We start from the raw sequence: 72,089 nt of genomic DNA on the forward strand, positions 1-72,089 counted from the left end.
TGTACAAAGCCTCTGGACCTCTTTGCATGTAAGTTGACTATATGCTTGTCCTACTGCAGTGCTTCTGGTGAACATAGTTTCTGGTTGATATTCTTGCTAAAATCTCTGTGACGCTTTAGATTACGGCCCGCAACATAATAAATGTAGCCATTAATTTATTACATACAGAATACAGAAATAAATAATTTTGGGGAAATAATTAAGGAGTGAAAAACAAAGGGAAAAATCATACAGAAACGAATTAATACATAAATACATAAATATATAAATAAAAACAAACATTTAGAAATAAATAAATAAAAACATGTATGCAAAAATAAATAAATACATTTAAAAATTAATACATGAATAAATAAATAAAAGGGACAACTAAACAGAAGAGTAAATAAATAAGGGAATTAATTCAAAGATAAAAATAAAATAAATATAAAATAAATAAAAAACTAATACGAAAATAAATATTTTTTTTTAATAAATTTAAAAAATACAAATAAATACATGCATAAATAAAAGGGAGAATTAAACAGAACAGTAAATAAATAAATAAGGTAATTAATACAAAGATAAATAAATAAAAAAACAAATTAAAACAGAAATATCAATTTATGTCGCATTTTATCAATAATTAATGGCTACATTTGTTTTTTAATATTATTTTTACTACATTTAATAACATATTTATTTATTTAGAGAGTCATTTATTTATTTATTCATTTATTTTGGCTGGTTCCGTCCTCCATAACAGCATAATTCTTCCTAATTTAAAGTGCAAACAAAAGCACACGAGAGCAAAAGACAAACATCAGAGTTGCTGTAACATTATACACTTGAAGTTTAAATTAGCCTCACAACTGACATATTAAATACTAGAAGAGTTAGGGCTTCAAATCATCAAAAATGACTGAAAAGTTCGCAAAATTTTGCCTTTTTTTGCCTATTTAGCCTGTTCTACATCATTAATTCCTGATTTATTTGTCATAAGATCCAGCTTAATTTCAGTGCCCTGTTCTATGGATCCATGAGAGGTTTAAGTGTAATGATAATTATTTAAAGAACTGCTGCTTCTTCTTGCCAACTCATAGTTTAACTGTAGTTTAACTTTGTTCTTCCTCCTGTTGCAGGTGTCACAACGATGATACGACGTGGTACTTGAACGATGACTGTAGCTTCCCTATACACAGGATAGCTTTCTATGCAGGGTTGAGTGGGACGCTGGCTTGTCTGTTAGTGACAGTGGGAGTCTTGACTGCATTCATACTGAGGAACAAACAAAGGAAAAAGAGGTAAGCTGTATGCTGATATTGCTGGCTGTTAGTTAAACTGAACTTTAGTTAAAGGTCCCATATCGTGCTCATTTTCAGGTTCATACTTGTATTTTGTGTTTCTACTAGAACATGTTTACATGCTGTAATGTTAAAAAAAAACTGTATTTTCCTCATACTGTCTGCTTGAATATACCTGTATTCATGCTCTGTCTGAAACGCTCCGTTTTAGTGCATTTCAACGGAATTGCAACGGAATTGCAACAGAATTGCGTTGCTAGGCAACAGCTGGGGTCCATGTTTACTTAATGTCAGCTGATGTTATTCACATACACTGCAACAGGAAATAAACTGGGACACATTTAGAATGTTTATGTTTAAAACCGTGTAATGGTCTAAATATTGTATATTTGTGACATCACAAATGGACAGAAATCCTAACGGCTTGTTTCAAACGCACAATTTCTGAATACGGGCTGTGTGTATTTCTCCGTATATTGAGCGTTTTGATAGTTTAACAGTATTTATAAAGCACTTAAACCTACTTTATAATATAAAAGACATGAAAAAATCTCACTTTTTACAATATGGGACCTTTAAAGATAAAGTCAATTTTTAAAAAGCATTTTAAATACACAATTGTTTATGTTTATTGATCATCACTAGACAAGAATGTGATAATGGACAATTTTGCTAAATCAATGCCAAGTTTAGGGAAAGATTATGGTTGTGGCAAAATATTTAATATTTTTTAATACTGACTGTCATAAGATAACTTGAGACTTTTGTTCATTTAGAATTTCATCAAGCTTACTAATAAAACACTTTTTGAAGGTATATCTACTTAGGTTTTCTATTCTATCTTCATACTCTATATCATGAATTTATTTTGATCATTATTTCATCATGATATATATCATATACTGTATATATATAATATCATGAGCCGAGCAAGGTTTATCATGTTTGGAATAAATTAAACTTTGCCTTCTGACGCCACAAGATAAATGTTATTAAAGCTGATATGATAAGCCTGCTCTGCTGTGTCTGCAGGAGTTGGGACATTAAAGACCAGCAGTGGACCCAGTGGCTGGATGAGGACTTTGAGTGGCCCAGATCCGACACTGACGTTGACAACGATGGTAAAATATTTATTACACACACACACACACACGCACACACACACCAGTTTCTTCTTGTGTTCTGGGTGCAGCAGTGTCACAATTGTGTATTTCTTTCCTGATGTGAAGCCTACAGTCTTTGTGATTTAGTAATAGCATATACTGTCCAAGTAAAGCAATGTTTCATAGTTAGCAAACTCAAAAATACGACCCATTCAAGCCCCCTAAGACCCTGCTCAAGATTTGAATATTGAGCAGGGTGACTTGACTTTATTCTCATAATTTAGCAACTTTTTTTTCTCGTTAACTTATGACTTTGTTCTCTTAATATTACAACTTTTTTTCCTCGTAAAGTTATGAAATTATTCACGTAATGTTACGACTTTTCTCTCGTTAAGTTATGACTTTATTCTCGTTAAGTTATAACTTTATTCTCGTAATATTACGACTTTTTTTCTCGTTAAGTTATGAAATAATTCACGTAATGTTACGACTTTTTTTCTCATGAAGTTGTGACTTTATTCTCGTAATATTACTTTTTTTTCACGTAAAATTATGAAATTATTCACGTAATATTACGACTTTTTTTCTCGTTAAGTTGTAACTTTATTCTCGTAATATTACGACTTTTTTTCTCGTTGTGACTTTATTCTCGTAATATTACGACTTTTTTTTCTTGTAAAGTTATGATTTTATTCTCATAATATTATGACTTTATTCTGGTAATCTCAGATGGTTGTTTTGCGGCTCCACACAGATTTTTTTATTTTTTTTATTTGCCTAAAATGTCTCTTTTGATAGTAAAGTTTGCTGACCCCTGGGCTAGGGCATAGGAGGTTAATCTGCTTTATACATCTGTGTGATGGCCAATCATATAGGCGTAAAATGACATTTAGTTTTTTATGTGATTGTCCAATAACGTCTTACTGTTGTGCTTCCTTTAGGAGATATCAACAACCCGGTTTTCACATACGAAGAATCAGCCACCTACGGTGTAAGCGAATACAGACGACCTGTATCTGGAACGTCTTCGGATACTGACGACGGACGGTCAAGCTCATCAGACACACCGTACAGGCACACCACTCTGACTACTAATACTCTCTCGTTTTCTAATGTCGGACAGCCACAATCTGCCAGCCCGTCTCAACCTCAGAGAGACCTCTCATCATCCACCCAACCGGTCAGTGCACATCTACAGAAAATCACAAGATAGTCTTATTCCTTTATGGATGTAACTTTACTCTCATTTATTGACTTAGTAGTATCTGTAGTAGTATCTGTAGTAGTATCTGTAGTAGTAGTATCTGTAGTAGTATATTTCTCTCTGTCTGTCCACAGATGACGACCAGCAGGCCTGAGATCAAGATGACCTGGCACTCATCATGTTAACCTCATTAAGGACTAAGAAGTCTCAACTCTCCTGCTGACGTTGCCTCTCGCTCTGGCATCTTTTTGCTGCTGTCTGTAATATAATATAAAAGTATTTACTGTATACCTGCTTTATATATTTATATGTTTTGTAAAATGGCAACAGGGTAAGTGTTAGCAATCAAAATGCAATACATATATTTATTACTCCGTGATTATAGTTGTTGTTTTAATGTCAGGCTAATGCTCAGACTGGCAGTAGTAACAGGAAGAATAGTACTGTCGAATATCATATGAAACTAGAAAACCTAACGAATTCATCGGTACCCACCATGTCATACTAACTTGTCGAGAAGAGGGTTAAATAACGCTCCAAACCTACGCTAAATTTTGTTGAGGAAAAACTTGACCTCTGACCTCCAGATATGTTTGAATCGATTGACAGCCCTAATAAAAACACTGAGACGCTGCACTACTATCTACTGAACGAGGGCTTAGTTTTATTTAGGATATGATTTTTTGCACTATCAATATTGTTTTGTCCTTTCATGCATTATGTTAATAAAAAGTTCCTGGACTGAAAAGGTCATTTGTTCTTGCCTGGTTAAAGGAACCGTGTGTTACATTTTTGGGGATCTATTAGCAGAAATGGAATATAATAATAAGGTCAAGAGGTCTTAAACATTAAAGACTATCTCAGGGGTCAGCGACATGCGTCTCTTTAGCTCCTCTCCAGTGGCTCCTTGTAGAACTGTTTTTCGTTTACATTTTCATTTTCATTTATCATTGTTGTAGGTCTATGGAACGACGGTACGACGGAGTATTAGGGCCACATTGAGGAAAAAAAAAAATCTGAGATTTCGAGAATAAAGTCTGACTTTATTCTCGAAACATTACAACTTTTTTTCTCATAAAGTTATGACTTTATTCCCGTAATATTACGACTTTTTTTCTCATAAAGTTATGACTTTATTCTCGTAATATTACGACTTTTTTCTCCTCAAGTTATAACTTTATTCTCATAATGTTAAGACTTTTTTTCTCATAATATTCTGACTTTATTCTGTAAATCTCAGATGTTTTTTCCCTCAATGTGGCCCTAATACTCCGTCGTAGATTTGCTCTTTATCCCTCACTGCATTAGACTTATATACTATAAACTTAGACTATAAACTGTGTTACCTTCATCACAATTATCAAATGTTTTGTGGCTCCAGACAGATTTTTTTATTTAGGTTGCTGACCCCCAGACTATCTGAACAGTGAGAGATGAGAACATATATAGTGTGTACTGTCGGTGTGACGCCACTGAGGGTCACTGTAGTCTTGTTTCAATACACAGACTCAATAAATAAATAAATAAATAGATAAATAAATAATACACATAAATAAATGTGGAAAAGTACCGACAGTAAATGTTGTGTTACCTCCAGCCTCACACAGTGCCTCAGTATAAAGGTATTGAGGATGCTTCCATTGTGAATTGTTGTAAAGATGCACTCAGTGAGCCTTGCAGCCACAGATGCTGTTCGTCCACATGGCTGAAGAACGATAATAAAGAGACTCTGAAACACTTTGAATGAAAAGGGGAGAAAAAAAGCAGCACATTTTCTCTATGGTGGTTTCAATGGGTGCTAAAAAATGCATTTATTTTAATACCACCGTATATACTCAAGATATACAAATGAAAATGGGTTCTATGGATACCGACAAGTCTCCCCTTTACAGACATGCAGTATAAATGTGTTGTTTTCTCCTATTCTAAAATGGTGTATCTGAATATTTCTGCATACTGGGGTCCCTAAACAGTATTTGAATTATATAAATTGGGTATCACTGTAAAGATGAGACTCTTGTGGATCCATTGAGCCCAACTGTATTCATGTGTGATGATGTTAATCCCCATAGTAACCATTTCATTATAGTGAGACCATTTCTTTTTTTAAACTTGACCTCCCTGTATAAAATGACCTGTGGTGACCTCTAGGATAATCACAGCCTCATGAAACTTTACAGCCACAAACTAGAGACCTAGAGCATTCAGAGGATGGATGGCTTTCCTAGCTATAGATTGACAATAAGGGGGTATCTGAGCAGTTTACACAACAGAAGTGCTCGCCATCCAATCGCCGAAAAATGCAATTCTTGCAGAAATCTTAAAAAATGTCAAAAGTTGTTGATCCCAAATCACAGCATGGCTTTTTCTATGGTGTTCCTCAAGGTCTCGGTGTCTTCATGTGGTATTTCGGAAGGATTATTGATCATTTTTATCAATTCTCAAATGGTAAATTTTTTTTTTTAATTTAGCACCAAATCTGTGTAACACATGATATCAACCCAAAAACTGCTGCAACAACTTATGAGACATAATAGAGCATGAGGATGACCATCACATACTTCTATAATAATGTTCTAAACCCTTATACAATTTCACAATTATAACTAGAACAACTTGACAAACAGTGTTGATCTCAAATTAATCTTCAGGTTCTCAGCTTTCAGATGATGTACACCACTTCTTTGTGACATCTACTGTTGACCTGCTATCTCTCCCTAAACAAAAACTGGTATATTATATAATAAATGTAAATTACAGTGTTATTAAAGTGCCAGACCAGTCTCCTTTTGTGTGCGTCAAGCAGGAGAGCAAATATGAAAATGTTGTTTTTGAAAGGCTAAACGGCAACAAATACGGATTGTAGCAGAAAATGTTGTTATTCTGAAAATATTGACACGTAAAATATAAAATAAATAAGAAAACAGTGACAAATGATGATGAGCACAAAGCCCATATTGTGTGTACAGAGAGTCTTAGTAAGCAGTGAGTGATGGACAGAGAAAAAAACGAATTACACAGCAGATATGGGAGGGAGGGAGGGAAGGAGGGGGGGAGGGAGGGAGGAGGGAGAGATTGATGTGTTATGCCCAGTCAGTGTTGCTGCAGTAGCAATTAGATAATAGGTTTGGATCAGCAGCACACAGTCTGCTTAACGCCATTAGAGATTAGCCTGAGAAAGCTGTTTCACTGCCTGCTGGATGTGGACCTGTTCTGTCTTTATGGATCTCATCGGTGCTCCTGTCTAAACCTGTAGACCTTAAATAAATAACACATTTCACTGTTTAGACCACTGGATAAAAACCTCTCTGTTTATTTCTTTACATTCTTATACGCACTGATCCATCTATTCTATTGACCTGTTTATCTACTCTGGGTTATTTACTCTACTCTTGATATATTTATTCGTGTACACAGAAACTAAGTAGTTTGTTGCCTAAATAACCAAGTTGATCTTTTCTTAAACTTAACTACGTAGTTTTGTTGCCTAAATAACCAAGTCGATCTTTTCCTAAACCTAACTAAGTAGTTTTGTTGCCTAAATAACCAAGTCGATCTTTTCCTAAACCTAACTAAGTAGTTTTGTTGCCTAAATAACCAAGTCGATCTTTTCCTAAACCTAACTAAGTAGTTTTGTTGCCTAAATAACCAAGTTGATCTTTTCCTAAACCTAACTAAGTAGTTTTGTTGCATAAATAATCAAGTCGATCTTTTCCTAAACCTAACTAAGTAGTTTTGTTGCCTAAATAACCAAGTTGATCTTTTCCTAAACCTAACTAAGTAGTTTTGTTGCATAAATAACCAAGTCGATCTTTTCCTAAACCTAACTAAGTAGTTTTGTTGCCTAATCCTAACCAGGTCGATCTTTTCCTAAACCTAACTAAGTAGTTTTGTTGCATAAATAATCAAGTCGATCTTTTCCTAAACCTAACTAAGTAGTTTTGTTGCCTAAATAACCAAGTTGATCTTTTCCTAAACCTAACTAAGTAGTTTTGTTGCATAAATAACCAAGTCGATCTTTTCCTAAACCTAACTAAGTAGTTTTGTTGCCTAATCCTAACCAGGTCGATCTTTTCCTAAACCTAACTAAGTAGTTTTATTATGAAAAGACTGGAGTAGAAACTGACACATGCGTCGCGTGTTGTTGGACATTCGTAGGAAAATGCACAAAACATACGCTGTTGAAAGTCGTGCTGAGCGTCACAAAAAAAAATCAAATAGATTAAATTTCGTGAGACTGTTTTGGAGTTACGTACGAATTGATTACGCAGATTATATATACGAATCACAGTGCATTACTTTTCATAGGTATAGCTACGAACAGTGTATGAGAACAGCCTGAATAAATTAAACTAATAAATATGATGATATCTCATGAAAGTCTGAGCATTAGAGCATTAGATACTTTGCCAACAACGACCCTGCATTAGTGAAGCAAACCTGCTTTAATGTCACGGTAATGTTGCCAAAGGGACATAAAGTTATGGGACACTAAGGCGCACACTGTCCTTGGTATTTTTGTGGCCAAAGATACATAACACAGCTGGTAATAGGGTGGTATTAGGGGGATATATTAATAGTGGGGGCTGATATAAATCATGGGCAATAAAATTAAATGTTCTCGTTGCCTTTAAAAGCAGTGCACTCTGGACCGTGATGCGCTATCAAGACATAACTAATGCTCTTGTGTAGGAAGGTCCACGTACACAGCATGTTTCTAGAGAGCCCGGTCACTAAGGTTGCTATGATTTTGATGATGCTGAGAATAATTAAGTGTATTTACTCATGAGAATCGGCACATGAATCATGAGATTCATTCAGTCTCTAATCAATCCTGTTTCCAGCAGCAGCTAAACTGTTTTCAGCAGAAAAGCTCCACTACATGTGTAACTAAAGAGACTTTCTGAGTTGGTGGAGACAAAAAATGGCGTGAGGTGCTACTCAGGTGTAGGCCGCAACAGGATCATAAAGACGTGTCAAGGACCGCGTGTCAGTTTCCGCTCGTTATATGCATACGGTGTCTTTTCAAAAAAAGATTAAAACGTAGATTTACTTCGTTTTAAGACTTACTTCCGCAACAAAAGTGCTTGGTTAGGCTCAGGAAAAGATCGTGGTTTGTAAATAAGTATACGTATAAGTACGCTTCTTACATAACAAGTTAAGTAGTTAAGTATGTAAGTTCCATACGCTTGTAACGTAACTTAAGTACGTGGCGTTTGTTAAGTACGTAAGTTACATACCCTTGTTACGTAACTCACGTACGTGGCGTTAGTTTTGTATGGAAGTTATGTACGCTTGTTACGTAACTTATGTATGTGGCGTTAGTTAAGTATATAAGTTACGTACCCTTGTTACATAAGTTACGTAAGTTACGTACGTGGCGTTAGTTAAGTGTGTAAGTTATGTACGCTTGTTATGTAACTTATGTACGTAGTGTTAGTTACATAAGTTACGTTAGTTGAGTACATAAGTAAGTATGTAAGTTACGTACCCTTGTTACGTAAGTTACGTAAGTTACGTATGTGGCGTTAGTTAAGTACGTAAGTTATGGACGCTTGTTACATAACTTATGTAGATGGCGTTAGTTACGTTTGTAAGTTACGTACGCTTGTTACGTAACTTACGTACATTGATTTATTTTTCCATAGTTTCCTTTTCATAACTTACGTAGCTAACTAACGGCACGTATAGAAGTTACGTAACCAGTGTCGGCGTTGGGGGCAGGCCCGTCCAAAAAGGTCACCGTGCCCCCTCAGCTGAATTCTCTCCTGACAAACAAACTAAACTGAAATACTTTTACAGCTGTAAGTAAAATTAAGTCATAAATGGTTCAGTAATGGAAGGACTTAAAACTGCAATTTTGCATTAAGGAGACAATTACGACATGTACTTGATTACATTGTTTTCTATCGGAGTGTCCTAACTGGCTGTGAGCGACACGGCGCCACGTTTTGAGCTGAGCTTTTAGTCTGGTGTTGAGCTGGTTTTGTTTCATATTTGATATTCCAGCGTGACACTGCCAGTGTCTTTTAACAATAATCAAAAGCAAAGGAATAAAATAGATAGATCTGGTTTCTACTCTCACAATAAACAGCTAGATAAATGTTTGGTTAAGGCCATTTAGCAGACGGATGGATCGTTGTGTTGCAGCGGTGTGGATGAACAGTGTCTGCAGTTTTAGGGCAGACCATATTGATTATGTAATATACAACCAGTGGCGCTGCAATGACTCCTTTCTTAATTCTCTGAGAGCTGTTTTGCCATTATGCTGAGACAGACACTGTAACGGAGAGAGAGAGAGAGAGAGAGAGAGAGGGATGGGGATGAAGAGGGAGAAGAAGAGAAATGAGATTAATTCGACAGGGGAGGAGGAACCGGCGGCAAATTCATGTGTGTGTGTATCAAACCTTCCTACTGTTGGTTGTTAATCAGACGGGAGCAGCTCGGTGAAATCTCTGGATGCATGTGTGCAGTCGGTTTTTGATGCATTTCGATGCATACTGATGCACACTTAACGTTGGTAACTTCCCAGATTTGACTGTATGTGGCAGCAATGCATTGAGTCAAAAGTATTAAAGCTTCAGTAGGCAACAATTTTTTGGCATCATTTGGTAAAAACTCCATAATAACCTTTCAGCATATTGTAATTCAAGTGTTCTGAGAGACTTCTGCTCCTCCTCATGGCTCTGTTTTCAGGCTTTAAAAAATCTAGCCCGTGACGGGAGACTTTGACCAATCACAGGTCATTTCAGAGAGAGAAAGCGTTCCTATTGGCTGTGCTCCGGCTGGTGGGCGGTGCTTGGTATTTCCTCAACTTGATCTCAAACATGGTTGCCAGGTCACAAACTTTCTCATTTTACAGCTAAAAAGTACACTACGAGATGTTTCTGAAAACATCTGAGAGAAATAGGCATTACAGTAACAGAATATTGATTAATATTTGATCAGAGCTGCCTAGAGTTTGACCGTTTGATCGGAGTTCACAAGTGATTGACAGCTGCTCATATAGGGCGCTTCGCGTCGGGGTGCGGCATCGTCCCTGTCGGGGTTTTCTCTCACAACACTGACCGGCTCGCTGTACATTATCCTTTACTTGCTCCATTTCTACCCACTGCAGTTTTAACTCCGGCATTAGCAGATGTCATGTCCGAATCACTGGACTGCAGGTAGTCACACTGCAATTTTAAATATTTTAACACTTAAACGCAACTTGCGACTTTTAGGTTGTAGCGGGCTCAGTTTTAAAGCTAGAGAGAAGATACTGGTATCATATGAAACTAGAAAACCTAATGAACCATCGGTACCAACTATGTCATACTAGCTTGTCGTAAAGGAGGCTTAATGTGCGACTCTTCTACAACTGCATGACAGCACAAGGTGTGTGTGTGTGTGTGTGTGTGTGTGTGTGTGTGTGTGTGTGTGTGTGTGTGTGTGTGTGTGTGTGTGTGTTTTAATGGACCCTGAGGAGAGGAGTGAGGTGGGACGGGTCAGATTCAAGGCACTTAAACTGATTAAAATCTCTGCTCTCTGCTGCAGTACCTCCTCCTCTCCTCCGTGTATTATCTCCCTTCTTCTTCTCCTCATCTACCCTTTCCTCTCCTCTTCTCCTTCCCTCTGCTTTTCATAGAATGCTGCAATACACCAATCCTGTTAACCGAAAGGCAAGAGGAGAATAACCAGACTCCTTCAAGCTCTATATTTTATTTTTATGTTGGAGACAGTAACCGCTCGAGTTTCCTCTTTATGATAATCACATGCTGTTTTTTGTAATTGTCACCTACACTAAAATGGTGTGTTTGAATATTTCTGCATACTGGGGTCCCTAAACAGTCTTTGAATCACATAAATTGGGTTTCACTGTGAAGCTGAGACTCTTGTGGATCCAATGAGCCCAACTGTATTCATGTGTGATGATGTTAATCCCCATAGGAGCCATTTCATTGTAGTGAGACCATTTTTTTAAAGTTGACGTCACTGTATAAAATGACCTGTGGTGACCTCTAGGATAATCACAGCCTCATGAAACTTTACAGCCACAAACTACAGACCTAGAGCATTCAGAGGATGGATGGCTTTCCTAGCTAGATTGACAATAAGGGGTTTTCTGAGCAGTTTACACAACAGAAGTGCTCGCCATCCAATCGCTGAAAAAATGCGCACACAAAACATTCCCCAGTTCTGAGTGTGACCTCCATCGTATAAAGCCTGCAGGACGGTTTTGCAGAACAGTTGTCGTCTACAGTGCCAATAAAAGCCCAACAGTTGTCCCTTTACAAGCCTGGAGCGGGCAGGGACCATGTGTGTTTGAGTGTGTGTTACTTATCTGAAACACTTTTTCCACAAATTACAAAACAGCCTCACCTCAAGAAGCTTTCAATCATATAAGCAGCTGCTAAACCCCCGGGGTTCATATGTTTTGTCAACTGTTGTTTCCAAGGTCAACAGTTAACTGTGAACCTTAACCTTTAACATGGACAAGAGAGGTCTTTGAAAATGGCCATGCCAGTTTTTCCTCGCCAAAATTTAGCGTAAGTTTGGAGCATTATTTAACCTCCTTCGATGTGACATGGTTGGTGGGTTCTTTAGGTTTTTCTATTTTCATAACTGAGCCCGCTACAACCAAAAAATCAGAAGTTGCGTTAATGCATTTAAGAAATTAGTGTTGTTAAAACAAATTTGTGTTAATGTGTTATCGCGTTAACTTTGACAGCACTATTTATAATGTTATTTATTAATTTTTACCTTATTTATTTATTAAAAATTATTTTTTTTCAAAACAATAAGCTCAAATCTCTAAACAATTAGTTTGTTGTTCACAACAGATTTGAATTTCTCATTCATTTAAGCAAATTGCACGTGTTTTGGCAGAAGAGTCAGTACAATAACCACCTGCTGATGTCTTGTTGATCCAAACTGATGAGTTGATTCTCAGTGAAATTGTCAAATTCTTCACAACTTTTAAACTTTCTTTCATCGTTTGAGCCGTCACCTGCAAAATGATCCATTCAATTATCAAAATCTGTCACAAATACATGTATATTCCATTTACTGTTATTTTTTAACTGAACTACGGCAGGTTTTTTCATTGTTGCATATCCTTTTTCTGTGTAACTATTAAAGTATTGTTGAGTATTTGACCTACTGTTGAAATGGGAATCTAAACAGCTCTGTGCACATAAACAACAGCATTCAGCTTTAGGTAAAACTGACATTCTTGTATAGTACAGTAAGAAGTTTTGCAGACATGCTATAGAGTTGTGATGTCCCATCAAACAGTTGTGATAATTGCACTTACAATTTTAAAGTTTAAAAGATTGAGCCAAAGCGAATGAGAAGAACTCTAACGGGAAAAGTCAGTACTGTAGGCTACAACACCGTGTACACAGAAACAGGATATGCACATTTGTGTTTACACTAGTAATACCACTAAGTGTCCACGAGTCTCCCCTTTACAGACATGCCCACTTTATGATAATCACATGCAGTTTTTTTAATGCAGTATAAATGTGTTATTGTCTCATATTCTAAAATGGTGTATTTGAATATTTCTGCATACTGGGGTCCCTAAACAGTCTTGAATTACATATATTGGGTATCACTGCTGAGACTCTTGTGGATCCAATGAGCCCAACTGTATTCATGTGTGATGATGATTTTAATTTGACCTCCTTGTATAAAATGAACTGTGGTGACCTCTAGGATAATCACAGCCTCACGAAACGTTACAGCCACAAACAAGAGACCTAGAGCATTTAGAGGATGGATGGCTTTCCTAGCTACATTGATCAATAAGGGGGTTTCTGAGCAGTTTACACAACGGAAGTGTTCGCCATCCAATCGCAGAAAAATGCAATTCTTGCAGAAATCTTAAAAAATGTCAAAAGTTTTTGATCCCAAATCACAGCATGGCTTTTTATATGGTGTTCCTCAAGGTCTTGGTGTCTTAATGTGGTATTTTGGAGGGATTATTGATCATTTTTATCAATTAAATGGTTCAACAAAATGGTTACGTTTAGCACCAAATCTGAGTAACAACCCTAAAAATTGCTGCAACAACTTATGAGACATAATACAGCACGAGAATAAACATCATATACTTCTATCATAATATTCTAAACCCTTATACACCTTATTTTAACTAATTAATTCATGTTTATGTCTGATTTATGCCTAGAACAAATTGACACACAGTGCTGAAAATGATCTCAAATTAATCTCCAGGTTCCCAGCTTTCAGATGATGTACACTACTTCTATGTGACATCTAGTGTTGACCTGCTATCTCCCCCTAAAGACCCCCTGCTGTACCTCCATCTCTCTCTCTTGTATTAGCCAATCTGACACGAGAGTTGAGCAGTTCTCGCGAGAGTTCGCAGCGCGCTCTGTGTTTACTAGCAGTATTTAGTAGCAGTAGTCTCGCTCTAGCCGTCACACTGCTTTACGGTCCACCGGCCAGAGCCAGAGCTCACTGAGCGCTCTGCTGCTGCTGCTGGGAGGAGGCTTTTTACCCAGATTTTGGTGTTTGACAGCCGGCTGTCATTCAGGGAACATTTACACGGTTACTAACTACAATTCGGCTTCGTTGTTTCCTGTCCAAACGGACCGGGAGATAGCAAGTTCGGCTCGGTTCGCTCAGGTAAGACCGGTCCATTTGAATCAGTGTGTGTGCGTGCGGTCATCCAGGAGCCGCGCGCCACGCCAGACTCCATTCAAAAAACAGCCAATTTAAGGTTAACTCGCTTATTAGCAAATATACGTTGCACATATGATATTATTAAATATCAAATCAGAATTGTAATGAGTAGTGTGTCTATTCGGCATATAGATGGACTCTGAAAATTAATTAGTTCGGGTGAAATCTGGTTGCTACTGCCTGCAATCTTGCAGGAATAGCTTGCAAAAAAATGCATATGTTTTTCCACATTAAATTAGGATAATTTATTGTATTGTGCGACATGCATAAATCTGTGATTTGCTGGAGGAGGCTGGTCGATGTGTGGACGCGCCTCAATGGCGAGACGCATGTGTCTGCTGCTGCTGCTCTGTTTTTGGTGTCTTCTTTCCCTTCACTTTGTCTCTCTCACACACAGACACAGTATCAGATGTGTTTGGGTTTGCAGAGGAATCAGATTGAACCTTTACTGTAAAATATGCATGCTTTAACCTGCAGCTGTTTGCATGCACTGAGGCCTTTCTGAAGCATTTTCTAACAATATTTTGCATTTAAATGATTCATATTGTCTAACTCAACATGCAAATAAATCATATAATCATATATATTAAATACTGGTGCATTCAGATATATGTTTTACACATATATTGAAAGTTATATGTGTAAACATGCAGCAAACATATCATATAAGGTGACATTTGTGTGCATATACTATTTATTTTTCCACATATATGGAGAACTTTAAGTGTGAATATGAAGCAAACATATTTGTTTTGCACATATATAATGTAATGCATGTAAACATACATGCATTTTAGATAATAAGATGTGTAATATATAGTCAATTATTTTATATATTAAAAAAAAGTTTCCAGAGGTTGTGTGTATATATATATAAAAAAATATATAGATTTCTTTATTTCTTTATTGTATATATCAATAATGGTAAGACACTTTTTTATTTTTTATTTTATCCAAGTAATATATTTGCATCCCTAATATGAGTGTATATCATATATAACTGAATCATATATAAACATTTATGCAATACACATATATTTATTTTATGTGTATATCTTGAAAAATATATGACACATATACGAAAGTGGCAATTTTTGCTGTATTTTAAAATAAATCTGACATATGGTGACTTATATGTACATCACATCTATATGCATATATAGACATATATATGTAGTTTACATAGTTTGTCATATATCAGATTTATGTCTGGATTTAGTGTTTTGATTTGCTCAGATTGAACCTTTCCTGTAAAGTCTGCCTGCTTTAGGCCTTTCTCATACATATCTAACAATATTTTATATTTTTGAATTATTCATGTTGCCTTAACTCAACATCGTCACCCAGTATTTGGCATTATTAAATGTCTATAGTTAAATCATATTTGACCCAATTGCAATATTATTGTATGATAACGTTATTGGGTGTTTCTGCAACTCTCCCAAATACATTTTTTTTTTTAAAAAAAATCAACCTCCTATGAATTATTTTTTTATGGTTTTCATCATCTTACGAAATGTCCAACATTACATAACATTAATTTTATACATTTTGCTTTTTTAATTTCTATAATATTTTTATTTTATTTAATTCATTTTCAACAAGCCCTGTGCATCATTGTAAATATTGATATAAAAACATTATTTTATTTTTTTTATAAATAGGGGATTCATGATTTTATCTACACCCTGAAACATGTAGACTGTAACCGATGTCTGTCTTCATATACAAAAAAATATAAAATGTTTTTTATGACAGATATTGCAATTCTAATGTCGTTACCAGGACGTGTTGCGGAAATTAAATTTTTGCTAATATTGCAGATAAATGGCAGCTGTAGCGAGGTCTGATACGTTAGCTTTGACTCTGAGCATCTAATATACATGATTTCAACAGTAATATTAAGTTATTTGTTAAATATAGTTCGTCACTACCACATTGCATTGTGGGATATTTATGACGGCGTAGTGTCCAGCGTTGCTATACTGTAATAACTAAATTATCTCACATAGATTGCGTCCGAAATTCACACACTAACATGCTATTTAGTACGTTAAAACAGTATGTGAGAAACCTTAGTATGAAACTAATAGTATGCAAATTGCATACTCTGCGGTGAAATATTACAGTATGCAGTATACGGCGGCATAAATATCCCACAATGCAACGCAGTGGTGACGACAACATTCATAACGTTGACGGACAGCTCTGTAACGTCAATAACGCTTCAATTTAACTGTATAAGATTTCACTTTACTATATAGGCGGAATACATATTTTGTTTAATTAATTCAGACTTTGATTCTCACAAAACCGTTGTTTTGGTCACATGAGGTTGTCACGGGTTACCATGGTTACACGTCTCCAACCGGCAAGGAGGCTGTCAGGAAGTGACGACGTAAATTACCGCTCAGTGCGTCCGAAAAGATCTATATCATACTATACTACTGTTTATTCACACAAAAGTATGTTGAACAATAGTAAACTGATTGAGTATGTGATTTCAGTGTTTTAGCGTACTACTACGTTAGTAATGAATTTTCGGACGCAACCCTGGTGTTTCGATCCAAAAAAGATGCTTCACACATTTTGTGAAATCACATAATTCAGTAATATTTTTTTATGACAGGATGGGTTATAACACTGTGTATATATTCATCAAGGATTGCACTGCAAATTTTAACCTTAACACCCTTATTATTTATTGCCAGAGGCGTTTGTGTGTACGGTCAGCCTGTAGTAGGATACTGTACATCGTGACAACAGTTATCTCATTACAGAAGCTGTTGTTCTCTGTCTGCGGTGGTATATCACATCTCCACCTGTGTTGCATATTGCATAACATAGTCGGGGCTTTCAGGGATGCTGCATGTTGGCTGAAGTCGGTGGATAGATAAGCTGAAGAGAAGCTAAGTTGGTGATGTGTCAGTGTGGTTAAAACAAAGTGGTCCTCTCCTCCTCCCTCTCTGCTGCTGCTGCTGCTGCAGTAGTTCACTGTAGCCTGGATTTATTGCTCCTGTAAGTCATAACAGTTAATGCAGTCTTGGCAGCTGGCAGTGCACATTCCCTATCTGCATTCTCCGTGCCAAAGTGTAATCAATGCTGCAGGTTTTTACTCATTTATTAAAAGTTGTATCTGCGTGCAATTTTCTGTACGAGGGGGATAATATCAGTGAGTGAATTCTGACTTTGCATTTTTGCTCTCTGGGGAGTAGTTCCACTCTGGTTGTGTGTGTCGTGCTGCTTTTGCTGGCTTGACAAGCAGATGATTAAAGGATAAGACTGGTGGGATTGTATATATTTCTTACTGTCAACAAATCCCATAAAAAGACCAAAATAAACAGTGTGTTAGTCGGTCTGTGACACTCAGACCCAAGTCCTTTGGTTCCCTACTGAAGATGTAAATCTGTGTAGGATTTAGTAACATCTAGTGGTAGTAGGGGTGGGAGGTATACCGGTTTCATCATCCGGTGTCATGTTCGGCCACGACATGGATTTTGCAATACCGTCATCACCGTGATAAACACACACACACAAGACGGAGATGCAACACCTGATAAACTACGTCACACCCACACAGGATGTCTACGGTTACCTACAGGCTACCGTTGTTCCGTTTCGTCACGGAGCGTTTCACTTTTCATTTCGGCAACAGGTTGGAGCAGCCACTTGACAGCATTGCTGCTGCGGAGCTGCCAGCCCTCAACGGGTCATTTTCACGGTCTATTTTGGCCGAGAACTGCGGGCATCACTCGGGGAAAAAATAGGCGACGCACGGCCGCCAGCTGCAGTCGGGCCTCGCTGCTCACGGTCCATGTGTCTTCTGTACAGTACCGGTCCAACAGCGTGACTCTACGCTGGAACTCTCTCTTCATGTGGGTTAAGATGTAAAAGGTTATGTCAGCTTTCGGTTTCTTCAAAGATGTAAATTCAGTTAAATGTAATGTAATTCAGTTTGTGAAAAAAAAAAAAAAAATTTCAAATATTCTTTATTGCTGAGATCCAGGTTGCTGGACAGTCAGCTACAGTTCACTCACAACTGAAAACAACAGCGTGGCTATTTTTATTTACTCTGAATGAATCACAATACATTTACATTATGGGGCAGGCTACTCCTCCTAAAACACGCTGGGGAAAGACGAGGCTTTCTGCTGCAGGCTGTGAAAGAATATGGTCTCATGGAAAGAGTGGCGACCCGAGGAGAAGCAGCGAGAGACAGAAAGTCATTTTGACGTAAGCGATGTTGCAATGTTTGGCGGTACGTACGTCAGAGTTTAGTGTTGCCAGGCAGCCTACTTTACTTTACGGTCCCACTCGTTGAGTTCTTGTTTATCCACAGAATATATTGTTTCCATCTATCTATCATCTAGGCCCGTGCCACGGTGTCTCGCGCGAGCATAAACAAAGCTTAACTCATTTTCAATTTGGAGCCAATAAACACATCTGTTATAAAAAGAATATGTTTTTCTTTATTAAGATATGTCCCCATACAGTGCCCAAAGAAAAAAAAGAGGTATATCGTGTTTTGAGTGGAGTATTCCTTTAAATTATATAATACCGTCACTGCAAAAAACAAAAGAAATACCGTGATTGGTCGTATCGCCCGCTCCTACTACCTATTTTACACAGTGGGAGAGTGACCTACATGAACAAGATGTCAGATTTAAATAGCTATTTAATCAATATTTAGCTCATTGTTCAGTATATGCATGATGCATTTTAAATAATAAGATGTGCAATATATTGTAAATTATTTTATAAAAAAAATAAAAAAGTTTCCAGAGGTTGTTTATATATTAAAAAAAAATACAGATTTAATTAGGTCTTTATTGTATATATCAATAATGGTAAGACACTTTTTTATTTTGTACAAATCATATTTTTTTATGACTTTATATCATATAAAACTGAATCATATATTAACATTTATGCAATACACATATTTATTATATATGTGTATATCTGGTAGCTCACTATTCAGTATATGCATGATTTTTTATATAATTGCGTTATTGAGCATAGAGACTGGGCTCATCATTATAACAATAGTCTTGCAGACCGAAGCTGATACCATGTAAAATAACTTGGCATTAGCGTTTAGTTTCCACACTACACTGTTCTCTGCTGCAGAGGCTGTGTGTTTGATGAGCAGCTTGACTTGTAACCTGCACAGCCTGTGGGTGGGTTAAGTGTCAGGACAGAAAGCAGCCAACAGTTTCATGTTGGAGTGGGCAGAAAAACACAAGACTCTTGTTTATACTGTATAGCTGCTGTACGGGGCTGATTCTCCACGGTAACATTCTGCCATCATCTGGAGCCAGATGGCCTGTAAGACACTATAGGATGGTAGATTTGACGTGTCTGTGATGATGTTAGATAGGGAGTTTTAGTTTTATATTTTAGTTTGTCTTCTCATTCACCATCTAGTAAATATCTGTAAATAATAAATAATGTCTAGTGTTCAAAAGACATCATATTCTGGGTTATTAAATAATGAATTCACAATCAGAATATCAATATCTACAGACGTTAATAATGAATAAATAATATAAAGGCATCATGCCAGTGGAAATGGTTCCTGAGCCTCTAAGCAGGACTCAGTGTAAATACAGACTACCAGGATGTTATTCATGTGAAGGTGTTTGTTAAAGGCAAGGCAGCTTTATTTGTAGAGCACATTTCAGCATCAGTGCTTTACTCAAACATTCAAGAACATTGCGACAAAGTGCAAAAGAACATTAAAGGTCCCATATCGTGCTCATTTTCAGGTTCATACTTGTATTTTGTGTTTCTACTAGAACATGTTTACATGCTGTAATGTTAAAAAAAAACTTTATTTTCCTCATACTGTCTGCCTGAATATACCTGTATTCACCCTCTATCTGAAACGCTCCGTTTTAGCGCATTTCAACAGAATTGCAAAGGAATTGCGTTGCTAGGCAACAGTTTGGGTTCATGTTTACTTCCTGTCAGCTGATGTTATTTACATACACTGCAACAGGAAATAAACTGGGACACATTTAGAATGCTTATGCTTAAAACTGTGTAATGGTTTATATATTGTATATTTGTGACATCACAAATGGACAGAAATCCAAACGGCTTGTTTCAAACGCGCAATTTCTGAATTCGGGCTGTGTGTGTTTCTCCGTATATTGAGCGTTTTGATAGTTTAACAGTATTTATATAGTACTTAGACTGGCTTTATAATATAAAAGACATACAAATCTCACTTTTTACAAAATGGGACCTTTAAGACATAATTAGTGATAAAAACATAAAAAAACGTTAAAGGTTAGAAAATAAAAACAAGCTAAAATAGAGTATAACACACAAGAGTAAAAGTTATAGAGCAGTATAAGATAAACGGGTAACAGACTGCAGAGAGGAAACACTGCTGCTCTGCCAGTGATAATAACTGTGTGTCTTTATTAGTACAGTTCAGACACAAACTACAGCTACAGCCGTTAAGGCCGACATCAGAAACGGACGTCGCTTCACGTGAAGCTTCTCGATTAAAAACACCTTTCCTCGTTTCCTCTCCACTCGCATGGTTTCCTTGCGTCTCTCCATGCACAAAAAGACGCAATTAAGAAATCTGGGATGCATCCACAGTCGGGCTGAGAATGACCTAGACTAGAATAGACCATGTGGGGAACATTGTCAGAGACCGAAACCTTCAATCCTGAACTGAACCGAAACTTTATGCCCATAAATGGTCCTTTAGAGGATTAATCCTTCTCTTCTGAACGTCAAGTGACAGTACCCTTAATGTTTCCACATCATCTGTTAAATTACAATTTACAGACATCTTGAATTTTGTCTTGAGATCCCCTAAATGTCTAGTAGGTTCAGATAATATATGAATCTAGAAAACCTAATGAATCTATCGGTACCAGTCATGTCATGCTAGATTGCTGGGAAGGAGGTTAAATAACGCTCCAAAGTCGGGCTACATTTTAGCGAGAAAAAACTGTCATGGTCATCTTCAGAGGGGCCCCTTGACCTCTGATCTCAAGATATGTGAATGAAAATGGGTTCTATGGGTACCCACGAGTCTCCCCTTTACAGACATGCCCACTTTATGATAATCACATGCAGTATAAATGTGTTATTTTCACCTATTCTAAAATGTTGTATCTGCATATTGATAAGCACAACTGTATTCATGTGTGATGATGTTTTTAAAAACTTGACCTCACTGTATAAAATGACCTGTGGTGACCTCTAGGATAATCACAGCGTCATGAAACTTTACAGCCACAAACTAGAGACCTAGAACATTCAGAGGATGGATGGCTTTCCTAGCTAGATTGACAATAAGGGGATTTCTGAGCAGTTTATACAACAGAAGTGCTCGCCATCCAATTGTAGAAAAATGCAGAATTCTTGCAGAAATCTAAAAAAATGTCAAAAGTTTTTGATACCAAATCACAGCCTGGCTTTTTCTATGGTGTTCCTCAAGGTCTTGGTGTCTTAATGTGGTATTTTGGAGGGATTATTGATCATTTTTTATCAATCATTGAGTGGTAAAAAATGGTTAAATTTAGCACCAAAATCTGTAACAAATGGTATCAACCCAAAAATTGCTGCAACAACTTATGAGACATAGAACAACTTGACACACAGTGCTGAGCAGCATCTCAAATTAATCTCCAGGTTCCAGCTTTCAGATGATGTACATCACTTCTATGTGACATCTACTGCTGACCTGCTATCTCCCCCTAAAGACCCCCTGTACGCCCCTAAAAAAGACAACTATTGTGGGTTTCAGAGGGTTAAAGAGTTTACAGAACGGTTCTCCTTCATCATCCAGTCTGTCTTCTATCTCTCTATCTCTGTACTGAACAGCCTTTTAACTCTCCCATCGTGTCGTTGGAGCTTCTTTTATCATTTTCCATGTGATTTAAAATGTTGTTTCTATATATAGATATTATTTGACCACATGCACTTTCTTCAGTGGATCTCTAGAATGACGCTACGCCTGGCTGATCAAAGATGTGTGCTGCGTGTCTTTACATAAAACTAAACAACACCTGATTCATTGATAAGCTGTCTCCATACGCTGATATTGACTTCTCTGTCCGGTGTGTTTTATCCTGAGAGACACACGTGACTCGAACCCGCCCCCCCCAGTGAAACCAATCCTCCTGTGAACTTCATACACAAATTCCTCGGTCTAATTTGAGAAGTGACACAGTTTCTCCCACCCAGTCCCAGACCCCTCCTCTCTTATTTCCTCACCCCTCTTCCCACCTCCGCTCGCTGTCTGTTTTCTATGAATTTATTCCCTCCTCTTTTCCTCAGGGATCACCTTCAGGAGTTACCACAAGTTAAAGTAGGGCTGGTGCATTTATAGGGATAGTTTTTTGGGGAAATACCCTTATTCGCCTTCTTCAGCTAGGTCCGATAACACTTTTTTTACGATTTTGAAATAGATTTTTTTAACAGCAGAATCAATATATTTGCTTAATTTTAGTCAATATGGAGGTAGAAGGAAGTTACCGCTTTTATTGTTGTAGTCTGAGTAACGTGACGTCATATTTGTCCGTATCCGTCAACCAAAACAAACCGCAACGAGCCGAAACGAGAAAGTAGAAAACGGTGGAGGGTCCACGTGGATCTGACCCTCCCATGTTAAATACAACGTGGTAAACACTACACATCCAGTAAAGTATGGAAACACTTTGGTTTCCTGTCACGGACAGGAAACGTATTGCGGTAGAGTTGCGGTCAAGCCGGCCGTCACTCTCATCTCCGTGGTCAAATGGGCCGACGCTACAACTGTAGAGCACCCATATACTGACATTTCTGTTAAATGCATTCAAACGGCTCTGATGGAGCTGACCATGGATGTATAAAGAGAACGGAGCTGACGGGAGAGCTAGAGACGGACTTGGAGAAGTTAGAGGAAGTAGACACGTGGGACTACGTCCGGTTTTCAAAATAAGGTGTTAACAAAGGAAACTGTATATACAACTATATACTATACAACACAGTTTAACAGACGGGCTTCACTAGATAGAAATTTGCAATTTTGGTGCTTCCGTGTAGTTTGTGATGGATTCTGAGTCTGAACAGCGTAGCCACACGCGAGCGCGCATAGGACACCGACCCGGATTGATTTATACGTGTAAGAAGTTACAAACAGTCCCTTTTAACGATTTACTCAAGCAGGGGCAAAAAATGTAATAAAAACTGATGAATATTAGTTTATACCAGAGATTCACACAACTTCACGCCAGGAGGGAAGAATTATTCAGTTTTTATTTCCTGAGAATTAAAAGTATAACATGTACTTATTATTTATACAAGTCACCAGAATGCAGGAAACAAAGTCTCTGAAACTCTTAACTCTTTTTTTAAGGTCTGAAGGCTTGCAAGTATGACTCAAGCTTGTTATCGTAGGTATTCCAGGAACTGCTCACTGTTAGATGTCAAACATCTGTATCTTACCACCTTTAAACTTCTCACTATTTGGCATAAATTACCTTCTCACTTCAAACAAACCACCCTGAACATCTGTCAAACTGAGGTGTAGCATGAAGGTGCTCTAAACACCAGTTCCATCCTCTCCTCTCCTCTCCTCTCCTTTTCCAGCATCCTTACTCTCTACTTCCCAGCAGCCTCCCTCCTCTCATTTACCTCCTCCCCGTTGTTCCCGCCACGCAGCTGTCACTGCTATAAATAATTGCGATGCGTACGTCCCCCCCCTTCCCATAAAAACATCTTTCCTTCTTCCATTCCCTCCTTCCTTCCCCTTCTCTTACAGGAGGGCCTCCCTTGATTTTCAGTAACGTGAACCCAGTATCTGTGATGTCACCCATTGGCTTTAACAGATCATATTTAGGGCCCGAGCACCGACAACGTCAGTCATTTTTGAAGGCTTAAAGGTGCTTGAAAAGTTGTTAAACTTTGCACAATTATCAGACGCGGTGAAAAATGTTATATTTTAAGGGTCTCGGGCTTGGATGTTGCAGAATTACTCGCTAGCGCCACCTAGAAAGTTGGAAAAATTGAGCCCCTCGCTCCTGTTTCACCTACTTGTATGAAATTTGGCAGACAGATATAACATATGGAGACGCACAAAAAAGCCTCTTGGAGGTATGCCCAAAACTCAACAGGAAGTCAGCCATTTTGAATTGAATGTGCGATTTTCGCCCATTTTTAGCGTTTTATAGGCCGTGTTCTTCAACAAACTTCTCCTACAGATTTAATCAGATCGACATGACATTTGGTCAGGACCATCTAAAGACCTTAAGAATGAAAAGTTATTCAAATGGTGAGTTTTAACTGAACGACCCGACCGTGGTGTGGCGGCCATTTTGAGCCATTCGCCATGAAACGGGAAGTTGTAACTTCAGCGTAAAAAATTACATTTTTCAGGATCTGAATCATCTGAATCATCTGTTAAGACATTTTTATCACACATGAGAAATTTGGTGCAGATTGGAAAATGTACATCGAAGTTACAACTTTTTTTTTTTTGGCGAATGGTGCTTTTTCGCCGCCACGCCACGGCAACATAGTTCGATTAAAAAAAAACTGAAGCTTTGAACAACTTTTCATCACAAAGATCTTAAGATAGTACTTACCAAATTTGAGGTTGATCAGGTTAAAGTCTTTAGTCCTTTTGCTACGTTTCATTTGTGCTTTCGCTCCTCCTGTTTTCCAGCAGTGTGGTGGTGGTGGCTGATTCCAGACCAGCTTGTTTCTGACAGGAAATTATACTGTTTTCAATGTGGGACATGCAGAGGTGTTGGATGGAAATACACAGCAAGCGGGATTATAAATACAGCGCCAGAAATATGCCACCAAGGGTGATGCCAACTGGAAGTCAGGACTTCAGCGTAAAAGCCCTCCTGGTGATTTTAATGTGAAACAGCAGCAGTTATAGTTCATAAAGAGAAAGGACAACACATGAGACAACATTAGGACAGGAACATGGGATTGAAACAAAACCCCGAACCACAAATTGTGACCACAGTTGTGCTACGGGCAGGCCCGTAACACTGCTGTAGTGAAATACATACGATGACAGTCCTCCATGTTGCTGGACTGAGCCAGTAGAAAAGTTCATCTGAGTCCACATTCCCAGACCTCAAAGTTCGTCCACTACTACAGCAGACGTGTCTCCTCTACCAGTGTTTACAGTACAGGGTGGATCTGCAGCTGTCTGGGTACATAGTGTAGTACAGTATAGTATCTTATGGTACAGTATGGTATAGTACAGTAAAGTACAACATAGTATAGTATAGTATAGTACAGTACAGTACAGCATGGTATGGTATAGCATAGTATAGTACAGCATAGTATAATATAGTATAGTATAGTACCATATGGTATAGTACAGCATATTATAGTACAGCATAGTATAGTATAGTACCGTGTAGTATAGTACAGCATAGTATGGTATAGTATAGTATAGTACCATGCAGTATAGTACCATATGGTATAGTATAGTATAGTACAGCATATTATAGTACAGCATAGTATAGTACAGTATAGTATAATATAGTATAGTATAGTACCATATGGTATAGTACAGTATAGTATAGTATAGTACAGCATAGTATAATATAGTATAGTATAGTACCGTGTAGTATAGTACAGTATGGTATAGTATAGTATAGTATAGTACCATGCAGTATAGTACCATATGGTATAGTACAGCATATTATAGTACAGCATAGCATAGTATAGTACAGTATAGTTTAGCACAGTATACCTAGCTATAGAGTTTCTGGACAATATTTGTCATTGTTTTGTGTTAATTGATTTACAATAATAAATATATACATACATTTACATAAAGCAGCATATTTTTCCACTCCCATGTTGATAAGAGTATTAAATACTTGAATTTAAATTTAAATCTTCCTTTAAGGTACAATTTGAACAGATAGAAAATGTGTGATTAATCGCGATTAACTAAATAAATCGATTGACAGCCCAAGTTAGTACAGAGGTAAAAAAAATTATTTTTTACATGTGTGTAGTTACTCAGAGTTGTAGAGTGTAAGAATTGTGATTCTTATGTGAATCATTTTTTTCCTCCACCCATACAGATGTGATGTTTTCATCTGCTGCAATGTTTAGCCTCGCCACTCAGTTGCGTTTTGTTTTTATTGACACAGCAATATTTTATTTGTCCGTAGGGACCTTTCCATAACGTTATCAGACACTTATAATAACAATCTGAGCCTGTCAGCAGCAAAAACAAGCACTTTGTACATTGATTGTGAAGAATTGCCCGATTACATTACAGCCCGTTTAGCAGCTGCTGTCTGCAGCGCTCTCGCTCAGTACTGGAACAATTTCAAAAATTGTCCCCATTAGTCACTTAGACACAAAATATGGCAGAATAGATTAAAAAATGCTGAAGTTGCCCTTTAAGATAATTTAATGTGTGTGTGAGGTCATGTCTCAGGGTTAGCTGTACATTTGATGGTCTACATTAGCTCTCATGGGTTTGAATCTGTCCACCACCTTCCTGCTATGAACTCCCTCATTTTGTGTTATAAATGCACAACAATGCCCGGAGCCAGTTGTCTCCCACCTGTCAGGTTGGAGGCTCCTGTTTATGTTTTGCGATGTATGGTTGTCATAGTGACGGGATTAGCTTGGAGGTGCTGTAAGGGATAGGGGGCAGCTGTGTGTGTGTTTTTGTATCAATACTATTTCTGAACGCACTCCCTCTCAGTTGTATAGAGAATCTATTTTGGTGATGTCACCTTTCTCTGTCCCTCACACACACACACACACACACACACACACACACACACACACATTCAAACAAACAGGGAGGTAATATTGTCAATGGACTCGCAACATGTTTTCCATCAGTGCGAGTAAAGCGAAAGAGGAGATTCATTCTCTTTCTCCTCGTCTTTGCTGAGTTACACATGTAAAAAAAATCAGGCCCGGACACTTCATCATCTTACTTAAACAAACGTCTGACAATATTAACATTACATCACAGTACGCCCACAGCAAACATTACCCAGCTGATATATTCACTCCAGCATCAAACTATGTGTCTGTGTGGTCAGCTTACATAGAGTTTACTAAAGATCAGTACTGATATTTGTTTGCATGGCTTATGTTGATATTTAGGGATGCATCGATCCAACTTTTTCACTCCTGATTAGGGATGTTAATAATTAACCGTTTAACTGTTAACCGACATTAAGCATTTTAACCGATTAACGCTATCAGTTAACACGGTTAAAAGAAATATTAATAATTAATTAAAAAGCGGAGCGGCTCAAAGGAGCGGCTCGTCACTTTAAGGAGAAAAGCTGGTCCACCTTAACAGACCACCTTAAGAGGCAGAGTTGCAGGATACAGGAAGTCGGCTCCGGTCTCTCCAGCTCACTTGAGCAGAGCGGAGGAGTTGTAGTTTCGTAGCATTTATTCACCGACAAATAAACTGTACATACACTGCTACACCTACGTTCACAGTTATAACGCCACCAACAACCTCACACACACACACACACACACACACACACACACACACACACACACACACACACACAAGGTCTGTTAAACACTCACTAAAGTTACGCAGACTACGCGTGTGGCGGCGGCGAGCACAAAGCTTCCGGCAATGCTAGAGCTGCTAGTGTAGCACAAATACACACACTGTTTGTCGGACACTCGCTAAAGTTATGCCGGACAGAAAAAGGATCGTTACGCCACCAGGGGGCGATCAGGATGTTTTGGCTTCACTTTTGGGGAGCTGTCATTTCTGCAGCGCCTGTAAAAAAAAAAAACATTGCTCGAATGTTGTGGCTGCAGTCCCGAGTAGAAGACTATTATACTGTATATTTTACGGGCAAAATGAAAATGCAATGAACTCGGGCGACAAAGAACCTTATTTTAAGTCTTATTTTGATGGAAATATTTGGTGATTAGCAGGGATGTAGCACAACGTGAAAGTGAAAGCAATGCTCTATTGATTTTAATTTTTTAGGTAAAAAAAAGTTTTTGGTGTCATTTTGGTTTTAGGAGATGAACTGTGAAGAAGGACAAGTCTTATTTTGATGCAGATATTTTTATTAGAAGGGATGTAACAGTGAAAGCTGTTTGTGCTGTGTTTATTTAAATGTGAAAAATATATGTATAATGCTATTTAGCTAATATTAAAATAATAAATCGTACAACAGCATCTTAAACATAATGTAAAAAATCTTCAAAATACACAGGAATTACAATCCCTACTGATATTGGTACAACAAACAAACTGCAGATGGTTGTTATAGCTCAAAGATTACTGACCCCATAGATGAAGTTTATGGGGGTAAGACCGTATCAATTACAGCCATTTCCAGACCACCAACAATAACCGCTGCAGTATCCCTCAACTGTTTTTTATAAGCCGGGGATTAGTCACAAATGTCAAGTCCAAGTCCACGTCTTTTGAAGTCAAATCTGGCTCAAATAATGGTTCAGACTTAGCAACAATGCGGCTATTTGTAGAAATGTCACTGCAGATGAATTGCATCCTCGTGAGTAATTAATGAGGGCATATAGAAACCTCATAGTTGAAAGCATAATACTCGACAGCATAGATGTCGGTCCGTAGTTGAGCCCGGGAGGAAACCGGAGCCCACGGCTGTTTCTTTAATTACTTTTTATTAGGTGCAAGGACAGCAGAGTGCTGCAGTTTCCTCCTGGGTGCAACAACCCACAGATTGACATCTACATTGATTTGACCTTCCATCTGTCATCATATGTATCAGCTATCATTGTAAACTGAATATCCTTATTCATTTATTGGTATATAACTGGAGAAAAGAACAATGTTTTCTTTTTGTTTTAAGCTTAACTTTGTCTTTTTTTGCACATTCTATTCGAAACTCTAACCCAATGTGAGTCACTGTTATAACATGTTTTTCCGACTAAATATTCCCGAGGTGTTCATTATCAGGATTTATTACACGGCTTTGTTCAATACTTGATTCTGATTGGTCAATCGCAGCGTTATACAATCTGTTATTTCTTTAAAGCAGACCGCTGCTATGTATAACAGACCGTTGCCATGTATAACAGCCCGTTGCTATGTATAACAGCCCGTTGCTATGTATAACAGACCGTTGCTATGGACACAGTACAGATGTTATACTCTGGCAGACTGTTTTTGTGTCAAATCATTGATTTCTTAAGTAAGTAGCCGTGTAATAAGCGGGATAATGTACAGCTAGCTGGTATAAGATAAAAATAGAAATAAAAAAGTTGGTGACAAAAATAAATATCCCTTCTCCCAGCACGCCCAAACTATAACTTTCATACAGTCTCTTGGAGTTATTACATTTCTTACTATGAGGAGATATTTACAGTATCTGGTAAGTGGAACATTAATCCATCAAACGGCGTGGCATTTACTAGGGTTTTACTCTGATGCCTTTTTATAGTCCCCCTCATGACCACACACCTGTCTCAGCCTTTGTTGTTGAGCACTGAGGGGCTTTTAACACGTCGGCCCGCTGAAAGAAAATAACTCTCCCCTCCTTCACAGTGGAAACTTGGTAATTGAGATTTCAGCTATTGCAGTCGGGTTTCATCACTAACATATACCGTACAGTAAGTGTTCCTCCGAAAGTGGAACACAAAACTGTTCCAGCAAATACAGTTACAAATACTTAACCTTCACCTTGGAAGGTTGCAGATGAAAAAGGTATTTGTACTAGTGGTGCAACAACGTAGCATATAGCGAATGTTTTTGAAATACACACTATGTGTAATGGAGATGAAATTACATCACGATATCAAGTAATCCGATCAGCCTGAGCAGAGCAACATGGAGAATCTATCTGAGTCTCAACACTGGCGTTCTCGATTACTCCGAGGTATAGCTCTCCGTTCCACTGAGCAACAACTGCATTCAGACACAAGATTAAAGGTCCCTTATCGTGCTCATTTTCAGGTTCTTACTTGTATTTTGTGTTTCTACTAGAACATGTTAACATGCTGTAATGTTAAAAAAAAAACTTTATTTTCCTCATACTGTCTGCCTGAATATACCTGTATTCACCCTCTGTCTGAAACGCTCCGTTTTAATGCATTTTTACGGAATTGCGTTGCTAGGCAACAGTTTGGGTCCATGTTTACTTCCTGTCAGCTGATGTTATTTACATACACTGCAACAGGAAATAAACTGGGACACATTCAGAATGTTTGTTTAAAACCGTGTAATGATCTATATATATTGTATATTTGTGACATCACAAATGGACAGAAATCCTAACGGCTTGTTTCAAATGCACAATTTCTGATTACAGGCTGTGTGTAGTTCTCCGTATATTGAGCGTTTTGATAGTTTAACAGTATTTATAAAGCACTTAAACCTGCTTTATAATATAAAAGACATGAGAATCTCACTTTTTACAATATGGGACCTTTAAGAGGTTTTGACTCAAAGTAGGGCTGCACAACTAATCGAATATTAATCGCTATCACGATTTGGGCTTCCCGCAATTAAATGAAACATGATCGACTCCATATTGACGTTTTAAAATGCTCTGCAAAAACTGTAGAAAACTGTTGCATAAATCAAGCCGATTGAACCCTCATATATAAGTCTCGTATATCCAATTTTCTTGCCGGTTCCATTGAGTTACATTATAGTGTGTTGAAGCTCTGCTCAGTAGAAAATGACTATTGGGCGTTGGTAAATTATAACGCTCTCATGATGCGTTCAAATGTAATCTTGTAAAATGTAGTTTTTGGTGAGAAACTTGAATAAATCCAGTTGTTTGAAGGAGAAGTTTTCACAGCAATATAAGATAGATGTAAGAGAGGAAATTAAGACTTGTTTAACTTAGTAACACTCACTCTAAGCAGGTTATAATATATAATTAGAGCTAATAATGAGACACAATGGTGAGATTTGTACCTGATCAGAAGTGTCTTCTATTAGTTTCCTCAAACCTAAGGGCCCTATTTTAAACATTATATGCCCTTTTAGCATATAATGTTTATAATAAAGTAATTTCCGATACATTTTGAGGTAATTATTGCTATTTGTCACCTAATTACCGTGAAATTTGCGGACCTGTAACATGAAGTTGTTACCGAATCTTTTTATAGAACTGACCTGAACATAAACAGAAGCAGTTTGATTCTACGCCGACGTGGTTCGTCTGTGCTGTGGAGCAGCAGACTGCTGTTGTCTTGGTGTTGTGTTGAATATTTAATAAGTCTTTTCTGGGAAGCCACAGCCCGCCTACACGGCTACATTCAGTCTGATAACGTGCATCGGGGTGTGTAGACATCCTAAAGAAGCCATCACATCTGTTTAACTGGCTGCCTAAATCCAAGACATGGAGAATGCTGTTCAATCCAGCCTTTAGATATTAATTTAATGATCATATTGTGTTATAAGCATCATTACTGTTTGATTATTTTATACATGATTTTGCGTATTGATTACTCAGACCTATAGGGACACACCTCTTTTTGATTTTCACATTTGATCCAACTGTATCTTATGTATAGAAATTATTTGTGATATGCACCCGAAGAGATTTGTGGCCACTTGAAAAATATTTTTCTTGATAAGTAATTTGTTCTTTTTAAAAGTAATTTAGTCTTGACCAAAACACATACATTTTTTTGTGTTATTATATTAGTTTAAATTAGGGATGTTAAAGTTAACGTGTTATAACACAAAAGCGCCACTGATTTCTTTAACGCAACTTGCGATTTTTAGGTTGTAGCGGGGTCAGATTTAAAGCTAGAGTGTAGATACTGGTATCATATGAAACTAGAAAACCTGATGAATCCATTAATACCAACCATGTCATACTAGCTTGTCGTAAAGGAGGATAAATAACGCTCCAAACTTGCGCTAAATTTAGGGAAAAACTGGCATGTCCATTTTCAAAGGGGTCCCTTGACCTCTGACCTCCAGATCAGTGAATGTAAATGGGTTCTATGGGTACCCACGAGTCTCCCCTTTACAGACATGCCCACTTTATGATAATCACATGCAGTTTGGGGCAAGTCATAGTCAAGTCAGCACACTGACACACTGACAGCTGTTGTTGCCTGTTGGGCTGCAGTTTGTTATGATTTGAGCATATTGTTTATGCTAAATGCAGTACCTGTGAGGGTTTATGGACAATATTTGTCATTGTTTTGTGTTGTTAATTGATTTACAATAATATATAAATACATATATTTGCATAAAGCAGCATATTTGTCCACTTCCATGTTGATAAGAGTATTAAATACTTGACAAATCTCCCTTTAAGGTACATTTTGAACAGATAAAATCATCAGAATCATACATATACAAACGAAGCATTTGAACAGTGATTTTTAGGTCGATTGTCATGGCAACGGTCGGAGCTTCGAAGGATTACGCGTGAAAACTAATCATTTGGATTTGAGTCGTCTGCCTGTCTGAACAAATTTTTGGATCTACCTTGATACTTCCTACTTCCTCTGTCCTGTCATCTCTTTCCTCATCTTATGTCTCTCTCCCTCTGTTCTACATCACTCTCCTTTACCGTAATCACATTACTCTCTCTCTCTCTCTGTGTGTCTGTAGAGCTGAGGGGAAGCAGAACAGACCCAGCCCTCCCTGATCGGAGAGGGAATCACGACCACAGCTCCAGACGCAAAGACTCGTCTTCGCCTCCATCATGCAGACCTCCGTCCTTCTCCTCCTCTCCCCGATCCTCCTCCTGTCTCTCCTCATCCCCACCTGCTCCTCCCAGAGCGAGGCGGACCTCATCGTTCAGACGCGTGCCGGTCGAGTCCGAGGCATCCGCATGCCGATGCCGGACCGAAGCCAGGTCACCGCCTTCCTGGGCATCCCCTTCGGCGAGGCACCGGTAGGGAAGCGGCGTTTCCGTCGCGCCGAGGCCAAGCGCCCGTGGACGGGGGTGTTCGAGGCCAACGATTATCCCAACGCCTGCTACCAGTTCGTGGACACGTCGTACCCGGGCTTCCAAGGCAGCGAGATGTGGAACCCCAACAGAGACATGAGCGAGGACTGCCTGTACCTCAATGTCTGGGTGCCCTCCTCGCCCAGACCGCACAACCTCACCGTCATGGTGTGGATCTACGGCGGAGGTACTCGGTCACGACTTTTTCAGAATGAGAAATCTAAATTGGTTATAGACGTGACTCATTTGGTCAGCAGTGCACCAGGTCGTGCCTCCTGCTCCGGCAGGGAGCATTACAAGATTGGCAATTATTTTTTCAATCTTAAACATCTGTGTCCACTCCTCCTCCGTCCTCCTCCTCCTCCTCCGTCCTCGTCCTCCTCCTCCTCCTCCTCCTCCTCCTCCTCCTCCTCCTCCTCCTCCGTCGTCCTCCTCCTCCTCCTCCTCCTCCTCCTCCTCCTCCTCCTCCTCCTCCTCCTCCTCCTCCTCCGTCCTCCTCCTCCTCGTCCTCCTCCTCCTCCTCCTCCTCCTCCTCCTCCTCCTCCTCCTCCTCCTCCTCCTCCTCCTCCTCCGTCCTCCTCCTCCTCCGCGTAAGAAGACGATCTGAAAGTAGGGCTGGGCGATACGGTCAAAACCTTCTATCACGATATAGGTCATTTCGGTAACACTTCATGGTAATTGGGTGATAATTAGCAAGTAACCTTTTTGAAATTTCTTTGGAATTGCTGCCAAATTACCCCAAAATTTACCTCGAAAATTACTTTATTATAAACATGATTTAATAATTATATTCCGCTATAGCTGGTAATTTATTTAATACATTTCCAGGAAAAGAATACAAAGTTAATTAATATGCTTTATTTCCGTGTCTGCTGATAAATAGATAATACTAATACTAACACTACTACTACTAATAATAATAATAATGATGATGATAATAATGATGATGATAATAATAATAATAATAATAATAATAAAATAAAAATTTAAAAATAATAATAATAAAAATAATAATAATAAATAATAATTTAAAAAATAATAATAAGCAAATAACTTCTTTGAAATTTCTTTAAAAACCTCCCTGAATCATGACATCAGCTACCAGGTTACATTTGTGTAGACAATAAGTCACACAATGGTGAGATTTGTACCTGATCAGAAGTGTCTTTTATAAGTTTTCCACCTCCGATGAAGTGCCGCTTCTCAAGCCTACGGGCCCTATTTTAACCATTATATGCTATTTTAGAATATAATTATTAAATAATGATTATAATAAAGTCATTTTGAGGTAAATTTTGGGGTAATTTGGCAGTAATTCCACAGAAATTTCTAATAGGTTACTTGCTAATTATCACCTAATTACCATGAAATACAGACATTTAATATCTTGAATACGATATATATCACGATATAGCATCATTTCTGGTAATTCAATAAATAGATAGTATAAATACTATATGCAATAACCAGATGGTAAAGCCTCTTTCTGTATACTCCTGTGTGAATTCAGAGTATTTTCTCATTTTAAGAATTTGAATAGAAAAATATATAGGATGGATATTTTTATTTGGTTTTGATGATATATATCGTCATGTTGCCCAGCCCTTCTGAAAGTATTAATGTTCACTCCACACAGAGAAGACGTTGGATTGAGTGGACGGTATAGTCGGACTTCATCGCCGCTAGTTCTTTGATGTCGGCTTGGTGCGTCTGTGTCTTTAAGGCACCGGGGGCGTGACGAGTAGACAACATGAAAACGCTAAATACTTGCCTGTGAATATTCTGCATCAGAACTATTCATAGCGATGCAAATTTGCGACGAGTTGCAACACTAAATAACGCTCAAATAGCTTTGCATAGATTTGCACAGGCAGAGGACCAACTAGTCTGAGGTAAATGGTTGTATAGCCTGAAGCTAGTGTAAGCTGTGATTCCTCTTAGTAAAATACTCTTGAGTAAATTTGAGTCCCCTCTGGTAAACAGTGACACAGCGTATATGTCATGGGCTTTTATTGTGAAAGGTAAGAAAGGAAGGAGTGGATCTGGTATGCGCTGAAAGAAGTGACATTAAACATTAAACAAGAACTGTGCCCTTGAATTCTAATCACCTGGTGTTGTGGACATTTAAATCTACAGCAAAGCTTCTGTCTGCTTGTGGGAGATTGTGATCCAACGGGTTACTATACGATAAACTATACGATGTGATGTTTCCAGGGTTCTACAGTGGTTCCTCTTCTCTGGACGTGTATGATGGCCGTTACCTCGCTCACAGCGAGACGGTCATCGTGGTCTCCATGAACTACCGGATCGGTGCCTTCGGCTTCCTCGCTCTGCACGGCTCCTCCGAGGCTCCCGGCAACGTGGGTCTGCTGGACCAGAGGATGGCGCTGCAGTGGGTTCAAGACAACATCCATTTCTTCGGTGGAAACCCCAAACAGGTTAGTAGTTCCTCACTGTTTTTATTTCGCCTGTGATTGAAGTAGTGATCTCATTTTGATTCCTGATCCTCTCCATTTGCTCTCTCAGGTGACTATCTTTGGTGAGAGCGCCGGCGGTGCTTCGGTAGGATTCCACCTGTTGTCTCCAGACAGCCGGCCTACCTTCACCAGGGCCATCCTGCAGAGCGGCGTTCCCAACTGTCCCTGGGCCTCGGTCAGCCCCGCTGAGGCCCGCAGACGGGCCACGCTGCTGGGTAAACTGGTTGGCTGCAACGGAGGCAACGACACCGAGCTGGTGGACTGTCTGCGCGGTAAAACCGCACAGGAGCTCATCGACCAGGAGTGGCAGGTAATGCAGATCCTTGACCTCTGACCTCCAGATGTGTGAATGTAAATGGGTTCTATGGGTACCCACGAGTCTCCCCTTTACAGACATGCCCACTTTATGATAATCACATGCAGTTTGGGGCAAGTTATAGTCAAGTCAGCACACTGACACACTGACAGCTGTTGTTGCCTGTTGGGCTGCAGTTTGCATTGTTAGGATGTGAGCATATTCTTTATGCTAAATGCAGTACCTGTGAGGGTTTCTGATCAATATCTGTCATTGTTTTGTGTTAATTGATTTCCAATAATAGATATATACATACATTTGCATAAAGCAGCATATTTGTCCACTCCCATGTTGATAAGAGTATTAAATAGAATACTTCAAATCTCCCTTTAAGGTACATTTTGAACAAAAGAAAAACATGCATTTCACCGAGCTGTATTCACTGTGTCTAGCAAGTCAAACGTCGGCTGAATTAAGCTTGTTCACTACAGAGTTTGCTATTATCTAATTGCAATAAACGGATGAAAAGGATGCCGAATTAACTACGTCACGTCACCATTTGTAAAAATGTCTGAATTCATGCTTTGTCAGGTCTGTCCGCAAGACGACCTGCGATTCAGGAGTCTTTTGGGTGTTATTTCAGTCACTCACTGACTCTGTGGTACATTTGTCATCCTGGCAGGTCCTGCCGTGGTCAGCCCTCTTCCGGTTCTCATTCGTCCCCGTCGTGGATGGCGAGGTTCTGCCCGACACTCCCGAGGCCATGCTCAGCTCGGGCAACTTTAAAGACACTCAGATCCTGCTCGGGGTCAACCAGGACGAGGGCTCCTACTTCCTGCTGTACGGAGCTCCGGGCTTCAGCAAGGACAACGACAGCCTCATCTCCAGAGAGGACTTCCTGGAAGGTGAAGCTCACTCCTGCTAGGATAGAGAGACACACAGAATACCGTATAAACTCTTCACCCAACTGTTTATGTGATTGCAGAATTTGCCAGTTCTTTCCATAATCATTTTGTTAATGTGACTAATCAGAGAGAATAAAAGCTTTAAACTTCACTGTGGCAGGCGTCAAGCTGAGCGTACCGCACGCTAACGATATCGGCCTGGAGGCGGTGGTGCTGCAGTACACCGACTGGATGGATGAGAACAACGGAGCGAAGAACCGCGACGCCATGGACGACATCGTGGGCGACCATAACGTCATCTGCCCGCTGGCCCACTTTGCTCGCTCCTACGCCCAACACAACGCCCTCAAGGCTAACATGGGTGGGATGATGAACAGCGGAGGGAACTCACAAGGTAAAGAGATATGTGAGTGTGCTCCATTTCACACAGCGGTCACCAGTAGAGGAGCACTTTGTTTCCTCACAAAGCCAGACGGCATCTAGTAGACTGTAGTTTTCTGAGGGAAACCCAACGTTCGTCCTTCATGCCTGAGATCTGGGGACAACTCTGAAACCACACAAGCCATCAGAGAGGCTTTAATCAAGTCCACACTTTTCTTTAATGCATTAATGTAATTTGCAATTCTAGGTTGTAGAGAGCCTAATGAATCCATCGGTACCAACCAACCATGTCATACTAGCTTGTTGTGAAGGAGGTTAAATAACGCTCCAAAGTTACTCTACATTTTTGCGAGGAAAAACTGTCATGGCCATTTTCAAAAGGGTCCCTTGACCTCTGACCTCACCCTTGTGAAAATGACCATCCTTCCTCCATTTGACTACGGCGATATAATTTATAAAATGGCATCAAAGACCACCCTCAGAAAACTGGACACACTCCACCACTCAGCAATCCGTTTTGCCACCACTGTGATCTTTACAGATTGGTGGATTGGCCCTCCCTTCACACCAGGCGGCTACAACACTGGCTGCTCTTGGTCTACAAATCCATTTTGGGAATGACCCCTCGCTACCTCTCCAATCTTCTGCACATTTCCGACAGCAATCGCCGTTTAAGATCCAGTGACTTCATTAGGCTCATCATTCCAAAAGTCCGTACTGTGTTTGGTCATAACTCCTTTCATTTTGCCGCTGCAAATGACTGGAACTCACTACAAAACACGCTCAAACTAACAGCTCTCACCTCTCTCAACATGTTCAAACAAAAGTTGCAACAAGTCATAGTTGACTGCTGTACTTGCTGACCAGCCCTCACTTCTCTCTCTCTCTTCCATTTTTACAAAGAACATCCAGTAATCCGCCTTTTTTTGTACATAGTGTTTATTAATTTACCTATGCTGTTTTTAGCCATTTTCTCATGTGTTTGTCATACTGTATTGTATCTGTGCTGTTTGTGTCACTTGTGTGGACTGTGCTACTGCCTCTTGGCCAGGTCATCATTGTAAATGAGAATTGGTTCTCAATTGATTTTACCTGGTTAAATAAAGGTCAAATAAAAATAAAATAAAAATATGTGAATGTAAATGGGTTCTCTGGGTACCCACGAGTCTCCCCTTTACAGACATGCCCACTTTATGATCATCACATGCAGTTTGGGTCAAGTCATAGTCAAGTCAGCACACTGACACACTGACAGCTGTTGTTGCCTGTTGGGCTGCAGTTTGCCATGTTATGATTGGAGCATATTGTTTAATGCTAAATGCAGTACCTGTGAGGGTTTCTGGACAATATCTGTCATTGTTTTGTGTTGTTAATTGATTTACAATAATAAATATATACATATATTTACATAAAGCAGCATATTTGCCCACTCCAATGTTGATAAGAGTATTAAATACTTGACAAATCTCCCTTTAAGGTACATTTTGAACAGATAAAATGTTGTTTTTTTATATTCTCAAAATCTAAATAATGAAAGAAGTAATAAATATCTATCTTTGCGGATAGAGTAACAAACGCTTTGCATAGCATGTATTAATGCGGGGAATCAGATGATTGATTGCCGAATGTTTTATTTTTTAGGGGGGATTTTTTGTTTTTTGCTGTGGCAGCAAAGACGTCTGTGTTTTAGAGTGTTTAGATGTCTTGTGCATCATTTCAGTCCCCTAAAGTTCAGTCTGAAACTGGTGGAAGGCCCGTGGATGGTAGATAACATACTGTATGTGTCCCAATAGAAATGTGATACGTGACTGTCTCTCCTCCTTCTTTCCTCCAGGAGGAGTCTACCTCTACCTGTTCGACCACCGAGCGTCCAACCTGGCCTGGCCGGAGTGGATGGGTGTGATCCACGGCTACGAGATCGAGTTCGTCTTCGGCCTGCCGCTGGTGAAGAGACTCAACTACACCTCAGAGGAGGAGAAACTGAGCCAACGCATGATGAAATACTGGGCCAACTTTGCACGAACTGGGTGAGGCGTCACAGATATTAACTATAATGTGCAGCGGAGAGAGACGAGTACACCGTACTCCATCTTGAGATGACCAGAAGTTAGAGTTAGGGTTTCCATTTTATCTATTGTTAATCACTTGTGTCTCTCGTACCTCCTCGTTGTCAGAAATCCCAATGTGAACCATGACGGGCTGGTAGACACCAAGAAGCGCTGGCCTCTGTTCACAGTCAGCGAGCAGAAACACGTCGGACTCAACACGGAACAACTGAAGGTCCACAAAGGTCTGAGGAACCAGATGTGCGCTTTCTGGAACCGCTTCCTGCCACGCCTCCTCAACATCACTGGTAAACACTGCTTTCTAAACACAACACATGACATCTGTAGCGACGACAGGTCTTCACTGGTCCTTATCCTCCCAGTTACTGTAACCCCTCACCACTCTGGGACCGGGGACGTTCAGGGGGAGATAAAAGGTCAACAGTAGATGTCACTGAGAAGTGGTGTACATCATCTGAAAGCTGGGAACCTGAAGATTAATTTGAGATGCAGCGTAAAGTTATGACTTTATTCTCGAAATATTACGATTTTCTTTTCTCGTAAAGTTATTTATTCTCGTAATATTTCGACTATTTTTCCCATAAAGTTATGACTTTATTCTCGTAATATTTCGCCTTTATTCTTGTAATGTTACGGCTTTTTTTCTCATAAAGTTATGACTTTATTCTCGTATTATTACGACTTTTTTTTCTTGAAATAGTACGACTTTATTCTCATTAAATTACGACTTTTTTCTCGTAAAGTTATGACTTTATTCTCATTAAATTACGACTTTTTTCTCGTAAAGTTATGACTTTATTCTCGTAATATTGCGGCTTTTTTTCTCATAAACTTATTATTTATTCTCGTATTATTACAACTTTTTTTCTTGAAATAGTTTGATTTTATTCTCATTAAATTACGACTTTTTTCTCGTATTATTACGTTATTCATGAAATCTCAGATTTTCTTCTTCCCTCAACGTGGCCCTAAGACTCCGTCGACATCCTCTCCCAGAGCCCTACAACGACTCCAACATGGCGTCAACTGCTAACCCGTCTCTCCGCTGTGTCTCTGTCTCTTTTCTCTCAGACAACATAGACGAGGCAGAGCGTCAGTGGAAGGTGGAGTTCCACCGCTGGTCCTCCTACATGATGCACTGGAAGAGCCAGTTTGACCACTACAGCAAGCAGGAGCGCTGCACTGACCTCTAAGAGCCTCAGCAGAGAGATGAGAGAATGACGGGGGGAGGGTTTGGGGAAGGCAGAGAGAACAAGCTGTGGCCATTTCCCTCCATAGCCCCTCAGTGAAGTCTAACTTCATTAAAACTTTCTTTTTTTTCTCTCTTGTTTCACTCCACACACAAACACAGGCACTGTTGATCTTTATTTGTATTATTTATACTATTTATTTATGTGTTTTTTTTCTGGATTTGTGTGTGAAACTAAAGGGCTATGGAGGGAAGTCGTCATCAATACGGAGGAATATTAGAAAATGTCAAAGATGTGTCATTACCTCGGGTGTGTGTTTGTGTGCGTGCATATATGTGTGTGTGTGTTTAACTCAGATCTCAACAGGCCCATGACACTGCACCCCTGCTGGTTTACTGTTGACTCACTTTGTCTTTCGCTTTGTCCACACAGGGAACGTCAGCAGTGCGGCGGCGGCTGCGTGTTTCACGGCGTCCACACCAGCTGCTGCTACCAGCCCTTTCTTTCTACATAGAATTTGCCTTTCATAATGGCCATTTAATTTCATTATTAATGTAATTTATATTTATTTTAGACAAAGAAAGGTTAAAAAGCGTTTGGTTATTTGTAAATAATAGTAATAATCCACCATTAAAACCCCCGTACTTTATTCATTCATGTAGCTGTGCAAGTCACTGCATGTTCTACAACACTGTCCTGCAAATATTTCAGAATGAAAGCGAAAAATGAAGGTATTCTGTCCACAGAATTTTATTTTTAAATGAAAGCAGGAAGTGTTGATTTAAAAATAAATCTTTATTCATGTCCGTGACATATTTTACAGACATTGAAACTGTAGTAATGTACCATACGCGGCTCGTGGTAAAAAATAGCCGAGACCTCGTGTGGCTGCTCTAACCTGTTAACACGGACGCCGAAATTAAAAAACGACCGGTTCCGCCGCCGCCACGCGCTCCCGACATTCCCCTGTGTGGACACGCCGTTTTATGTTGATCTCATAAACTCATCTTTTGTTTTTCTGACGATTCCTTCTTTCCAACATATCAGGGTTTTGTTTGTTTTTTGGACTCAACAACACTGTTTTATTTCTGTCAAGGCCTTTTTTTTTAGTCTTGTTCATTGCTACTGTTATGACCACTATTACCGATTACCTGTCGTGCTCCGCTTCACTTGTGTATTTCTCATGTGGTAAAGCCATAAGCTTGGTTATATCCGAGTGTTTTTGTGTGTGGGAAAAGGCCACTTTAGACTCCCTACATTTCCCCTCTGTAAAACCACTTTGCTAGTTTGATGTGACATGTAGGTTTGTAAGTTCTTATCCTTCTATCCGTATACTGTTAGATGGTGTTTGACATTCAGCCCAACTGAATGGTGCCTAATTTACATTTCAAAAAGTTCACCTAACATTCAAGTCATGTTAATGTTTATGGTCCTCCTCAGCTTCGCCTCTGTCAGCAGTTTCGTGCCATACCTGTCACTGTCTTTATTTGCATATCATGAGCAGAGGAACTGAAAAACGTCTACTGATAATGTTTAACAAAAAGAAATTAACTTATTTGTCAAAAAAAAAAATGACACGGTTTGACTAATCAACTTGAAATGACTCAAATAGGTATGAAATATCATAGAAATGCCAAAATACACTGGAGGGTGGGGGGCTTAACTCAGTAAGGGTGTGTTTTACTGCTTATACATTTCTTATTTGTAAGAAAAAGATTGTTTATTTATTTATTTTCCAAAAGTTAGTCTCACTGTAAAGCCACTATATGTAGGATTTTAAAATACTCTTACCTTGGCGCAATTTGGGTGTTAGCGTTCAGAATGACACTGGCAGAGAGATGATATAATAAAACCGTTATATCACTCTTAACCCAACCGGTCGAAGGCAGACGCCCTCATGAATCCTCCTTTACTTGACCTTGTGACGTTTTCCATCAAGGTCGAGGAAACGTGGTTAGGAAAAGACGTGAATTCTTTTACTTTTCTCGACTGCTATATATGAAAAGAGATAACTTCTGTTATGATTTGACGCTATATAAAAAATAAATTGAATTCCTCCATAATGTAAAAATAATACTATTCCCTTTGTTACATGATCAGTAAGTAAATGATTCCAGGTTTAGTATATATTTATACCACAGTGAGAGTTGCTAGTAGTGAAGTTGAATTCTAGCTTCAGACTCATTCAAAACGCTAAAAGTTAACCCTTTGTATGTTTGTGCGTTTTTCAATCCGATCCTTCTTTGGTGAGAAGCGGGGTCGTAGCTATGAGGTCACGTCGTCGTCAGTATTCGGTCCGTGACGTCAGTCCTTCTAAAATGTGGCTACAGCCTCGTTCAGGAACCGTTACTCTACTGAACTGCACTGAATTATGTGTGAGTGTGTGTGTCGTCCACTCAGTGTCATGTACAGCTGTGATGTATTTCATTATCTCCCTCTCTGTCCTTTCACTTCTTTTCCTCCCTTTTTTATTCCACCTCACATCTCCCACTCTTCCTCTTCCTTCCCCATCCTCCATCTGTTCCTCGCCCTCCATCACCGCCCCGTTGCCCTGCTTTCCGCCTCTCCGCCCGTTTCATCTTCATCTCTAATCAACCTCCTCTCCTGTCTTTCTCACTCTCTTCCTCTTCATCGTTCACTCCCTTCGCTCGCTCTCGTGTCAGACCTCCTATCCTTTTCTTTATACCCCCCTCTTCTTCGTATCGTTCTCCTTCCACCTCATCTAACTTCTCTTCATCATCTCTTTCCTTCCGTCCTTCATCCATCTCTCAGTGAGCATCACTCTTCCCCTTTTCCTCCTTGTGCTCTCTCTCTCTCTCTCCGTCCCCCGGCCCCTCCCCCCCCATCTCTCTCTCTCTCTCTCTCTCTCTCTCTCTCTCCGTCATCCTGCTTTCTCGTTAGTCTAATGGAGGCCGAGTAATTCACTCAGCGGCAGGATAATGTGACAGAGCGCTTGCTCAGCCCCCTGGCCTGCCAGCCAACAGGACACAATGGATGGGTGGATGGAAAATGGAGGTGGAAAGGTACAGAGACGAGGCAAGGAGAAAAGGACAGAGGAGGAGGAGAGCGAGGGAGAGGGCAGAAGGAGAGGTGGAGATGTGATGGAAAGATGAGAAGACAGAAATGCATCATTACATAATCCTTAGAAAGAACTGTGAGTTTCAGCTTACACACATGTGGCACCGATAATGAATTATTCAGATCTAATTAAAAGTTGAAAACCTCACGATGACACAGATTTGGGTTTCAGGGCCTTTGTCCCAATATGTAGCTGCACATCATTTGATTATAAGTGATTTCAGAAAGCTTTACTGAACACAACAATTATATTTTTTACCCAAAACAATTGGCTGCATATTTCCAGCCGATTAGACATGTTATCAGGCTATTAAATAGGCGTTATCAGTCACTATAAGTCCCATAGATGTGGGACCTATTACACCCACTAGTAGGTTTTATCACCTATTCACATGGTAGATCACCGAAAGAAGGAATAAAAGAACACGACAGCGACAAAACACAGGGTTTTCACCCAGGAGATCAGGTTCCGCATCCTGTGTGAAAGCAACAATGTGTACTTGTCTTTGTGTTCGTAGTTATTTTAACCCAAAACACGATGTTTTTCGCTAAACTTAAAGAATTTTTTTTTTGCTAAACCTAAAGAAGTTGTAGTTTTGTCGCCTAAACCTAAAGAAGCCTTTTTGTTTGTGTTCAAAACATGACGGTTTCATTCAGTTTTACATGTTAGAACGTGTAGCTTTTAACTTTCACTTTCACTTTTACAACATAGTAGGTGTAGTAGGCTCCTATTGATGCACATCTATGGTGCTTATAGCGACTGATGACGCCTATTTAATGGCCTGATAACAGTGTAATCGGATGATATTTTACACATAAAGACAGGATTATGTATTATTTCTATTGTGACAATTTACAGTAGAAGCTTTTATTTAAGAGCATTCAAATCTGTAAAAAGAAAACTCGAAAAAAAATGGTTTATTTGGATTAAAGAGTCCTGAAACATGATATTTTATGTGCATTAGTCAACAAATTTATCATTTGCTGAATGGGCTGCCTTCTCACTCCATCCGAGTGTGTCGTCGTGCATCTACCACCCTTAATATCACTGTGCGTGTGTGTGTGTCTGTGTGTGTGTGTAATGTCCTCACTGTACCTGTCCGTCAACCTTTTTGCCATTTTTATTTATTAACACTGGGAGGGAACTGAATCAGCGCTCTGATTGGCTGACTAACGGCTGTCCCGGCGAAGTGTCTCTTGTTGGCATGTAAAGCTCCTATTTATGGATCGGAGTCGAGTAGTGTAGCTTCAAACAGAACTAAATATGAATAAAGGATTGTACCTGATGTCTAAAATACCAGTGAAGAATGCATGTGTGACTGGCTGTGTGAGTGACAGCTCCTCTCATCCAATGGGAGACCCGCTTACGACCCTCCTATCAGATCCTTGTGCATGTCCTGAAGTCGACTCGTCCCCAGTATATCCTTCCAAACATGGACTGTTATTTTCTGTAAAAATTTGTACTTTTGAACAAAACTATTATCAAAGTAACTAATATATATATCTAATGTTAGGTACGTTTAATGTTAGCAATAACGTCAGTAAAGGAATATATTTGATATTTAAAATGCAGTGAAAATATTAACGTGATGAAACAATGATGACGGATAGAGGTTGTGTTTTTAAAAGCAATATTATTCTGAGTATATAAACTAAAAATGAGTGCCATAAATCTTTTTTCTTCTGTTTTTGTTTTGACTTCTGTTTCAGTCCTCTGCCTCATCGTTGTTCGTTCCGATCACTAGTACTGTAAGTGTTGAAGGCTTCTGTAGCTTCCCAGTATGTCTCTGTGTATCATGAATGCTGACTTGGTTAAGCTATAGCAACAGAAATAAAGACACCCTGCTGCTTCTGTCCACATTATGCTGTTATTGAGTCTCAGCATGCACCTTCAGCTGTTAGAGCCACGCCGAGTCGAATCTGACTTCACATTACACTGATTCCTACCTCCATCACTTCCAGACAGAAAAAGACAAGATACTAATTGGTAATGATGATACTTGCCATAACTATTTTTTATTTTTGGCATAGATACTTGAGACGTTTTGTATACCCCAAGGGAAATGCATAAAAATAGGAAAATCAGAAAGTAATATAAGACGTGCCATCCAATACTCCCTGATGGTGGTTTCATGCTGCCACCTAGTGTGCTTTCTTTGTACCTTTAGAGCAACTGAAGATCATTATACTCAATGTATTTGAATTGTACAGTTTTCTCAATCACTTTGACTTATTATTCGAAACAATCTTAACTTTCTCTACACTGTAAAACTTAAAACTTAAAATCACTGGCCTTAAAAACACTTTAAAATATTGAATTGTGGTAAAAGTATTTATCTCAACTACTTTTAGCGGGGCAGATAAGTATAACATTTGTGCATTTTGCAATAAAAGCAACCAATTTGGCAAAGACGTAGGTTTATATGTTATGAAAAGATAGCACCGCCCCAATATCTATATCTTTTCATAACATAAACCTACATCTCTGCCAAATTTGTTGCTTTTATCGCAAAATGCACAATTGTTATGAATATTTCAGTTTAGCAGCCCCACTACTTTTTTTTTTTTTTTATATTTTATTTCAAAAGTTCAATACATGTTCAGATGCTTCATTACAGTTCTGCAAAAATATCTTACAGTATAAAAATTATACAAAAATATATTATAAAATATACAAAAAATACACTGTAAGGAAAGGAAAAGATGAATAAAAAAAAAAAAAAAAAAACAATTAAACAAAAAACATTCAGGGTCTGCTAAACAATTGGAATACATTTGAAATGCCTAAACAATTTAATAGTTTTGGTCAACAGATACTACTACAGATACTGCACAGTTACTGCTACTGATACTACTACAGATACTGCACAGTTACTACTACAGATACTACTACAGATACTGCACAGTTACTGCACAGTTACTACTACTGATACTACTACAGATACTGCACAGTTACTACTACAGATACTACTACAGTTACTACTACTGATACTACTACAGATACTGCACAGTTACTACTACTGATACTGCACAGTTACTACTACAGATACTACTACAGATACTGCACAGTTACTACTACAGATACTGCTACAGTTACTACTACTGATACTACTACAGATACTACTACAGATACTGCACAGTTACTACTACAGATACTACTACAGATACTGCACAGATACTACTACAGATACTGCTACAGTTACTACTACTGATACTACCACAGATACTACTACTGATACTACTACAGATACTGCACAGTTACTACTACTGATACTACTGCAGATACTGCACAGTTACTACTACAGATACTACTACAGATACTACTGCAGATACTACTACAGATACTGCACAGTTACTACTACTGATACTACTGCAGATACTGCACAGTTACTACTACAGATACTACTACAGATACTACTGCAGATACTACTGCAGATACTGCACAGTTACTACTACTGATACTACTGCAGATACTGCACAGTTACTACTACAGATACTACTACAGATACTACTGCAGATACTACTACAGATACTACTGCAGATACTACTACAGATACTGCACAGTTACTACTACAGATACTGCACAGTTACTACTGCAGATACTACTGCAGATACTACTGCAGATACTACTACAGATACTGCACAGTTACTACTGCACAGTTACTACTGCAGATACTACTGCAGATACTGCACAGTTACTACTACAGATACTACTACAGTTACTACTACAGATACTGCACAGTTACTACTATAAACATGTTAACTGAACTGGTTTTGTTTTTCTGTATGAAAGAGAATTAGTTGGCAGAACTTTTATTGTCTAAAATTCTTAATATTTAGAAATCGAAATTTGAAGTTTTTAAAGATAAGAAAGATAAATTATCTGAACAAAAGCTAATTAGTTGGCACGACTTCTGGTTTGAAATTTTTAGTATGTGGAACTCAAAACTTGAAGTTACATTACATATGAATGATAAGTTATCTCAACAAAAGATAATTAGTTGGCTTAAATGAAGACAGTTGGCCTCAAAACTTTTGTTTTTTCACGACTTTCATTTTTACAGTGTAGAGCAACAGTCAACCAGCCACCTGAATTATTGTACACACGCAAGAGTAGTATCACAGTGCAAGCAAGAAACACACAACACAATGAAATTCAATGATCCCCGCAGTGTATTATACATCCATGTTAGTACAAAAAACAATATACAGTGAACAAAATAACACAAACACCCGTTACTCCCCCCCAACAGTTAGCTCAGTCGTTGTCTGAGTCCATACAGGAGATATCTGCAGAATCTGGGTTCTTACCCGAATACCAGCGTTTGGCGAATTTGACGAGTAGTGACACCTCAACAGAGGAGGAGCTCCAGCTTTTGACGTACTATGTTATGACTTTTTTCTATATATTATACTATGACCTTTTTCCCTTTTTTCACTTTTTTCAACATACTATGATGTTTTTTCATGAAATTTTTCGACATACTTTTTCATATACTATGACGTTTTTTTAAAAAGAATTTTGACATACCATACTATGAGGTTTTTCACTTTTTTCGACATACTATATTTTTTCACTTTTTTCGATATATTTTTTTCGACCCTCCGGCGCTTAGCGACCACTTAAAGAATCCAGTCATTGCTCAGAAGATTCAGAAACTGATTGATGTCGGACTGATAGCCATTCGTTGATGGAAACCAAGAGACTTCAAGACAACAATGGAAATCCCTCCAAAATATTACATCCTCCTTTCTTGCCTTCAAATTCAAAATTATACTGTCGTTGGTCTTCCTGAGACGTGTGTGTATGTAATGTTCAGTTTCGCAATTTGCCTATGACTTTTTTTTTGTTTTACTGAAAATAAACCTGTCTAATATATAACCCTAACCCTAACCTGTATAATATATAACCCTAACCCTAACCTGTATAATATATAACCCTAACCCTAACCTCTATAATACATAACCCTAACACTAACCTGTATAATACATAACCCTAACACTAACCTGTATAATACATAACCCTAACCCTAACCTGTATAATACGTAACCCTAACACTAACCTGTATAATACATAACCCTAACACTAACCTGTATAATACATAACCCTAACACTAACCTGTATAATACATAACCCTAACACTAACCTGTATAATACATAACCCTAACACTAACCTGTATAATATATAACCCTAACACTAACCTGTATAATACATAACCCTAACACTAACCTGTATAATACATAACCCTAACACTAACCTGTATAATATATAACCCTAACACTAACCTGTATAATACATAACCCTAACACTAACCTGTATAATACATAACCCTAACCCTAACCTGTATAATATATAACCCTAACCCTAACCTGTATAATACGTAACCCTAACACTAACCTGTATAATACGTAACCCTAACCCTAACCTGTATAATACGTAACCCTAACCTGTATAATACGTAACCCTAACCCTAACCTGTATAATACGTAACCCTAACCTGTATAATACGTAACCCTAACACTAACCTGTATAATACGTAACCCTAACCTGTATAATACGTAACCCTAACCCTAACCTGTATAATACGTAACACTAACCTGTATAATACGTAACCCTAACCCTAACCTGTATAATACGTAACCCTAACCTGTATAATACGTAACCCTAACACTAACCTGTATAATACGTAACCCTAACACTAACCTGTATAATACGTAACCCTAACCCTAACCTGTATAATACGTAACCCTAACACTAACCTGTATAATACGTAACCCTAACCCTAACCTGTATAATACGTAACCCTAACACTAACCTGTATAATACGTAACCCTAACCCTAACCTGTATAATACGTAACCCTAACCTGTATAATACGTAACCCTAACCCTAACCTGTATAATACGTAACACTAACCTGTATAATACGTAACCCTAACCCTAACCTGTATAATACGTAACCCTAACCTGTATAATACGTAACCCTAACACTAACCTGTATAATACGTAACCCTAACACTAACCTGTATAATACGTAACCCTAACCCTAACCTGTATAATACGTAACCCTAACACTAACCTGTATAATACGTAACCCTAACACTAACCTGTATAATACGTAACCCTAACACTAACCTGTATAATACATAACCCTAACACTAACCTGTATAATACATAACCCTAACACTAACCTGTATAATATATAACCCTCACCCTAACCCGTATAATACATAACCCTAACCTGTATAATATATAATTTGTATTATTATATTCTGTGAATGTGTAGCTAAAGAAAAAAATCCCAAATGGTGACAATATTGTATTGTAGGTGAATATAACAGACTAAAATGACAACAGTCTCAGATTGGGATTGAAACCACCAGATGTCACTGTGCTGTGTGCTGAGTTCAATGTCCCTGACTAATTGTTCAATCTTTTAAACTCTTAAACTTTACATTTTTCTTATCAATTTAACTTAAAGTAGTAGAACATTTTATTTAATTTTATACCAATTTTTAGCTTGTAACTTTACATTTTTCTTGTCAACTAAATTTAAAGTAGTAGAATATTTTATTTAATTTTTGTATACATTTTTAGCTTATAACTTTACATTTTTCTTGTCAACTAAACTTGAAGTAGTAGAATATAACAGACTAAAATGACAACAGTCTCAGATTGGGATTGAAACCACCAGATGTCACTGTGCTGCGTGGTGCGTTCCCTGTCCCTAAATAAAAGTCCGATTGTTTACATTCTTAAAAAGAAAGTCCCAAAGCCTTATAAAAACCTATAAACTTATCAATTTAAACTAATTAAATATACTTCTAACTATCAATTCATTCGAAAGATATCCGTCACCAACTATTTATTGCACTATATGGTAACGTAAACGTGAATCTCTCAAACCAGTGCATCACTGAATCTGTAAATTCCGAGGAGACATTGAAGGCAGCACTAGCCTTGTGGTTGTATTCAGTGTTTAGTGACTCCTTTGTTTCTAGTGTTAATATAAATAAACTAACTCACCACAGATACTCACTTTAATGCAGCAGGTGTGTCCAGATGTTGGACTTCATCATGCCTCGACCTTAAAAGCTGCAGAAGAGCTGCTTTATCTACATCAGGAAGAGCACCAACTGAGCTAACACTGTTAGCATCTCTGCAGCTGCTTCCCTCCACTTGAACGCATCATTGAGTCTTATTACAGACTATACAGACTATCCACTCAGTCCATGGTACCACAGAGACCTGCAACATGACCTCAGCTTCCACTAAAGTAAGTCTGCATGCTGGATGCATTCAGGAACATCACATACTTTGATACATTTTGCAACTTTCTAATTGGTCATGTCTTTAAAGCTTCAGTAGGCAGCACGTTTGTGGCATTAATTTTGCAACAATGGCATAATAACCTTTCAGCATGTTGTAACTTAAGTGTTCTGTGAGAGAAAACTAGACTTCTGCACCTCCTCATGGTAAATGGTGCTGCAAGATCTCGCGAGATAAACAAACAGGCGGCCACTTGCTCACTTCCTTTATAGCCTATGTATTCATTTATTTATATTTTATTGCACACATTTTTAGCCTATAACTTTATATTGTTCTTGTCAACTATACTTAAAGAAGTTGAATGTTTCATGTCATTTTGCATAAATTTTTTGCTTGTAACTTTGCATTTTTCTTGTCAATTTAACTAAAAGTAATAGAACATTTTATTTTATGTTTAGCTTTTAAAAGGGACTGTTTGTGACTTCTTACACGTATAAATCAATCCAGATCGGTGTCCCATGTGCGTGACTACGCTGTTCAGACTCAGACTCCAACACAAACTACACGGAAGCACCAAAACTGCAAAGTTGTATCTAGTGAAGCCCGTCTGTTAAACAGTGTTGGCCGCGGTCGGAGGACGCGGGGGAGACCGTAGCTTTGGTCTCCAGGACCGGAGTCTCTGCTCCTCTGCCTGCCTTCACTCACAGCTTGCTCAACTCTCACGTGCATACGCGCTCACTTCACACTGCAGAAGAGTTGGTTTAGCTCTGAGAATATCTAGTGAATGTACGTTTGTGCAGAAATAACTGCTGCAGCTCCTCCAGACCAACAGAGGTTTCCCGTGTCTTGTGAAGTGACGGGGCTCCGCAGAGAGAAACGTTGTCGTCTCCGACCAAAACTCCGGCGTCTCCCCTGTTCCCTTAGGCTGAGGCAGGAAAAGCCAACACTAGGATCAGCATTGATTCATGGAGAGACCTTCGTCTGGTCAGCTAACATTACTGCCAAGCAGCTGAAATATAGAGTGATATTGTGCTTTTAGCCGACGTGTGTCGCCTCACTGTTTTGACGGATGCTCGCTCACATTCAGCCAGCACGTGCACACAGGCGAGCGCGAGCAACAGGACACTGACTTTCGTTGACTTAACGGCCACAGGTGTCGCTGTTACCACCAATTTCTGATTCTTACAGTCAGTCCCTTTAATTTAACATTTTTCTTGTCAACTAAACTTAAACAAGTTGTGTGTGATCTGCAGGTTGGGGAGATATTCTCTGCAGCTGGAGCTGCCTTCACCAAATTAGGAGAGCTCACCATGCAGCTTCACCCAGTGGCCGACTCAAGTCCTGCAGGGTAAACGCACGCACACACACACACACACACAAATGCTGCAGATTTTATGGCACATTCACAAAGAATCCTAACCCGTGTGAATGCTGAATGGTGTAAATACTAAAGTCAGTTCAGCTCCCATCCTCCCTCCAGCGGTCAGACCAAGAGCACGGTGAAGAGGAAGCTGTATGAAGACGGAGCTCCAACCGCCGTCTCCTCCGATGGGCCCAAGAAGGTCGTCAAGAAAACCATCGCTGCTGTTGCCGTGGCAACGCAGGGCACTCCGACCATCATCACCGTGCCCGCGGCTCAGGTCGTCGTAGCGGCGGGACTACAGGGTTCCCCCTCCAGGCAGCCCGCCCTGAAGAAACAGAAGACTGCGGGTGAGTCGGAAATGAAAATGAAATGAGTCGGAAATGAAATGTTATACAATGTCCACAAACCAGACTATAATGTTTCATCTTTCTGGTGTGTGTGTGTGTGTGTAGATGTGACCCTCAGTGCTCTCAACGACTCAGATGTCAACAGTGATCTGGTGGACATCGAGGGACTGGGTGAAGGATCCAACTCCAAAAAACTCAACAACTTTGATCAAGGTGAAGTTGATGAAAAAGCTACTGAAACACACAGACTGGGTTGATTTAGGAGGAAGGAGGAGTCGGGCTCGATATAGAACATCAGTACTGTTTTTGTACCAACTGACGTAGTTTAATTCTAATGGTGTGTGCATGTTAACGTGTGCTATGACATACAGAATGCCTGAGTCTCACATTATATTCTGAATTGTCACCTGCTGCCTGGATTTAGTGTTTTCCTTAACATAAATTAAAAAAAAATTCTAGCGCCGACACTGTTCAACTGAGGAGGAGAGCTGCTGCGCGTCTTTGTGTGTTTAACAAACAAAGAAAAAAATATCAGAAAAATATCCGAAGAAAGTCAGAAAAATAGTCCAAAAAAAAATTCCGAAAAAGGCAGAAGAAAAGTCAAAAAAATTCAGAAAGAGTAAAAAAAAAAGTCTGGAAAATAGTAAGAAAAATATCCGAAAAAAAGGTGGAAGGCAGAAGAAAAGTCAAAAAAAGAAATGTCAGAAAAAGAATAAAAATAAGTTTGAAAATTGTCCGAACAAAGTCAGAAAAATTGTCAAAAAAATTTCTGAAAAAAGTCTGAAAAGGGTGGAAGAAAGGCAGAAGAAAAGTCAGAAAAACGTCCGGAAAAAAAGTCAGAAAAACGTCTAGTGTACGCGTGTTGTGAACCTGCGTATGTAGACGCATCTAACTATCTGAATAATGAGCCCTATAAAATAGCAGGAAAATATTGGGCCAACAATGCGCCTGACCACACCTCAATGTAAGATCAGCCCTTCTGTGCCCATAGGTGCACATAAGGTCTCAAGTACATTTTCTACTTGGGCGTGAAAATGACAACTGCGTTGGTCTGAAACTAGCAGTGTCCAGCTGTTTTAGTACATTATTAAGCCTTTTTTATTTTTTAAATGAAACTATATATCTGTGAGGGAAGTTATGAAACTAGTTGACAATAATAAAAACGTACAATAACTCCAGACTTCTGTCCCGTAATGGAGACGTTAAAATGTTGTTTTGTGTCTCCACAGATAACCTGAACCTGGACTCGAGCCTCATCATGAATCCCGGTGACCTTCCTCTGCTCTCCCGTTGACCGTTCACTTCCTGCGGACTTGAAATGGACAAATAAGACCTGCGTTGTGATAAACTGGACTCACCCTTTGAGCCAGAAGATGCTGACCACCCACATTAGAGCAAATATAGTAGTATTGGATATTGTCTCATCCCCGTCGTTGACTTTTGCTTTGTAGGAAAATCCTAAAAGACAGACTTTATTGCAGCGAGGAAGCTGTTCTAACATTCATCACTTCCTGTGTTTCTTTAATGAGAAGCAAGAAAACAAACACAATGCAGCAGAGAAACCTCGTCTGCATCAACAAGATCCAACGCTCCCCCGTCCAGATGATCCGGCGCTGCTAAAGGGCAGCGGTTGGTATGCAGATATCGGTCTGAACAATGTCAACAAGAACATTTTATTGCATTTCATGTTTCAATTCAGTCGTGCTACAATTTGGTAATGATCGTATTAGCAGGAGTTAACACAAGACTCAGTTTAGGTAAAACATATTTAGAGTATTTAGAACAACTCATGTCTGAGTAATTGGTTCTAGTGTATTTTCTATGTATTGTGTGAACTTTCTTCCTTCCTCTGAACTTGACAGTGAAAGTGTGTTAGACCACAGACATACACACAAACTTGCATAAAGAACTTAATTATTGAAGTTGAAATACCATAACAAGTGCTTTGTTTGTTTCTCGTTTTTCTTCCGAAAAAAGTATTTAAAATGTCAGAAAAAGGTGGAAGAATGTTAGAAGAAAAGTCTGAAAAATGTCCAAAAAAAGGTGAAAAAAAAGAAATACTGAAAGGTCTTAAAAGGTTATCAACATTACTACTACTGTTGGTTTCTGTACTTCAGAAATAACCATGTTACCAGCCGATAACTATAATGTTCATTAATACATCTTGGAATGTCCGGAAAAAAAGTCTTTAAATGGTCTGGAAAGTAGTCAGAAAAATGTAAAAAAAAATGTCTGAAAAAGGTGGAAGAAGAAAAGTTAAAAAAAAAAATTCAGAAAAATATCTGTAAAGGTGGATTTTGTTTTCCAGGCTGATTTTTTGAAGTTACTTTTTGTTAACTTATTGTACTTATTTCGACCACCAGAGCGCACCACTACCCCACGCTCTAAATAGGACTAAGCATACACTTCGTTCTTCTACCAGTTTTCAATAAGAGGCAAAGAAAAAAAAGTAACTTATAGTAAGTTTTAATAGTATGCACATTTATAATATTTGTATTGTATTGTAATAACATGACAATAGAATAGAAATGATCTTGTTTTACTTTGTAGACGGACGCTTTCAGTCCAAAATGGCGGAGGTGTACCTCTGCTGCTGGGGGCTGATGTTGCAATGGAACGACCACTTTCACTTCTTTGGTGACTTTGGCAGCTGTTTTTTTATTAGTTTAGAATAAAACATGAAAGGAGCAGACATTTCATTTTTTTTTTTTTACTTTTATTAAGTCAGTGTAACATTCAATATCCAAACATGCCTCAGACCAATATGTAATAAATGACACGTGTTCTCATTGGTTACAAGACATAGTATAAAAAGGTACAAATACATTTCCTCATTTGTTAGAAGAAGATGGTGATGAAGAGGAGTGTGTGTCTGACAGGAGCAGCACATATCATACTGGTAATGCGGAGAGAAGAACTACCAGTAATGATGTGCTGCTACGGCCCGACACACTGATTGAATGATTCATAATAATATTTGTAGCAGGTCTTCATCAAGTTTGAACCAACTGAAGGAGGGCTGCACAGTTTAATCCGGATAGATCATCATCTAGTGTTTATTTTAGGCGACACGGGCTGTTTCTGTAGAAATATGACTCACCATGTGTGAATAGATTAAAGTCCGTGTAAAGCAAAAAAAAATGTTCTGAGCTCAGATAAATATTATTAATCACCCAGCCAAATTTGAACGATTAAAAATATCGCCTAGTATATAAAATTGGTTTTCAAAATCGTGAAAAAATAAGCAGTATTGTCTGCTCTGAAGCGTTGGGGGGGCGTCGTCCGCTGAAGGCTCTGAAACCACGGCCAATCACAGATGAGGGTTGATTACATATGTACAGTTTAGAGGGTTCAGTTTTAAAGCTAGAGTGAGGATACTGTTATCATATGAAACTAGAAGACCTAACGAATCCATCGGTACCAACCATGTCATACTAGCTTGTCGTGAAGGAGGATAAATAACGCTCCAAACGTATGCTAAATTTTGGCGAGGTAAAACTGTCATGGCCATTTTCAAAGGGGTCCCTTGACCTCTGACTTCAAGATGTGTGAATGTAAATGGGTTCTATGGGTACCCACGAGTCTCCCCTTTACAGACATGCCCACTTTATGATAATCACATGCAGTTTTGGGGCAAGTAATAATAATAAAAATAATGAATTTAATTTATATAGCACACTTTAAAATACAGCGAAATCTCAACGTGCTTCACACAAAGGTTAAAACAATCACAATACAACGTTAAGACAATTTACACAAGTGTAAAAATAGGACTAATACAATTATAGACAAGTTATTTCCTGACATAAGTTAAAAGCAACTATAAAATCATAGTAATTATAAAACCCTAGGGGGGAAGCTAAAGAGGAACAGGTGAGTTTTAAGATTAGATTTAAAAACAGGAAGTGAGTCAAGTCAGCACACTGACACACTGACAGCTGTTGTTGCCTGTTGGGCTGCAGTTTGCCATGTGATGATTTGAGCATATTGTTTTTATGCTAAATGCAGTACCTGTGAGGGTTTCTGGACAATATCTGTCATTGTTTTGCGTTGTTAACCGATTTCCAATAATAAATATATACATACATTTACATGAAGCAGCATATTTATCCACTCCCATGTTGATGAGTGTTAAATACTTGACAAATCTCCCTTTAAGGTACATTTTGAACAGATAAAAACTGATTAATCGTGATTAAATATTTAGTTTTCAGCAATTATGTTCTAACCTATAATGTGTTTGGAAACAAATCTCAGATTATACTTTACCCAGACTTCAAGCTGAACTGTAACTTCTGGTGAATACGGTGACAGCGTGGTAGTCGACATCTTTACAGGGAGGCTGCGACACTTTCCACCTGCTGGAAAGAAACAAATAAAAGAAAGAAAACAGAATTAACCGCAGGTTGTTAAACATGTTCTGCCAACATGGATAAATTAAAACAGAATACTACAAAACTTGTGACCATGACCCAATCAAAGCAGAGCATACACAGTATAAATTACAGTGCAAGCTCCATTTGTTGCTATGAGAGGATCAGGTTCAGGCCAGGAGATGTGTTTTAAAATCAAACGTTTAAGACAACTGTGACTCACTTGTTCTTAAATTTATTTTATTTTTTTGAGAATACAATTTTTTCTGAATGCCAGACACATGTTCAAGAAGTTTTAAAAAAATGTCCCCTGAACTGTGCTATCAGTTTATTAATCCATTCACACACCATGTTTCCTTACCCGATAATTCACAAGAAACATGAAGATGCACTTATTTATATTATATTATTTCAATAAACTTGACCCTGGTTCATTTTGTTAATCATTTTCCCCAAAATTGGTAAATTGGTTTATGGAGGAATTACAAGTTTTCTGAAAATGTATGTTTAAGTGGAGATTTCTGGCTCAGAGACTGAGAAAAACCTCATTTTGATGACCAGACACTACAGGTGAATAGGGTAAAAAAAGAAAATAACTAATACATATCACCATGAAACTTCCCCAGTTGGATTAGTCGATCAACAGAAAAATAACAGCTATTTTTGATAATTGTTAAAAGTAATTTTTCATGCAAAAATGGATGAAAAATGTTGTTTCCAGCCTCTCAAATATGGAGATTTCTTGCTTTTCCTCTGTTTTATATCATATTAAACTGAATATCTTTGGGTTTGCGACTGACAAAACAAGACATTTAAAGACATGAACTTGGATTTTGAGAAACTGGGATGGACATTTTTTACTATTTACAAATGATTAGCGATACCTGGGCTTTGAGTATCGACTGAAACCAGTGTTTAATTAATAAGCTGGATGCCTCACTGTGTGGAAGTGACTGGGACCATTCTGTTATGTTTAAGGCAACATCAGGCTCGACTTAAAAACATTGATTTACTAACTTTGTAAAACAAAATGTGACCAATAAATACAGAGATAACATAACATAAATTTAGTGAATTGTTATATACTATTAAAATAAATCGTATCAAAATTGGTATCGGGACTGAAAAAGTCAGATCGATGCATCCCTATCAATTATTGTAAAAAAGACAAAGTAAAATGACATTACATTATATTATATTTTATCTCACTTATAGGGGGTAATGACTAGAGTACATTTTCTTAAAACAAGTGACAACATTGGCCAATCAGTTACAATTCCATGTTGTGTTTCCAATGCAAATTCACAGTCATTTATGTTTTATGATCATTTATGTAATATAATGCTATATAAACTGGGAACAGTTGGCAGAATGATGTGTTGGTTGTGGTCAGACTGAATGTCTTGTTAGGACAGTGTTTGTCGCAGTGTGGTGAATAAAAGGACAACCAGTTTATCCACAGTGATATACTCAATGACTGAAACACACCAACACTGAAACACACACCATGAATTTGTGATCGTATATACAATACTTTCTTTTTACATACAAATGCTTTTTGAACAAAATAAAGCATAAACTTAACACACTTTTCCTGCTGTTCCAAACCCAGGCTTACACTCCCATACAACAATCTGATATATGAACATATATATTAAATACTGGTACATATTATGTACATGTTTGAAATTCAGATATATGTTTTACACATATATTTAAAGTTATGTGTGCACACATGCAGCAAAAGGTGACGTATACTATTTGTTTTCCACATTTATGGAGAACTTTAAGTGTGATTATGTGGCAAACATATTTGTTTTGCACATATATAAAGTAATGTATGTAAACATACATGCATTTTAGATATATGCTTAAAATAAGATAGTCAATTATTTAATTTAAAAAATATATATAGTTAGCATATTAATATTTTGATACATTAATTGTTTTGCAAACCAGTTTCCACAGGTTGTATATTTAAAAAAAAAAAAAGATTTATTTATGTCTTTATTTTATATAATGGTAAGACACTTCTGAATTTTTTTTATTTTATCGAAATACTTTATTTTTTTAAATTTTATAACATAACCTGAATCATATATTAACATTTACGCAATGCACATATATTATTATATATGTGTATATCTGGAAAAATATATGAAACATATGAAAGTGGCAATTTTTGCAATATTTTAAAATATATCTGACATATATGGTAACTTATATGTACATCACATACACATATACAGTATATGTGAGACATTTATAGACATATATACTATGTATGTAGTAAACATATTTTGTCATATATCAGATTTACGTATGGGACTTTACAGAGGATACAGTGATGCAGATGAAGCAGAAAACACAGGACGTGCGTCACCTTTGACCTTTAAGAAGACAAGAAAGTAGTCGGTGCAGTCCGAGTGACTGGGAGCGGAGACCGGGAGCTGTTCCCAGTCGGTGTGTGTTGCTGGGAATCCCGAGGCTCACGGTAGCAGCACATAATGATTTGGAGTGATTCAGCACATAATCTGCAAAACATGATGTGCTGCTAGAGCGCACCCCGGACACCATGAGACCGTCCGATTTACTGGCTCAGACTAGACTGCACACACACTCAGGAGGAAAACACATCAAAAACACATAAACAGGGACATTCACATTTCTTTTCATGTTAATTTAGGTACCTATTAATTACTGTTTAATTTTCATAAAACACGCCGTAATATCGTAATTTAGATGTACAATAGTTGCTTAAAAAAGCTTTTTTCTTTTAGCAGCTTACTTCAGCTAAATGTGTTACAACACTGTAAGAAATTCACTGTAATTAACCGGCAGATATATACCCAAAATCCACGTATCGCTATCGGGACCGCAAGATTTCAGATCGGTGCATCTCTACACTGCACAGTTTATGCCATCCTATACGCCTGCTTTCTTCACATCTGTCTAACTTTTTAATTTTGCAGCCTGTAGACTACATTTTAAATTTTTTTTAATAATATTTTTGTAACTATTTTTATTTTTCTGTTCTATATCTATAATTCTTGTATATGCATCAATATGCCAAATTCCTTGTGTGACTTGCAATTCGCAGTTAGGTGCCGAGGAGATTAAATCTCTTCTGATATGTACTTAAAATGTCATGTTTGAAGATGTTAAATCTTATCTACTTGGTATTGTTACGTACAAAGTATTATGTATATGTATTATGTATAAAGTTTGATTTGTCACAAAAGGTATGCACACACAAGATATTCAATCAACATGATATGCAACACAGGAAAAGCAGCAAACTAGAGCTGCGACGATTAGTCTACTAATGGATTAGTGGATCGACAGAAAAATAACCGCTATTGTGATAATCGTTAAAGTAAATTTTTCATGCAAAAATGGTCAAAGGTGTTGTTTGCAGCCTCTCAAATATGGAGATTTCTTGGATTTCCCTGTTTTATATCCTATTAAACTGAATATTTTTGGGTTCGCGACTGACAAAACAAGACATTTAAAGACATGAACTTGGAATTTGAGAAACTGGGATGGGTATTTTTTTACTATTTACAAATGATAAGCGATACCTGGGCTTTGTGTACCGATCCGATACCGAGTGTTTAATTAACAAGCTGTATGTCTCACTATGTGGTAGTGACTGGGATCAGACTTGACTTAAACATTGATTTCCTAACATTGTAAAACACAATCTAACAAATAAATACATAGATAACATAACATAAATTCAGTGAATTGTTATTTACTATTCAAATAATTAATCATACACCAACAACTTGGCAAAAACAAAATCTCCAAAATTAAAAGGAATTACAGTTCAGGTGTTTTCAATGCAGCAACAAATTGGTCAAAACTTAAAACAGGATTTAAAATTACAGTATATAATGTATATATTTATAGTATATAAACATAGAATTGAATTTAATAGATTGGCCCCCATTGTCAGCAATAAAAAAAAATCATCACAATTAACAAAACATAAAGAAAAGCCTATAAACTGTATATAAATAAAGTGTTGTTAGTTGTGTGACCATGAGCAGCCATGTTAATGCCACATAACCAAACCAGACCTGAGCCATGAGGAGCACAATGAAGCTGTTCCACCAAACAACTAGAACCGGGTTCTAATAGGAACCTCATTAAGTGTTAGGAGTTAAATGAGGAACCTGTTCAGCTCTGGTACACATAGGGTGTGTGTGAACAAGAGGAACAAAACTGTTTGTCTTTAATTAGCAGTTAGGAGTGGGTGATATGTCCTCTATCAGGGTAATTTAGCTTAATTTTTATATGGCAATATATTGTACATTTTTTGGTAAATGTATGGAGAAACTGTTAATGGATAAAATACCCAAAGGCCTGAGAAGTCACTTCATCCCACTAATGCAAAAATATTATCAGTATCATAAATGTGGCCTCAAAAATCAGATTTCAAATGGATAGACGTCTACAAAATGATGGTTTGTTTTATTTCTATATTTGTGTGGTTGACAATTTTATGTCTCAGATATCACTATACAACAAAACTTAATTTTTTGAAGTGTCAGAAAGTAAAATTGCAAGTCTTTAAATGTCTTTTTTTGACATTTCTGACTTCAACTAATAATTGATTATCAAAATTGTTGACGATATATTTTTTATTGTTCAACAATCTGTTCATGAATGCATCATTTTAAACATTAGACTGCACTATAATTTGGATGTAAGTGGAAATTTGGGCTGCAACTAATGATTGTTTTATTATCAATTAATAATTATATTAATTGTTTTCTTGCTTATTCAATTAATTGTTTGGTCTCTAAATTGTCAGAAATAATGACAAATGCCCACTCTAAGTTCCCAAAACCCAAAGTGATGTTTTTAAAATGTCTGTTTTATCCAAACAACAGTCCAAAACCCAAACAATGATATGAAAACAGTCCAGTTCTCACATTGGAGACACTCCAACCAGAGAATTTCGGCCTAAAAATTAATCAATCATCACATTTGTTTCTGATTAATTTTCTGTCAATTGACTAATCAATTAATTGACTATTGTTTCCACACTGAAATACAATATATACATTAATGTAAGTGCAAACTTTGAGATGTGCTGTATTGGGCTGCAACTAATGATTGTTTTATCATATTAATTTTTTCTTGCTTATTCAATTAATTGTTTGGTCTCTAAATTGTCAGAAATTTGGACGAATGCCCAAAGTGATGTTTTTAAATGTCTGTTTTATCCAAACAACAGTCCAAAACCCAAACAATGATATAAAAACAGTCCAATTCTCACATTGGAGACGCTCCAACCAGAGAATTTTGGCCTAAAAATTAATCAATCATCACATTTGTTTCTGATTAATTTTCTGTCAATTGACTAATCAATTAATTGACTATTGTTTCCATACTAAAATACAATATGTACATAGTGTAAGTGCAAACGTTGAGTTGTGTATTGAGCTGCACCTAATGATTGTTTTATTATCAATTAATAATTATATATTTTATTTTCTTGCTTATTCAATTAATTGTTTGGTCTCTAAATTGTCAGAAATTAATGAATGCCCAAAGTGATGTGATCAATTATCACATTTGTTTCTAATTAATTGACTAATCAATTAATTGATTGTTGTTTCCACACTAAAATACAACATATACATTAATTTAACTGCAAACCAAGAGTCATTTTCTAACTGTAAAGATCAAAACAGAGAGAGAGACAATCATGGCCTGTAAGCACCACACCCAACTTTATGTATTTTAACTTTCAGAAAAGTAGGATTTGAAGTGGTAAAAATGCTCACAAACATTCATAGAAAATCAAATACACTTTAAAAAAAATCTATTTGGGGGGGGTCAACATTTGAAACAAATGTGGACGTGATGAAGTGGAAAACGCAGAGTAACTCATGCTGATTGCTCACGTGAAGCCTTATAGAGCCCATACGAGGAGCTGATGGAAGGTGATTGGATTTGAAACAAGAGGTCATGTCAGCAGGGAGAAAACAGACGAGCATTTAGATTCAGACCCAAACTTCCAGCAGCCTCATTCAAAGAAGAAAAAAAAACATGAAACGGCGAGAGAGAGAGAGAGAGAAAGAGAGAGAGAGAGGTAGACTGAGGAGGGGGGCGAGGAAAAAAAAAAAGCAAAATTGTAGTGGAGGGAAAGGAAGGAGAAAGAAGCGACGCAGAGCTGAGAAAAGCTCCCCTCTGTGGCCTGCTGCTCTCAGAGGCCATTTTAAACGCTTCAAACGAGGAAGAAAAAAAAATAGATTCACTTACCGTCTGCTTGCTGAGATCATAAACCCAAATGATGGAAGGACTAACTAGCCCTATAACTATACAGCCTAATCTGAACACAACCTCTCTCTCTCTCCACTCAGCTCGTGTGGATGCTCTTACCCAAAAAGGCCAAACCATAGTCCTCACTTATAACTAAAAAAAAAATATAAAATTAAAAAGAAACACACATACAGAGACACATGTATTTAAGCAATATTCAAATAAAAAACACACAACACATATCAATGGGAATATACCCTATAGTGACAGGGAGAAAAAGGCCTGTTTAGGGTTTCTGGTTGCTCCTGTTCCTAGTAAGAAGGGGGGTGTCAGGGAGGTTGGGTTGGGGGGTCCCAGTCCCCAAAATTGGCCCCCCAAAAACTGAGTGTCCCCCCCCTCATCCTTCCCTCCTGGCCCCTTCACATCCTCACCTCCTAGCTATGTGTCCTCCTCAGAGCTGCCTGCTGCCTCGCTGGAGCCCCAGCTACGCACACTGACACACTGAGGAGGCTCAGTAGGCATAAAAACCTACAGGGCTGCAGCCTTTTTCCCTGGCCATCACTTTCTACAATACAAATCAACATTTTTGGGGGCGCCGAAAAATCTGAAAAAAAATAGGGCTGCCCCCGCGGGTGTGTGTGAGACAGGTGTGAAAGCTGGGGTCCGGCGGAGCTAACGTTCGGGAGTTAAAAATTAATTTGTGTTGGGAGACGATGGGGGCTGCCGCTGCTGCGCCGAGCGCTGAAGCTGTAAGCCTGCCAAGCTGCTCGGCTGTCAGAAAAAGAAAAAGACTCGGGGTGGGAGGAGAGGGAGGGAGATAAAAATGAAAGAAAGTGTGGCTCTGAGAGGAAGCTCTCTGCCTTTTTCATGCATACGGTTTAAAAGAAGTTCGTGGGGAAAGTTGCAAAATAAAAACCACAGTAACGACATGAGGGGGAGTGAGTGCAACGGGCCGATTTTACACAGCGAAGGAAAAGGTGCTGAACGGAGGTGGACTGGCTTTAATAGCAGAGATATTGCACTCATAGCTTGGTCTCTGTGTTTTTGCCGGACTCTGCTGTATTTTCTCATGTAATGTGGTCATGAGATGGGAGTCGGCGGGAAGGAGGCCGGCCCTCAGTCTGCTGAAAGTGCTGCTCTCAAACTACACTGTTTTACCAGGAGGACACAGAGGCCCGGCCCACCCCCTTTCTGTTACCCGTGTGCACACACACACACACAGAAAAAAAAAAAAAAAAAAGCATAGTGCACGTTAAAAAAAAGCTCTCAGTGTGTTGGTGGAATTCAGACTTGAAAAAAATCCTCAACCAGACACAAATTGTCCAGTTTAACACTCGTTGAAGCCCCTAAAGACAGAGTATTTTACCCTAATTCCATTCACTAGAAGTGATCTCACTCAAACATTGTGTAATAATGACCAGCAGGCTCCAGGTTAACCCCATCCTATCATTGCAGGGTGATAATAATGTAATGCATTAAGGCATTATGCTATGCATGGTTCCTTAAAAATGTCTTTATATAAATGTGTTCTAATCCCAAACTAAAAGTCACCTAAAAGTTGAATATCCTGTTCAGATTATAACACCACTTTAATCTATTATTTCCTGAAGTCAAATCGTTGTTCATTTTATTCTGTAGTTTTATTTTGGTAAAGTTCTTGCATTACCGTTTGTATTGAAACGACATTAAAGACGCTGCTGGCACCAAAAATAGAAAAACAGGTGTTTACTCAACAAAGTAAGTCATTGACAAAAGGTATTATTGACTTCAGTATCAAAGAATTTCAATATCAAGATCCAGCTTTAGTTTTGTGCATCATTAAACTGCTCTCGTCCTTTAAAAATCAACCAATTTAAAATTGTAATTTATGTGGTAAAAATGTCAAACATCATCAGGTTGAAATGTGAGGATGTGCTGTTTTTCACATCATTGTAAACTGAATATATTTGGACTGTTAGTCAGAGACACAAGCAATCTGAACACCACCTCTGTCTCCTGGAAACTGGGATGGGAATTTCCCCCCCATTATTATTTTCTGACATTTTATAGACCGTAATGTAAAATATCAGTAGTTTCTGCCCTAAACAGCGCAGTAGATTTCTTCCTTTAAATTAAAAAGACATTTGTACTAATGTAAAGTTATGTTCATCCTAGCAAGGGTAAACCGGATGGCACATTTAAATTGATAAATACATGTTAATGTAATGTAAATAGGACAGTATTCCAGTAACAGTGGACTATTTGAATGCTACATTTCACTCTCAACACTCTATATATAGTCTCACGTTCAGTGCAGACAGTTTCTTCTTAATCTAGTCAAAGAATTATGAGAATCCTCTCAATCAGTCCTTTTGTCGTTAATTCATTTTATAGCCTACTCCTCATCACCTCTTTGAATATGATGTAGCACTGAAATAAATAGACAATTAGTCAGTCGGTTGACAGGAAATACACGGATGGCCATTTTGATCATGTCTTGAAAAAAAATTAAAATGTGAAGACGTTCTGTTCTGTTTTTTTCCCTCATCTATCTCATTGTAAATTGTAGTGCAAAGACAAAAACTTTTGGTAACTTGTGACGGAGAATACTTTCTGACTTTTTACTGATGAAATCTATGAAATAAGAGTAATCAATATTTGACAATAAAGATAATCAATAGTTGCAGCCCTTGTAAAGACATTTTACTTTTATGCGAGCACACGTTTTCGCAATATTCAACTGTATTTATCTCAGAAATGGACATTCTCAGAGATACTGCACCTTTTATAAGACTTCCCTTCAATATCTCATAAGGTAATTCACAAAAAAATACTAATTTTAAACAATTCCAAGACAGACAAGAGACATTATATGATTATCTACACTCAACTTAAATGTAGGGCTGAGATGGTTGTATTTTTACAGTTTATCCAATTCTGTATATTAACTAAATTATTGCTGAGCAGTAGGAGGGAGCTGGAGGAATAAGTGGACTTCTTAATGCATTCACTATCAGAGTCCCACATATTATTACTCCACCGACCAGTATTGTTCCTATTTAATCCATATTGGCTGTCTGTATTACTTTAATAACTGCCTGCACTGTACATGGTTAGGCTTGTCATTATTATACATAATGGGTTAGGTCCAATGCTACTAGTTTACATTTTTCTGGAAATGTTAAAGTAAAAGTATTATGGCTCACAACATATTCTAGTTTGTAAAGTGTGGATTTCTTTTTTTACTATTTTGTGAAAGGGTCTGTTTTGTTAATGTAACTCCAAATTTACATTTTATAATAATGTGGAGATTAATAACGATAATTAGTAATAATTAGTGGGCTATGGATACATTATTAGCAAAATACAAGTCATTAACTTATGTTAAGCTAACTGCACCTGTAACAGTGAAGCTTTTAAGGAGCTGTGGAACTAAGTGGAACGTTCGACATTCTGCTTAGTGGCTTATTAGATACATTATTAGCAGAACACTAGTGTTTAGTTAACTGCACCTGTAACACTGTAGCTATAAGGAGCTGTGGAACTCACCGTGTAACATTCTAGAACTCACGGTGGAACTACATGTAACATTCTACAACTCACGGTGGAACTACATGTAACATTCTAGAACTCACGGTAGAACCCCGTGTAACATTGGACAGTGTGCTGTATAGTGTTGGCAGGTTGACAGACAGGGCGAGCCCTCGTCAGTAAACTGCTGAGTCAGTTCTCCTTCTAAACCGACGAGCTTTTTTTTCCTTCCTTTTTCTTCAAAAGCTAAACTGGACTAAACTAGTTTAGCCTCCGAATTCAGTCCGAAGCAGAAGAAGTGCAGAAGTAGCTGTTCCCGTTTTTAACACAGATAAAAAGTGTAGTTTTAGAAGTGTATTTAGTTAGTGGAAGAAGTGAGCTGGGTCTGTGGGGTCTTTTAGGGGGAGGAGGGGGCTGTGTGACTGTGACTGACTGGGGGAGTGTCCGCTTCCTCAACTTAACTCCACTTATCTCCCCAAAACTCTTTAGTACAGAAATATAAAACAATTCCTCCCATGTTAATGTTAATGTCAGCCCTGTGTAGTGAAATCAATGTAGAAAAGAGATAAAGACACCATGTTAAAAGCTCTATTTTATAATGCGACACAGCCTTTTGTTTTAAACATTACTGACTAAGCAGGTTACACAACTACTACTTTCTCTGTACAGTAACACCAAAATTCACTCTTTCCATACAACTATAAAGAAGGCAACATATTATTTAACAATACATATTAATAAAAAGTATTTCACAAAAAAAATAAAAATAATATAAAATATTTACTTACCTTCTGAAGAAGAAACAGTCCATTAGTGTACAGGTGTTCAGGTATTCCTCTCCTCACAGTAATGAGTTCTAGAATGTTACATCTAATTAGAGTGTTGTGTTGATGTGAATTAGAAGCGGGACTCTCGTTCTGTGTCAGTGGAGGATTTGAAAGTGGCGCCAACCTGCTGCTCTGCTCCTCTTCTCCCCAACAACAGCCGTCACACACACCAAAAAAATAAATAGAAATTCAAACGGGCAAGTAGAAATATTTCACCGGTACCAAAATGTGCGTATCGACCAGAGCGATCGATCCCCGTCGTCGCTTTTCAATAATATCGCTCCTGTGATTTTTATTTATTTTTTATGTGTAAATTTTAAAAAATAAACCGTCACTCGGCTTTTTCTAGGGGCCGCGGTGCAGGACGGGAGATTCTGCTGGGCGGTTGAGATTTGAATTTTTCTAACCGGCCTGTAGGGAGCGCGCGTGTGAGCGTGCACGTGTGCGTGTGTGTGTGTGTGTGTGTGTGTGTGTGTGAGCATCCATGTGTGCGCGTGCATGTGTGACAAGTCAAACTTTATACATAATAATACCAATAAGATTAAACATCTTCAAACATTAACTTTTAATATCATAAGATAACAAAGACAACAACAACATTTGTTAAATCTGATCAATTTATAGGCTTTTACTTACGTTTCTTATTATTTCTGACAATTTAGAGCATCTCCGATGTGAGAATTGGACTGTTTTTATATCATTGTTTGGGTTTTGGACTGTTGTTTGGATAAAACAGACATGGGGAACTTAGAGTGGGCATTCCTCATTATTTCTGACAATTTAGAGACCAAACAATTAATTCAATAAGCAAGAAAAAATGTATAGAATTATTAATTGATAATAAAACAATCATTAGTTTGTAGCCCAATACAGCACAACTCAAAGTTTGCACTTACAACAAATTTATAGTGCAGTCTAATGTTGAAATGATGCATTCATTCAACGGATTGTCGAACAATAGAAAATATATCGTCAACAATTTGATAATCAATTATTAGTTGAAGTCAGAAATGTCAAACATATGTTTGGGTTGTGGACTGTTGGCCAAGAAAACAGACATTTAAAGACTTGTGATGAGCAATTTTATTTTCTGACACTTCAAAAACTAAGTTTTGTTGTATAGTGACGTCTGAGACATACAATTGTCAACCGCACAAATATAAAAATCTGATCAATTTATAGACTTTTTCTTATGTTTTGTTAACCATGATGATTTTTTTTTTTTTTTTTATCGCTGACAACGGGGGCAAATCTATTCAATTCAATTCTATGTTTATATACTATATACATTATATACTGTAATTTTAATTCCTGTTTAAGTTTTGACCAATTTGTTGCTGCATTAAAAACACTTGAACTGAGCGTGCATGTGTGCACATATCTTTGTGACAAGTCAAACTTTATACACAATAATATACCAATAAGGTTAAACATCTTCAAAACATGAACTTTTAGTATTATAAGAGATGTAATCTCTCCTTGGCAACTAGCTGTGAATTGAACAAGTCACACAAGGAATTTGGCATATTGGTGCATATACAAAAATTATGAATATAGAACAGAAAAATAAAAATAGTTGAATTTTTTTTTAAATTTTTCAGTCAAATCGTGCAAATAGTGATACAAGCACCAAATTTGGCATGATGATTCCAGAGGGGACACTGATGGCCACCAAATTGGCCGGCTGATAATGGTTTCTCTCATAGAAATTCATCCTTTTGGTAAATTTGAGTGATCTTGATGTCAAATTATATTTGATTATATTAATTATATTTGAATACTCTTATCAACATGGGAATGGGCTCCATGCTTGCTTTATGCAAATGTATGTATATATTCATAACTGGAAATCAATTAACAACACAAAACAATGACACATATTGTCCAGAAACCCTCACAGGTACTGCATTTAGCATAAAAAATATGCTCAAATCATAACATGGCAAACTGCAGCCCAACAGGCAACAACAGCTGTCAGTGTGTCAGTGTGCTGACTTGACTATGACTTGCCCCAAACTGCATGTGATTATCATAAAGTGGGCATGTCTGTAAAGGGGAGACTCGTGGGTACCCATAGAACCCATTTACATTCACATATCTGGCGGTCAGAGGTCAAGGGACCCCTTTGAAACCGATATTTAGCGTAAGTTTGGAGCGTTATTTAACCTCCTTCACGACAAGCTAGAAAATATACAAAACCACGTTATATATTTTTCATTGTAAAAGTTAAAACCCAGAGAAAATAAATAATAATTTCTCAATTTATGAGGTTGTGAAATGTTTTTTTTTATGTGTAAATTATAGTCACCTGGGAAAAGGCCCTCCTTTCACCTACTTTGCACCAGCAGAGGGCGCCAGGAGGAGCTTTATACAAAATCTATATCAATAAATACAATTTCCATTTCTTTGACACTTCAGTTTAAGTCGAGTCAAGATTTATTCAAGTGCATTATCACATAAAAGGTGTATCATATTTACAAAAAAAACAATAAGTACTAACACTGCATTAATAATTCATTTAGAGAAAATAAGAGCATGTAGAATAAGAGAGCGATACAGGAATAACAACAAAAATGTTAATGATAAAACAAACCCATATGGATTAGTGCAGGATGAGGGTTGTCAACATGTCATGAAACCAGTCAAATAGGAAATTAGTGATCCCCGTGTAGCATGTTTAATCTGGAACACATTATAAATATACACCCTGTAAAAGAAAATAACAGATTATCACCATAACGAGGTGTCACATTTGCAGTGGCTGGGTAACTTTCAAAGTATGACTTCTAGCAGACCAGCACATACAGGTAGAAATAAAAGGTACATTAGGATTCTTGCTGGGGTCTTCTTTAATCATTACTTTTGCTACAGTGCTCATATTATATATTTGGTAACACTTCATTTTAAAGGTCTGCAAATTTCATGATAATTAGGTGATAATTAGCAAGTAAACTATTTGAAATTTCTTTTGAATTACCCCAATATTTACCTCAAAATTTATAAAAAATTACTTTATTATAAACATTATTTAATAATTATATCCCGCTATTTCCCAATAAGCAGTAATAAATAGTTATTTATTTAATACATTACCAGGAAAAGAATACAAAGTTAATTGAAATGATTTATTTCCATGTCTGCTGATAACTAGATAATAATAATAATAATAATAATAATAATAATAATTATAATAATAATATAATAAAATAACAAAAAAGAATAATAAAAAGAATAATAAAAAGAATAAAGAAGAAGAATAAAAAATAATAATAAAAATAATAAAAATAATAATAATAAGCAAATTACTTCTTTGAAATTTCTTTAAAAAAACATTAGCTGTCATGTAATGGTGAGATTTGTACCTGATCAGAAGTGTCTTCTATTAGTTTTCCACCTCCGATGAAGAGCAGCCGCTTCTCAAGCTTAAGGGCCCTATTTTAACAATTATATGCTATTTTAGCATATAATTATTAAATAATGTTTATAATAAAGTTATTTTCGATACATTGTGAGGTAAATACTGGGGTAATTTGGCAGTAATTCCAAAGAAAATACTTGCTAATTATCACCTAATTAAAATGAAATTTGCGGACCTGTAAAGTGAAGTGTTACCATATATTTTATTTTCCAGTAAAACCTACAGAACAGTGCATCTAAAATTCATTCCTCATGAAAAAACATTTACTCAACTATATATCTGACTTTTGCTCTGCTCATGTACGATGGACTGTGAAACGCTTTATTTTCCTTATTGTCAATCCTGTCTTCACCCTCCTCTGCGTCCTCTCCTTTTCCCATCATCCTCAGCGGCAACAGGAGCCCGCCATGTTGCTGTGTGGGGGTGGTGGCGGTGGTGGCGGTGGCGGCGGTGGTGGTGTTCACCGCCTGGCAGCAGTGAGCTCCGCCCTTGTCTTTAGTCAGGAAGTAGAGGAGGGCGTTGAGCCATGCATTGAACGACGCCAAAGGCCTCGTGATCTTGTAGCACATGGAGACCATGGTCATGGTGTGACACGGGACGCCTTTGGTCACTTTCAGCAGGAGGAAGATGGTTCTGGTAACGTGGAAGGGGAAGAAACACAGAGCGAAGAGAAGGGTGATGGTGATGATGGTTCTGATGGATTTACGTCTGCGATTGGCGTAAGGGGAGTGGGCTCCGAGAAACATGGACATCCCTTCGTCTCTTCCCAGCGTCCTCGACAGGCCGTTGCTTCCTCTTCTTCCTCTTACGAGTATCGCAGGGCTACGTCTCTCTAGTCCTTCGTGTCCTCCGTCTCTCCGAGCTCTGCAGGATGAGGGCTGAGAGTGCAGAGTCTTAAATATGGTCAGAACGACGTGAGAGTAACACCAAGCGATTATGGAAAAAGGCAGAAAAAAGCCCAGCAGATGGAGTATGATGCCGTAGGGTACGTAATCAGGAAACTCCTTATCTATGGCGTCGTCCCAACAGTTCTGGTACTCCTCATTTACCCCTAACGTGTTGCCGTAGCTGGCATTCATCGACGATACCTCGTGGCTTAGGTTGTCGACGCTGCTCACGTTGCCACCAACCCC

General features: G+C 38.0%; 4 protein-coding genes across 5 annotated transcripts in view; 3 read left to right on the forward strand and 1 right to left on the reverse strand.

Moving 5' to 3' along the window:
* The window catches only part of LOC141761209 (mucin-3A), a 5,882-nt gene extending 3,349 nt beyond the window's left edge, over nt 1-2,533 (forward strand). The window contains exons 8-11 of the mRNA XM_074624541.1: nt 1-28; nt 1,122-1,283; nt 2,316-2,404; nt 2,520-2,533. The exon at nt 1-28 is cut by the window's left edge and continues 144 nt beyond it. Of these exons, the coding sequence (XP_074480642.1) occupies nt 1-28; nt 1,122-1,283; nt 2,316-2,404; nt 2,520-2,533 (293 nt within the window). The remainder of the gene's footprint in view (nt 29-1,121; nt 1,284-2,315; nt 2,405-2,519) is intronic.
* An 11,467-nt stretch (nt 2,534-14,000) lies between these two features.
* ache (acetylcholinesterase (Yt blood group)) lies at nt 14,001-45,429 on the forward strand. The gene is made up of 9 exons (XM_074623393.1): nt 14,001-14,225; nt 32,842-33,368; nt 35,396-35,619; nt 35,708-35,968; nt 36,636-36,858; nt 37,019-37,252; nt 39,074-39,266; nt 39,414-39,592; nt 40,377-45,429. The coding sequence occupies exons 2-9, from the start codon at nt 32,936-32,938 to the stop codon at nt 40,496-40,498; spliced, it is 1,869 nt and encodes a 622-aa protein (XP_074479494.1). The 5' UTR covers nt 14,001-14,225; nt 32,842-32,935; the 3' UTR covers nt 40,499-45,429.
* Nucleotides 45,430-50,490: 5,061 nt separating this feature from the next.
* LOC141760737 (BPTF-associated chromatin complex component 1) lies at nt 50,491-54,481 on the forward strand. Of its 2 annotated transcripts, none has more exons than XM_074623801.1 (5): nt 50,491-50,849; nt 52,096-52,190; nt 52,323-52,552; nt 52,658-52,765; nt 53,782-54,481. In XM_074623801.1, exons 1-5 carry the CDS (start codon nt 50,829-50,831, stop codon nt 53,844-53,846), a joined length of 519 nt encoding a protein of 172 aa, XP_074479902.1. In that variant the 5' UTR covers nt 50,491-50,828; the 3' UTR covers nt 53,847-54,481. The 2 variants fall into 2 exon arrangements, with proteins under 2 accessions (XP_074479902.1, XP_074479901.1); XM_074623800.1 differs by having other exon boundaries at nt 50,494-50,849; nt 52,305-52,552.
* A 14,270-nt stretch (nt 54,482-68,751) lies between these two features.
* The window catches only part of LOC141760857 (P2Y purinoceptor 3), a 6,989-nt gene continuing 3,651 nt past the window's right edge, over nt 68,752-72,089 (reverse strand). Inside the window, exon 2 of the mRNA XM_074623955.1 lies at nt 68,752-72,089. This exon is cut by the window's right edge and continues 598 nt beyond it. Coding sequence (XP_074480056.1) covers nt 71,220-72,089 — 870 coding nt within the window. The 3' untranslated portion in view covers nt 68,752-71,219.

The sequence above is a fragment of the Sebastes fasciatus genome, chromosome 22, assembly GCF_043250625.1.
Source record: "Sebastes fasciatus isolate fSebFas1 chromosome 22, fSebFas1.pri, whole genome shotgun sequence".
NCBI lineage: Eukaryota > Metazoa > Chordata > Actinopteri > Perciformes > Sebastidae > Sebastes > Sebastes fasciatus.

Bases quoted from the DNA above. Each gene is read 5' to 3' on its own strand.
- LOC141760737 (XM_074623800.1), top strand. From the start codon at position 50,829: ATGACCTCAGCTTCCACTAAA. The intron at 50,850-52,095 runs GTAAGTCTGCAT...TGTGATCTGCAG, and splicing joins TGACCTCAGCTTCCACTAAA to GTTGGGGAGATATTCTCTGC. The intron at 52,191-52,304 runs GTAAACGCACGC...AAGTCAGTTCAG, and splicing joins GCCGACTCAAGTCCTGCAGG to CTCCCATCCTCCCTCCAGCG.
- ache (XM_074623393.1), top strand. From the start codon at position 32,936: ATGCAGACCTCCGTCCTTCTCCTCCTCTCCCCGATCCTCCTCCTGTCT. The intron at 33,369-35,395 runs GTACTCGGTCAC...TGATGTTTCCAG, and splicing joins GGTGTGGATCTACGGCGGAG to GGTTCTACAGTGGTTCCTCT. The intron at 37,253-39,073 runs GTAAAGAGATAT...TCTTTCCTCCAG, and splicing joins CAGCGGAGGGAACTCACAAG to GAGGAGTCTACCTCTACCTG.